The following is a 70465-nucleotide window of genomic DNA, read 5'->3' as shown; positions in this document are numbered from 1 at the left end:
TCCATTCTAAACCACCCGAAACATTGCATGAGTGGGGAATCAGATCACGTTTTGGAGTCAACGCGATGAATTGGTTGGCCGACCTCCGCATTTCTGGCGAACAACAAAATATATTTCTTTTCTATAAAGAACACCATAGGATATGAATAGTATCACTACAGTAGTATATAATCAGTTTCCTCAGCTCTTCTGAAATTATTCCATCTGTGTGCAGAATGTAAAGCCGGAAGCATCTCATGTACCTGTTTGTGCTAATATTCCCCCCCCCCCCCCCCAAAAAAAATCCAAAATGAAATATAAGAACTCGTGGCCGCCTTGCTGCCGGAGATTTAGAAGAGGAGGAACCTATTTGCATGACATGTTGGAGAAACACTCAACGTAGCTACTAGCATCTTGGATATTGTTGTTAGTGCAGCGGTTAACCTTAAACCCTACATGATGACTCATGATTGATGCCATTAAGACTAGTCTATGGTACTACCTTTATAATGTAAAATATCATGATTTTTTGTCTTAGGTGCCCTATGGTACTACTAAAGTTACTCCCATTATGGCCAGCCTGACAAAGCGTAATTATTCAGCTTTGCGCAGGCACTCACGCTAATGCAATGATGATGTCGCGCAACTATCCGGCAACTATCTGGATCCCAACTCGCTTTCTCGCTGCGTTAGGGCCGGTCCAGGAACCAGCGATTTCGGGTTTTGTTTATCCGTGCTTTAGGAGTCGCTAGTTTAATTTCGCAAAAAAAAGGAGTCACTAGTTTAATAGGGTCCGGTGTGGCTTCTTTGCTGGCCTGCTGAGGTGAGGGGCTCCGGCTGGCTGGCTCTCACGTCATGCATGGTGTGGTAAACACAATAGATTTTTTTTTTGCGACAAAACACAATAGATTAGGTCAAGTCCCGTCTTCCGTCATGCCAGCGGCATATATAGGTTCGGAAGACAGGAAATTTCCCTTGAAATTCATGATAACCTGCCTCATTTTGTCACGCTAACACAAATAAGTAGGGGTCCCTTCCCTCGGTCCAAGTCGAGATATATTTTCTAGTGGTTCTCATGCGCCGTCCCAGCTTATATAGTGATAAATCATCAACATGCATGTCGTGCCAGCTTCAACTTTGTTGAAAGCAGAAGCCTTCTTGGTGCATGCAGGCCACCACATGCACCCACCGGGTCACACTCACACACACCAGTCGCTTTGTCTCGTTGTGGTAACCGATCAAAATATATCGATCAATAGCGAAGCGTCACCTTGGAGATTTCGAGTACGGCCAAGCTAGGTTTGATCAACCAATGGCCGGCCATCTGCGAAGCATGATCCCCAGATGCTTATCCGTAGTCGACAACGAGCATGATGGATAGGGCTAGTTACTTTTGATTTAACTTAATCCCTGTCAAATCATGGATCAAAGTAACATCCCATGTGAACGGTAGCTGTTAGGCTAAGCCGAAAGTAATTGGTGCATCGCATATCAACGATCACTATCAATCCGTGTCTCTCTCAGTCTCTGTCTCTATCTCTCTGTACGAAAAAGAAAGCTTGTCGTTGTGCCTGTGTGTGCACACACGCAAGAAAAAGCTGCCGCTCGCTAATAAGCTGTAACAATATACGTACTTTACTAAATTAACTTCTCCCAGTTGCAATCTATCATGCGGTTTGGGGTGTCTTCTATTGCCTTGTCCATTTGCTATCTCGTATTGCTGGTACACTGCATCTGCCCCGCCACTCATATACAACACGCATGCTAGGGTGGTTAAGTTCTAACCCATTTTTCTAAGTAGTTGTTAGGGAGAAAGACTGTTTTAATTTGCAGAGGAACTAGTGGCAAAGATGATTCCATTCCACTAGTAGTACATTTGAGGACGTAGAGCACTAACTTTATCATAGGCTTCCAGCTCTATATTCGTACAAACTTCGTACTCTGAAGGTGTACTATACTGATCATTGGGGTGCACTACCCTACATGTGTTCCTGAAGTCATACCAAATGGATCGAACTCTAGAATACGTAGTGCAGGTCAGATCAGCCAATAGCAACATACTGACTGAACAAAAAGAAAGCCCAGGCGAACCAATCACAACTCCCCTCACCAATGGGTGGTGGTGTTTAATTAACAAGCTAAGTTGTGTTGCTTCCCAGGTACGGTAATCATCAGCAGCATGCATGTGTCGCCCCAGCTTCAACCTTGCTCAAAGCACAAAGCTTCTTATTTGTGAAGGGCAGCACATGCATGCACCCACCAGGTCAAGCAGCTTTCTCTCATTGCGGGAATCAATCCGAATATCAAATGTTGCTGGTAGTATATTCTACTTCCTCCGTAAACTAATATAAAAGCGTTTAAACCACACTATTGAATTTCCCCAACGTCGCCATGGAGATTTCGAGCTAGGCTGAGCTCTGACCAATGGCCGTCTACGCCTCTGATCTCTGCTTATCCGTAGTCGACAGCGAGCATGCACAGGCTAATTATTTACAATTTAGTTTAATCCCGGTTGATTCACAGGCCGAAAATGGCCCGCCATGTGATGGTGTGCTTAAGCTATAATTAAGAGCAATTGGTGCATTACATCGATCACTGTCAGTCTCTGTCTCTTTTCCAAGAAAAAAAGAGCCTGTGTTGCTGTATGTGTGCACATACGCGAGATAAAGCTGCCGCTTGATCGGTCCCATATTAATGATACTTTAGCTAATTAACTTCTCCGAGTTACAGTACAACCTAGGCATGTCATTAGCGGTGTCCTCTCCCGTCATGTCTTCTCAAGCCTTGTCTACTTGCTGTGTCTCGTATTGCTAGTGCATCGTATGTGCTTGGCCACTCATGCAGCACCAATGCTACGGGTGGTTAAGTTCCAACTGTTTATCTACGGAGTGATTATGAGAGATCCAGGCTGCTTTTGCACGGAGGGGTTGTTTGGTTCTAGGACTAACATTGCCACATTTTGCCACACATTTTTACCAAGTTTGCTTAAGGTTAGTTCATCAAAATAAGAGTCACAAGTTGACAAGCCTAAAAAAATTTTGTCACACTTTTTGTGTGTATGCCATATGGGGCTCAAGTATGGCTTGTCTAAGGTGTGGCTTGAACCAAACACTCACCTAAGTTAGTCAAACTTGTCTAACCTTAGTTATGGCAACCTTTGGCTAAGTTAGTCACAAACCAAACAGCCCCGAAGAATCACAAGTAACAAAAATGCTTCCGCTGGTCAGGAGAAAGAGGAGATCGAAGAGGATGCCTTGCTTTGACAAGGTTGTTTTCGTGCGTGTGGCGAAGGCTGCAGCATGCCACGTAGGGTCTAGCACAGTGAACCATACAGCCCAAAAGTTACGGTATCATTCGTCATGTATGGCCGGTGTTCGTCGAGAGTGCATCTCTCCGAGCTTTCAGAGACGTGCCAAAGGTAAGAAAGAGCCTTTGCTTTGGTGATGTTATTACTGGTGTGCAGGCAGGCAGGGGTCCTACATGTAGTGGCGCCGGGGCGCCTACATGTTCGGATCGAATATCGATCGAGCTACACATGAACGGTCCACGGACGGGCACCTGTCCGTCGATCGGGGAGATTACCCACCGGATGGAATTTGCATGGTCACTGCCGAGAGCAGAATGGTGATGCTTGCTTCAGCTGCGTGTCTGCTGCACAGTACCGGTGTCGGGGCGATGCCAAGTTGCAGAACGTCAGCGTGTCATGGAGGTAGAAGAAAAGAGCCTGACTAGCTGGTAATAACTAATTAACATCGAACGGCATTACTAGTAGTAAATAACTATTGTAGAACATGGCCCAAGCATCAATGAAATGCAGCAAATGATGAGCGGACAAACCTCAATCTGGGGGTGTCTGATGCAAGGAAGCACTGAATATGCCTCGCTGTTTGATCAACAGAAGGGTGGCAGTGTGCAAAAATTATGTGAGTGGTTACTTCTGAATCTGTTGCAAAAACAATTGTTACTAGCACATTATTTATTTGTAGCTTTCAACGTACACACATGGTAACACTCACTTTTCATTACTGAACAAGGTTAAAAATAGACACCGCCGAAAGCAATTGTATAAATCGCTCTCGATGAACAGTACACCATAGACTAGGATATGTACGCATTTCATAGTCTACAAAGAAATGTGGAATCTCCGAGACATGAACCAGAGAAATGGAAGATTGGATGCTCCGCTTTTGTAGATCATGTAGTGGGATTTGGTTCTTTTCCACGAGGTTTGGGAGATGCGGTCGTCCATGGATGCAATCTTCTTTTACTACCACTATCTCTCTTTCTTGTGTTAGCATCTTTTACTCACATCCATTCTTTGTTAAAAACTTTGATAGGACCGTGCATGTATACGATGTTTCCCACAAGAGAAGATCTTTCGACAGGAGTGCACGCATGTCAGTGAGTCCACTACACTCTCCAAGAAAAATATCTAATGCTCTGCCTTATTTAACTAGGTATATGATGCCTTCTTAAACATGCGCATATGTTTTTTTTTTGTGAAAAGAATAAATATGTGCATATGTACCTAGCTTGCTATCATGACGACGACGGCCTGCATCAATATCATGGTGTGACGTGAACGGTGATTACGGGCATCGCTCCATGAGCCGTCGCGCTCTAGTAGTGTCCATTGAATTTGGTACACCTTCGTAATCCCATGGACGAGTTCCAAAGTGAAGGCCCCATCCCGGCCCATCACCACCACCCCTCATGCCATCTTGAGTGCTTGGCTCGTTTTGCTTACCATACCAAGAAGAAAGTACACTTTTTTGTATTGGACCTGAATATGTAGGGAATGTTAGATTTTTAGGCGTGGTGAATCGAATGTTTTTCATGACAAATTATGTTTGCTGGGAATGGCAAGTTTAGTAGACGAGCAAGGTAAATCTCCCTCAGTTTTTTTCCACTAAATTGTCGTGCTTGTGAACTAAATTTGTTATCCTCACGTCAATATAAGTTGCCATGAAAAACGTTTGATTTGTCATGCCTAAAAATCTGATGTCAAATATTTATCATTTATGTTTATATTTTATGACATGATGCTAAAACGTGTCGGCCTAGGTGTGGGAGAGGTAGATACAAGCCACATGCAAAATTCCTACTCGTGCATTAAGACGGTTTAGCAAGATGCCGCTAATACCAAAGATTAAAAAGAAAGATGATTGGCCGGCACAAGTGAGCATATCTAGAGACATATATAAACCCTACGGCATTAGATTTTTATTTATTCATTTGCAACTAAAGAGAATGCCGAGGACATGAGCCGGTGAGGTCAAGAGAACGCTGAAGACATGAACCAGATGCTCTTGTCAATATATGCAATATACAATGCCCCGGCAGAGACGGCTGGCGAATCAAGCCGCCTGAAACCACCAAAATCATTGTGACAAGTGCAGGAATGGGGAATCAGATCAAGCTTTCGAGTCAACATGACTGATTGATTGGTCGACCTCCCCATTTCTAGCGAACAACAGAATGTATTTCTTTTCTGTAAAGAAGAACGCTGCAGGATCCGAATATTATGGCTAGAGGGTAGTAGCTAGCGTATATTCCCCACTCAGACATTAACCCAAGCAACATTTGTACAGGGGAGTGGTCTATAATCAGTTTCCTCCACTCTTTGGAATTATTCGATCTGCCTGCAGACTGTAAAGACGGAAGCATCTCGCGTACCTGTCCGTGCTCATTTCGCCTGCTGGGAGAATAAGAAGTCGTGGCTCGCCTTGCTGCCGGAGATGAAGATGAAGAAGAGGAGGAGGAAACTAGTTGCATATTGACACGTTGGAAGGGATGATTAGACACTGGACAGCAACAGTGTGCGCATGCATTGACAAGCCAATCGGCCATCGCAACGAGCCAAACGTCAGTGGACATGGACAAAATCCAGCAGCGGAAATGCACGTCGTCGGCTTAATTTGGGTCCTGATCACCGGCGGGCCGTTTCAGTTTCCTGTAGACGTCGTCAGGCGTATCGTACGTACGTCCATCCTTGTGCGAGCACGTCCGTTTCCAGTGCCAAATCCTAGCTTCTCGGTGCATCTGCCCGATCGTCAGGCTGCCGCTCGCCCCAACCGTGCAAGTGGAATGGAATGCTCATCGCGTGAGGTTTCCACGTCGCGCCGGCCAGCGCCGCCCGCCAGTTCAGTCGCGTGCGGTCTACTTTCACAAAGCATCCCGGCCGGCGGCTCTTCGTCTCCGATATTGTTGTTAGTGCAACGGTCAACCTTAAACCCGACGTGATGACTCATGATTGCTGCCACTAACAGAAGCTTGATCATGTACTCCCTCTCTCTCAGTTTACAAGGCATGCACGTATCCTTTATCGTCAATTTGACCAACCTAATAGAAATCATATATTACAAAAAAAACATACCATTATAAACATCAGATGTTCTACTTTCAAACGGTATAATTTTTGTGTTATGTAGTTTATATTATAGTGATAAAATTGGCAATCCAGGGATACACGCACGCCTTGTAAACTGAAATGGAAGAAGTACTCAGCTTTGCGTTACACACTCGCGCTAATGCAATGATGATGCCACACAACTATCCGGCAACTATCTGGATCCCAACTCGCTTTCCCGATCAATGCCGTTGGGATCGATGGAGGAGCCAGCGCTTTAGGTGTTTGTTTACCCGTGCTTTAGACTAGCCACAATGGGTAGTAACATAGACTAGTAACATGGGCATGTTAGTAGTCTATGTTACTACCTCTATAGTGGGAGTAACATATGTGTGATAACATGCAACACTTCATTTATTAGGCTATAGACACATCTTGCTTTGATATGTGTGATGTTACTCATACTAGTAGTAACTAGCTATGTTATCACTTTCATCTCTTTCTTCACTTATTGCATGCCACATCATCTATTTAATCTAGATATATGTGATGTTACTATCTATATTATTCTCACAGTGGGTAGTCTTAGGAGTATTTTATTTCCATCATCAGTCTGATCGCTAGTTTAATGGGGTCCCGTCTGAGGTGAGGTGAGGGCTCTCGCGTCATGCATGGTGGCAATAATACGGTAGGTCAAGTCGTGTCTTTTTCAACTAAATCTTATACTACTACTACAAAACTAATATTGGTGATCGATGTGCTCTCTCCTTGCGCCCGTGAGCTGTGCAAGGCAAGTACTGATGATCGTACTACTGTATTATTTTTCGTATATGTGTTTTATACAAGGTTGACCATTTTATATATCGTTCGTTGGCGTATATAGGTTCAGAATGCAGGAATTTCCATTGAAATTCATGATAACCTGCCCCAGTCTGTCACGCTAACATAAACTAGTAGGATCCCCTCGCCCCAAGCTGACATATATTTCCTAGTAATTTCCAACCTCCGTCCCAGCTTATATAGAGTAGAAGTCCTCTTCTTCGCGCGCATGCCGGCCACCACATGCACCCACCGGGTCACACTCACACACTGACACACACACACCAATTACTTTCCCTCGTTGCGGTAACCAATCAAAATATATCAATGGCTCAGCGTCCCCTCAGGGATTTCGAGTATGGCCAAGCTCGCTCGGACCAATGGCTCTGCAAAGCTTGATCCTCCCCTTCAGGCTTATCCATAGTCGACAGCGAGCATGCAAGCACGCATAGGGTTAATTCCATTTCAATTAATTTAATCACGGTCGATTCACATACCCAAGTGACAGCCCATGTGAATGATGGTTGTGTTAAGCTAAGACAAAAGTAATTGGTGCATTACATATCGACGATCACTGTCAGTCCCTGTCTCTCTCAGTCTCAGTCTCTATCTCAAGAAAAAAATATGAGCATGTAGTTGTGTGTGTGCACATACGCGAGATAAAGCTGCCACTTATTAATTGTAACAATATACTTTTCTCAATTAACTTCTCCCAGTTGTGATCTAGCATGAGGTTTTGTTGTGTCTTCTTCTGCCTTGTCCATCCGTTGCCTGGTAATTCTAGTACATTGTATCTGTCCCGCCACTCATGCAACACGCATGCTATGGGTGGTTAAGTTCTAATCATTTCTCTAAGGAGTTGTTAGTACAAAGGAGTGTTTTAATTTGCATGTAACAAAGATGCTTCCATCCCACTCTCATAAGGAAGAATCGAAGAGGTTGGCTAGCTGCTTTGATGTCTGCTTTTGCCCGCCACGGTTGCGCATAGTTAACCACACAGGGGGGGAAGTCACGGTATCCGCTTGCCAGTGTGCGCGCACATCTGTATCTCCCCTAGCTTTCAGCGACGTGCCACAGAAAATGAGAGAAAATAGCTTTCGCTCTGCTTTGGTGATGTGATTGATGTGCATATCGTATGTGTGGTGGCTGGTCCGATGGATTGTGCTCGCGCGTTCATCTCCAGATCGACTGAGTCATATGCATGTTGCAATTTCCAACTTTATATAATAAACGTGTGTTTTCCTTAAAAAAAACATGCATCCTCCTAGTCGGGAGTGATGCTATGTCTACCATTTTTATGTTTTGGATGGGACTCACGGATTCATACGGCGGAGTATTTGGTAAATGAAACCATGGTCAAGTAAACATTGACAAAAAAATCCCAAAATCTCAAGAGCTTTCCATCGTCCATCTCAAACGCGCAAATAGTGGTTTGACGACGAAAATGTATATGGAATAAGTGATTATTTCCTACTTCTAGTTTCCCTATGAAATGGGCACAATGGAGAATTTCCTCCACTTTGCAATTCTATGGTCCACTTCTTTTTTGAGAAACAATCTATGGTCCACATTTGAGGCCTCGCTGGCGGGCTCTCCAGTTGGCCTGGCTAGGTCAGGTCATGTCCTTTTCAACTATAGTAGATCTAATAATATTACAAAAACACTAGTGATCGATGTGTTCTCTCTCACGCCTGTGAATTGTGCAAGGCAAGTATTGATGGTCATAGCACTGTATTGTACTATTTTCTTGATCTGTGTATTTTACACAAGATTGACGACTTCGTCTTCATCATGACAGCAGCGTATATAGGTTCGGAATGCATGTATTTCCATTGAAATTCATGATAAACTGCCCATTTTGTCACTAACAGAAATAAGTAGGGGCCCCTTCCCTCGCTCCAAACTGAGATATATTTTCTAGTAGTTTCCACGCATCGTCCCAGCTTATATTAAACCCATTAAGAGGAAACGTTGGGCATTTGATGGGCACCTCCACATGGCGCTTGCTGGTTGGCCGAGGTGAGAGATGTTTTTTAGATGGAGGTGAGGTTTTTTGTTTGAGAAAGATTTTTTTTGAAGGTGGACGTGAAGAAAAAAATTAGATGGAGGTGAAGACTCGCATGTCCAGCGCAAACGAGCACACAACTTCTTCACAGAAGGCGCGCAATGGCATATGCCCCAACGAGTGTAATAATCAACATGCATGTCATCCCAACTTCAACCTTGCTGGAAGCAGAAGTCTTCTTCTTCATGCAGGTCACCAAATGCACCCACCGAGCCACACTCACACACACACACACACACACCAGTCACTTTCTCCTGTTGCGGTAACCGATCAAAATATATCAAATGGCACAACGTCACCTCGGAGATTTCTAGTACAGCCAAGCGAGGTCTGATCGACCAATGACCGGCGTCTGCGAAGCCAGATCCCCAGCTGCTTATCCGTAGTCGACAGCGAGCATGCATAGGGCTAATTCATTTTAATTTAACTTAATACCGGCCGTTTCATGGATCAAAGTGACAGCCCATGTGAACGATGGCTTTTAAGCTGAGCCAAAAAAATTGGTGAATCACATATTGGCAATCAATGTACTTTCATGTCTCTCTCAGTCGTTGTCTCTTCAAGAAAAAGAAAAAGAGCTTGTCAATGTCTATGCACATATGCACGATAAAGCTGCCGCTCACTAAATAACACTAGTACACTAGTTAATATTCCTTCCATCCATGAATAAGTGTACATCTATCTTTTGTTTGAAGTAGAAGTTTAAAATTTTGACCAACTATATAGAAAAGAATAATGACATATATGACATCAAATTGGTATATTTTGAAAGTACAATTCAAAACCGATCTACTTATACTAATTTAGTGTCATAAATGCTGGTACTTTTTTCTATTAAATTGATCAAAGTTTTAAAATTTTGACTTAGGATAAAAGTTAGATGTACACTTATTTGTGGATGGAGTGAGAGTAATTAACTTCTCCTCTAGCAAGCGATTTGTGGTGTCTTCAATTGCCTTGTCCGTTTGTTGTCTCGTATCAGTACAACACGCATGCTACGGGTGGTTAAGTTATAACCCTTTTTCTAAGGAGTCGTTAGTGTGAAAGAGTGTTTTAATCTCCAGTGAAACATGTAGCAAAGATGCTTCCATCCCACTAGCAGAAGGAAGACTCGAAGAGGCTGGCCGGGTGAACCGCACAAGGGAAAGGTCACGGTATCCGCCAGCCGGGGCCGCGCACATCTTTCTGTCTATCTCTTCGACCTTTCAAGGACGTGCCAAAGAAAATAGAATTTGCTTAGCTTTGGTGATGTTACTGATGTGCATATCATACATTTGGTGGCTGGCTCGACAGGTGGTGATGCCGTCTACATCTCCGGATCGACCGAGTTACATGCATGCATCCTCCTAGTTAATTAGGGGCAATGATACATCCAATGTTTTTGTTCTGTTGCTAATGGTACTTGCTGATTCATGTGCCAGAGTACTCTTTAGTAAGTGGAGCCCATGCTCAACTAAACATTCACAATCCTTTTTTCCGAAATCTCAAGAGCCTTTTGCTGTACATCTCAAATGCACGAATACAGGTTTGACGACGAAAGTATAATATGAAATAAGTGATTTTGTTCTACTTCTAGTTTCCACACGAGATGGGTATATACAATGGAGAGTTTCCTCTACTTTGCATTTTTATTTTGCACATTTGAGGCCTCAGACCTATTCTTCTCTGATTGGCTACCTCATAAGCTTCAACTTGTGCATTTACAATTAGCAAGCTACTCACGCTGTCACGCATACCGGTGATCGACAGAATGACAATAAGTGCCGCAACCACGGACATAAGACTTTGTAGTTGACCCAGAAAAATAATACACCTTGACGTGTACTCATATTCTATTGTGTCTAGATCCTATTTTTTTTTCTGAACCTTGCAAGGAGAGATGCATGTGAAATGTATTGAGGAGAAAATTAAGTTCTAGAGCTAGCTTGTTGTTGCTGACTCTAAAACGAGTCGGTCTAGCTGTGGGAGATGTTGATACAAACCACATGCAAAATTCCTACTTGTGCATTTCATAATTAATCAAGTTGCCGTTAATCTCTAAGAGCAACTAAGTAATTGATTGACCTACGGTGAGTGTATCATATGGATGCTGGGTTGGTGGGATGTCGAATGACTTGTGACATAAAACTTGTACAATACACATGAGGTCATCGATGGTGAGAAAGACATGAATCATCATACTTTAGCAATAAGGGCATCTTCAACGCAAATCCTTAAACCTCCCGTATACGCCGTAGTATGCCATCCAACGCGGTACCCCATCGGTCCACGGGCCGGTCCGTACGTGTTTCGCCTTGCCAGGAAACGGACTAGCTTCAGAAAAGAATTTGTGATGTGGTTCATACGTCTGATTTATCTCTCCTTTTTTTAATGCCCATTAGCTTACAAGATTTTGTACATGCTCATGGTCCACATAGCAACACTTTATAAAACCGTTGTTCCTAGAGTTAAGGCGTGTATTGGCTAGATAGTACTTCTCCTTTTTCTAATTGGAGCTGCAAAGTTGGGTCGGTTGTCTCTGTGTGTTGTAAATTCTATCACGACAATGATAACCTCCACCATTGTGTTTTTCTCAATCCAAGTGCACAAACATCACATAAACAAGGATGTGTTAAAAACTAATTGGAAGCCAAAGTTATCAAATATTCCAGCTGTCACAAAGTCATAGCATGCTAGCATTCTCATATGTAATCATTTCCTCGAGAAGATCAAAAAATTTATTAACCATTTTAGAGCCAAAAACCCATTCTAAAGATGAAATGTTTTGTCCTACTCAACGGCGTTTCAAACGAGCCACCCACTGACACAGCAACAAAAAGTCAATTTCATAGGCAAGAGATGCCCCCTCAAAGTACAGGACCAGTCTCAAGAAAAACCCATCCCCAACTAAGAAAAACATCTCGGGCCCACCTATAATCAACCCCCAGAATCTCCAACACAAGAGAACCACGTACGCCTAGCAAATACACACATCACATGTTTCGGGTACTGTGCCGTTTCTGATTCCGGAAGGATGATCCCAACGAGGTTCCCCCTTATCAGGGCCTCGCGCTGAGGCGACCCATCCAGCCCGGTTTTCTTCGTTGGCACGGAGGCCCAGAGGTGGTATAGAGCTTTGCTCATGGCGCGCCGCCGGTGGATGTAGGAGGAAGAAAACTTTCACACCCAAGAATTTGGATGTATTTTTAAATTTCTGTAAGGTGTGTTTTTGTAAGAGTTTGTCCTACTTAATATATGGCCTTTGGCATTTCCATAACATAAAGAATGGCTTGGAAAAGCGATTACTCGTTACCAGTGCATACTTCGTATGTAGGTTTCAACGTACATAGTTGGAACCAGTCGATTTTCTTTACTCTCTCGACGGCGAAAAGGTCAAAAAAATTGCCGGGGAGAAGGGGGTGAAACACAAAATATGGGTACTTGGGGGTGATCAAAAGGCTACAAAATTTCAAATCTAAACCTACCCAAATTTTGTTTCTTCATAAACTGGCCCATGTTTGGGAGGGGGCATCCCACCCCTTGACATACCCATATCTCTGCCGGTGCTCCCTCCGTTCCATAATATTAGGTGCATAAAGTTTCAAGGGGTATATATCGCTCTCGATAAATAGTACACCATAGGATATGTATGCATTTCAACGTCTATAAAGCAACGTGGAATCTTGGAGACATGAACTAGGCGGATGAAAGATTGGATGCTCCTTTGGTTCTTTTCCACGAGGTTTGGGAGATGCGGTCACTCATGGATGCAATTTTCTTTTACTACCACTATCTCTCTTTCTTGTGTTCGCGTCTTTTACTTGCATCCATTCTTTCTTCGATCTACTCAAAACTTTGATAGAACTGTGCGACCATTTGATGTTTCTAACAAAAATTATTTTTTTGTGACAAAAGTGCACACATGAGGCCGCTACACTTGCTAAGAAAAATATCTAATGCAATGCCTCGTATTTTGGGTCAAATTTTGATCGTATATTTAACTAATAAATTATAAGTTATATATAGCAAAAATAGTACCATTAGAAACTTCTTTCAAATATGAATCCAACAATATGATTTTTGTGGTATATAAAAATATGTTTTGCAAGTCAAATCTATGATCGAAATTTGACCCCAAATATGAGAGGATCTAATAAACACGTTCAGAGGAAGCACGGGTGAACATACCATATAGATGCTAGGTTGGTGAAATGTCCAATGACTATGACATAAAACTAGCATAAAAAAGCGGGAGGTTGCAAATACAACAATGTTCTATAAGAATGGCTAGAGCATATATTTTTCTCGAAATGGTTAGCAATTGTATTTTAAGAAATTTTGGTTAAATTACATACATGAATTCATCGATGGTGAGGCAGGCATAAAATACTGTAATTTAGCAATAGCGAGAAAGTCGGAACTTTACACCTCACACGTTCATGCCGAGTAGCGGAAATCATGTAAACTCACTTGAAAATTGGGGACAACATGGAAATCCATGTCGGCGAGACATTTGTTAAAATGCAGGCAAACATGGATTTTTACATTAACTGTCATGTAGCAGTATCGTCTTCTTCGGTAAGTGGTGGCAGCAACACACGTCATGCTAATTCATCATGGCACAAACGGTTGGCAAATGAAAACCACCGAAATCATTGCGGCAAGTGTAGGAATGAGGAGGCTTTCAGAGTCAACAAGAACCAATTGGTCGGTCGACCTCCCTGTTTCTGACGAACAATAGAAATTTAAAGAACGTTGAAGGATCCGAATATTATCGCTACAGGGTAGCTAGCTAGCGTATATTCCCCACTCCCATGCGACCCAAGCAAGATTTGTGCTTATCGGTAGTAGTATATAATCAGGAGGTTCCTCCGGTTTTTGAAATTATTCGATCTGCCTGCAGACTGTAAAGCCGGAAGCAAGCATCTCACGTACCCGTCCGTGCTCATTTCGCCTGCTGGGAGAATAAGAACTCGTGGCCCGCCTCGCTGCCGGAGATGAAGATGAAGAGGAGGAGGAGGAAACTACTTGCACATTGACACGTTGGAAGAATGTTGATGAGACACTGGACATAGCTACCAGCATCTTCGTTTGTCAGTACTCTGTATCACCGGCTCTTGTGCACCCCGGCCGATGGCTCTCCGTCTCCGTCGCCGATGTCAGTGGTCAACCTTAAACCCTACGCGATGACCCATGATTGGTGCCACTAACAAAGCTTAATTAGTACTTACTCGGCTTTGGGTTGCGCACTGACGCTAATGCAATGATGATGGCGCGCAACTATCCGGCAACTAGTATCTGGGAGTAGATCCCAACTCACTTTCCTTCCTTGCTGGCTGCTGCCGCTGGGATCGATCGAGGAGCCAGCGCTTTGGGTGTTTGTCTATTGGAGTTTGGATATTTGTTATGTGCGCTTTTTCGCTAGTAATATAATCACTGCTAGTTTAATCAGTGAGGAGGCTCTGGGTGGCTGTCTCTCACGTCATGCGAGGTGGCAATAATAGGTTAGATTAGGTCAAGTCCTGTCTTTTTCAACTGAATCTTATACTGCTACAAAATACTGGTGATCGATGTGCTCTCTCTCTCGCGCGCGCGCACGCGCCCATGAGCTGTGCAAGGCAAGTACTGATGATCGTACTATTTCACATACGTATTTTATACAGGATTGACGATTGTGTCGTGCCAGCGGCGTACGTATATAGGTTCGGAATGCAGGATTTCCATTGAAATTCTTGACAACCTACCCATTTTGTCACCCTAATAGAAACAAGCAGTGTTCTCTTCCCTCGCTCCAATCTGAGATATATTTCCTAGTAGTTTCCAGGCGCCGAGTGATAATCATCAACATGCATGCCGTCCCAGCTTCAACCTTGCTGAAAGCAGAAGCCTTCTACTTCGTGCATCCAGGCCACCACATGCACCCACCGGGTCACACTCACGCACACAGACACCAATCGCTTTCTCTCGTTGCGGCAACCAATCAAAAATATATCAATGGCTCAGCGTCACCTCAGAGATTTTGAGTACGGCCAAGCTTAGCTCTGATCGACCAATGGCCGGCCGTCTGCAAACCTGAAGGCTTATCCGTACTCGACAGCGAGCATGCAAGAATGCATAGGGCCAATTCCTTCGGACTTAACTTAGTCCTGACCGATTCACAGATCAAAGTGACAGCCCATGTGAACGATAGTTGTTAGGCTAAGCCGAAAGTAATTGGTGCATCACATATAGACGATCACTGTCAGTCCATGTCTCTCTCAGTCTCTGTCTCTATCTCGAGAAAAATAAGTGCCGCTCGCTCGCTGTGTGTGTGAGTATGCGAGATAAAGCTGCCGCTCGCTAATTAACACCAGCATAGTTAGTAATTAACTTCTCCTAGTTGCGATCTAGCATGCGATTTGCGGTGTCTTATGCTGCCTTGTCCGTTTGTTGTCTCGTACTAGTACAACACGCATGCTACGGGTGGTTAAGTTCTAATCATTTCTCTAAGGAGTTGTTAGTACGAAAGATTGTTTTAATGTCCAGAGGAACATGTAGCAAAGATGCTTCCGTCCCACTGGCAGAAGAAAGAATCAAAGAGGCTAGTTGGCTGCCTTGACGTCCGTTTTCGCCCGCCCTCGCATGGCCAAAGTCACGGTATCCGCCGGCTGGTGCGTGCACATCTCTTTCTGTCTATCTCCCTGAGCTTTCAACTATTCCCTCTGTTCTCAAATATAAGTCTTTCTAGAGATTCCAACAAATGACTACATACGAAGCAAAATGAGTGAATCTACACTTTAAAATATGTCTTCATACATCCGTATGTTGTATTTCATTTGAAATGTCTAAAAAGACTTATATGAACTAAAACCATGACGAGTAATTTGGAACGGAGGGAGTACGTGCCAACGAAAAATAAAATTTGCTTTGCTTTGGTTATGTTACTGATGTGCATATCATGCGTGTGGTGGCTGGTCCAACAGGGATCCGGCTTGCCTGCTCCCTCCCCGTACTCCCATCCGTGCTCCCACTTAATCCTACGGCTGTTTTTTTTCTTTTTTCTTTCTAATCTAATCATCTCCCCCCTGATTTTAAGGGGGTGGGGCTGGGCCTTATTTTGCTCCAATCAAATCATGCCACGTAGACGGGAGCACGGATGGGCACATGACGGGGGAGCAGACAAATCTCGTCCGTCCAACAGGTGGTGGTGCCGCCTACATCTCCGGAACGATTGAGTTACATGCATGCATCCTCCTAGTTAGGAGCAATGATACATCTAATGTTATTGTTTTGTGACTGATGGTATTTGCGGATTTATGTGCCAAACTACTACTCCTTCCGTCCTAAATTACTTGTAAGACAAATTGGCAAGTAATTTGGAAAGGAGGCTGTATTTGGGAAGTGGAGCCCATGCTCACTAAACACTGACAATTCTTTTCCGGAAATTTGAAGAGCCTTTCGTCATACATCCAAAACGCACAAATGTAGGTTTTCACGTCAAAAAATTACTACCTCTGCCTGTAATTATTTGACGCTGAAATGAATGTATCTAGACGTATTTCAGGTCTAGTTACATCCATTTCAGTGTCAATACGTCTAGATGAGTCCATTTCAACGTCAAGTAAAACCGGACGGAGGGAGTATATGAAATAGGTGATTTTGTTCTACTTATAGTTTTCCTATGAAATGGGCGCAAAAGAGAATTTCCTGCGCTTTGCATTTCTATTGTGCACATGTGAGGCCTCGGAACTATTCTTCTCTGATCGGCTTCCTCAGAAGCTTCAACTTGTGCATTTACATTTAGCTAGCTAGGCATGCATACTGTTGATCAACAGTATGACAATAAGTGCAGCAACCACACGGACATAAGACTTCTTAGTTTACCTAAAAAAATAATGCTCCTTGACGCATACTTATGCCGAAAATAATGTTAAACTCCCCTATTTCTTTTCTAAGCCATGTGAGGTGGGATGCATGTGAAGTATAGTAGGGGCGAAAATGAAGTTCCAGAACTCGTTTGTTTATGCCGGCCCAAAAACGTGTCGGACTAGGTGTGGGAGAGGTAGATACAAACCACATACAAAATTCTTACTTGCGCGTTGACATAATTAATCAAGATGCCGTTAATCTCAGAGAGCAAATAAGTAATTGATTGACCAGCGATGAGTGTATCATACCGACGCTGGGTTGGTGGAATGTCCAATGACTCGCGACACAAAACTAGTACAAACTGAAGAAAAAATGGTGATTCCAATAATAATATATACGTGTGTTTAATAAGGATGTTTTATAAGGAACGGTCGTAAATTTACATAAATGTGTACGTCAACCATACATTCACAATAAGAAGGAAATGATACTCCCTCCATCCCATATTTTAAGATAACGAACCACCCATTCCAAGTGGTCTCCATCCCATATTAACAACAGAAATCTCATAATCTCGCTGGTTGGAAAATTGGCGGCACATGGGAATCCATGTGAGCCAGACAGGAGTAGCTAGTCAAAATGTTGGCAGCCGTGTACGTTACATTGTCTTCCTACTATTCTCTCCGTTTTTTAATATACAAGTCTTTTTAGATATTTCAATATGAACTATATACATATGTATATAGATGTATTTTAAAGTATAGATTCACTCATTTTGCACCGTATGTAATCTATATTAAAATCTCTAAAAAGAATCTTATTTAAGAACCGAGGGAGTAGCATTTGACCGAAATGGAGATTAATTAGTCAATGGCATTCCAACTGATCGGTGTGGGGTTTGTGGTGTCTAGCATTTTTGCTCATATGCACCAGGTCCCCGACTGTTTGCACCGCCTCTTCCAGCCAACGAGCGGACGAAACGTGGACTCTTTTCATTGGGTGCCTGCTGGTTCACCGAAAGCAAAAGAACCGCACGTACGCGTGCCGTGTTGCCTAGCCAGTAGTACTACTACGCCAGTACTACTAGTCACCATCATGGAGCTTGGTATCTCCGTGCGACCGTTCCGTCCGTGATTCTCGTGAGTGAATTTTGTTGCTGATTTTGTCATAAAAGGAATTTTGTTGCTGATTTATCCTCGTGCATATGCATCTGTTTTCTGCATCCCCTATCAAAACTAGCATTGGGTGGGCCAGTGTATAGTTTCCCTTGAAATAATTCGATGTCGTTCATATGTGAGATTCTCTCTATTTTGAATCATTTTGAATGCATGTTCATTGCCTTATAGTACGGCTTTTAGATAACCATAACTTTGTTCCGCAAATCGATGCCTTATGAGACCGTTATTCCAAGAATTAAGGCGTGCACCAACTAGTGTGCTTCCACTTTTAATATTGGAGCTACAAAGATTCCGGACAAAAGTTGGTCTGGTTGTCCCCGTCTTTTACAAACGCTGCAGTAGAGTCCGTGACAATGATATTCTCCACCATTTTTCATTTCCTTCCAACTAGGAGTACATAAACGTACGAACCATGATGCACCAGGGAAAAAAGCAAACCAAAGTTTTTTGTTCATGAACTCGTAACATGTTGATGTTCTCATATCCCGTTGTTTCCTAAAATTAATCAACTGCACTCTTCTCAGTTCTCACAGCACGAAAAAGCATTCTGAAGATGAAATGTTTTGTCCTAATGCAGCCTTGTTCATATATGGTACTAATTCATAGTGTTTGAACCAAGTTGCTCGATGCCAGAATGAAACAAAAAAACACGGTTATTTAGGGTGGGAATGTTGCCTCCAACGTGTTTCGCCTCTCCAAGAACTGGACCGGTCTCAAAAAAGAATTGTGATGTGGTTCATATGTCTGTTTTCTGTCTCCTGAATTATATTTTGTACTCCATTAGCTTACAAGCCTTTTGTAGATATATAAAGATGTCCATGGTCCACATACCAACACCTTACAGAGCCGTTGTTCCTAGAATTAAGGTGTGTGTTGGCTAGATAGTGTTTTTCCTTTTTATATTGGCGCTGCAAAGATTCCGGAGAAAAGTTGGGTCGGTTGCTTCGGTGTGTTGTAAATGCTACCATGACGGTAGCCTCCACCATAGTGTTTTTCTCTATACAGGAGCACATGCATCACATAAACCTCGACATATACGGGAAAAATAGGAAACCAAACTTATTAAACCTTTAACTTGTCACAAACTCATAACATGTTCGCGGTCTCATCGCCTATCGTTTTCTCTTTAGAAGATCATTAGTTGTATCCTTTTAGGGCCCAAAACCCACTCTAAAGAATGGAACTTTTTTGTCCTACTTAACGATGTTTCGACCGAGCTGCCTACCGCGGTAATGCAACAAAAACACACAATTTCGTAGGCAAGAACAGTTCCCTCCAAGAACCGGACTAGCCTTGAGAAAAACCCACCCCCAACTAAATGAGAAGGCATCCCGGACCCACATGTAATCAACCCAACCCGAGCGAGCCACGTCCCTCTAGCAACACATACATCACCTCCAACAGTGTTCCGCATATAGTGTCGTTGGTGGATGATCCTCGTAGGTAGGCGATGAGACCCTATAGGCCTTCTTTGGTTCATAGGATAGGAATTTTATAGGAATAAGAAAATCATAGGAAGTGAGATGACATGCATGTCAATTCCTATAGAGAAAGAGATGTCATTCGATGCATAGGATAGGATTTTTTCCATTGAGTCTAGGCTAATGTTTTTTTCCTCCAAAATATAAATGATTGATTCCTATCCTATAGGAATAGGAATCCATTCCTACAAACCAAAGGGCTTCAAAGGAATTTTTTCTTTGCAAATCCTATCATATAGAATTCCTACAAAAATCCTACAAACCAAAGGAGGCCTAAAAGGATACAACTCCGCTCCCCCGTCGCATCCTGGCCGTCCGCGTGGCCCACGGCCTGGATCAGGATGTTAATTGTTGCCAGTGCACTGGTCAACCTTAAACTCTACGTGATGACTAATGATTGGTGCCACTAACAAAGCTTAATTAGTAGTGATACTTAGCTTTGCGCAGGCACTTGCGCTAATGCAATGATGATGGCGCGCAACTATCCGGCAAGTAGTATCTACTCTACATTCCAACTCACTTTCCTTGCTGGCTGCTGCCGTTGGGATCGATCGAGGAGCCAGCGCTTTGGGTGTTTGTTCTATTGGATTTGAGATATTTGTTCCAAGCGCTTTTTGGCTCAATCTCTTCACTGCTAGTTTAATCAATGTGGGTCTGGTGTGGCTTCTTTGCTGGCCTGCTGAGGTGAGGCGAGGGGCTCTGGGCGTCTGGCTCTCACGTCATGTGCGGTGGCAATAATAGGTTGGTTCAAGTCATGTCTTTTTCAACTAAAATCTTATACTGCTACAAAATACTGGTGATCGATGTGCAAGGCAAGTACTAATGATCGTACTACTGTATTTTTAAACATGGATGCCAATTTTGGCGTGCCTGCAGGGTAGGAATATAGGTTCGGAATGCGGAATTTCAGTTGAAATTCATGATAACTTGCCCATTAATTTGTCACGCTAATAGAAATAACTAGTGTTCTCCTCCCTCGCTCGAAAGTGAGATATGTATTCCCTAGTAGTTTCCAGGAGCCGAGTAACAATCATCAGCATGCATGTCGTCCCAGCTTCAGGCCCTATTTGGTTCAGGTTTTATCGACGGATTCCGCTGCCGCGCGGCAGAATTTGAACCAAAGGGCGAACTCAGCATAATCCGATTTCAGAAATCCGCTGCCAAAATCTGAACCGAAAGCTGAAGCAGCCTAGGACGTGCTTTCCAAAATCTGATTCCGCTGCGGGCCAAAATCTGAAAAATCTGTATTAGCTGGTTTGCCAAATGACCTACATCTTTTTCACATCAGATTTTCCACAGCTGTTTTTCCACAACTGATTTTTCACAGCTGCTTTTAAAAATCCACAGCTGAACCAAATAGGGCCTCAACCTTGCTGAAAGCAGAAGCCTTCTACTTGGTGCATGCAGGCCACCACATGCACCCACCGGGTCACACTACACTCTCTCGTTGCGATAACCATTCCAAAATATACCAATGGCTGAGCATCACCTCGGAGATTTCTAGTACGGTCAAGCTAGCTCTGATCGACCAATGGCCAGCCATCTCACGAAGCCTGATCCCCAGCAGGCTTATCCGTACTCGACAGCGAGCATGCCTGACATGCATAGGGCCAATTCATTCTAACTTAACTTAGTCCTGACCGATTCATAGATCAGAGTGACAGCCCATGTGAACCATAGTTGTTAGGCTAAGCCGAAAGTAATTGGCGCATCACATATCGACGATCACTGTCAGTCCATGTCTCCATCTCGAGAAAAATAAGTGCCGCTCGCTCGCTGTGTGTGTGAGTATGCGAGATAAAGCTGCCGCTCGCTGATTAACACCAGTGTAGTTTAGTTAGCAGTACTAATTAACTTCTCCCAGTTGCGATCTAGCATGCGATTTGCGGTGTCTTCTGCTGCCGTCCGTTTGCTGTCTCGTGCCAGTACAGCACGCATGCTACGGGTGGTTAAGTTCTAATCATTTCTCTAAGGAGTTGTTAGTACAAAGGATTGTTTTAGTTTTCAGAGGAACATGTAGCAAAGATGCTTCCATCCCACTGGCAGAAGCAAGAACCGAAGAGGGTTTTTTTGCAAAAAAAAAATTTAAAAAAAAATTAGAAGAGGCTGGTTGGCTGCCTTGACGTCCGTTTTCGCCTGCCTTGGTTTCGCATGGTGAACCACAGAGGGGAAAAGTCACGGTCTCCGCCGGCTGGCGCGCACATCTTTCTGTCTATCTCCCCGAGCTTTCAGCGACGTGCCAAAGGGAAATAAATTTTGCTTTGCTTTGGTGATGTTACTGATGTGCATATCATGCGTGCGGTGGCTGGTCTGACTGGACGGGGCTTGCCTGCGCCCCCGGCGTGCGCCCATCGGTGCGCCGCTGACATGCGTCACCCATCCATGCCTCCCCCTCCCGTGGCCCTTTTTAGCCGCAGAAAAAAAACCTGGAAATACCCATCGACTAGTACAACGCTGCCCCGTCGTATTCCTCACCTCTTTCACTTCCCGTAGAAAAAATGCTACTGTAGTACTACTGCCTTCTTTCCCCTCGAGAACTCAGACATGGAGCAAGCATGGAGGACGGAGAGGATGAAGCCGTCGGATGTCCTCCCCCTGCAGCCGCGCCCCTTTCCCTCTCACCGGATGGCAATTCCCCCCGCCGGTGGCCTCATCCTTGTCTCGCCGGATGCGCAGCGGATCACCAGCTCGAGCGCTCCGTCCCGGACATGGAGGAGCTGGATCCTGGGAGCTGAGCTCCGCGACGCGCCTGACCAGCTCGAGCGCTCCAGCCCAGGACCGGGAGGAGGTGGATCCTGGGTGGCGCAGTTGTCTCGATTAGCTCGAGCACGGCAACTCGTACCCGTACATGGAGGCGGTGGATCCCGGGTGGCGCAGCCGCTGCCTTGAGCGTGCTGCAGGTCAGCCGGAGGCGGCAGACCTGGATGCTAGAAGCTCCTCCGGCTCGCGATGGAGTGCTCTGGCCGTTCGTTTGTCCGTTCGGAAGGATATTCAGCTCTACCTCCACGGCAGACAAGACACATCCACACAGGTATACTCTCTTGTTGCTTTGTTGCTCTCGTGAGCTCTGATTTATTGCTTGTTTATAGAGGTAATCTGATTCTATCCCACGGGAGACAAGCACCAACTATGCTTATGTGCATAGAGATAATCTGATTACTATCACATTCAATCCATGGTGAATAACAAGTTAAAAGTAGTGTCAACTATGCATATGATTAAATCGACTTCAATGCATAGGGATAATTGATCGATTTCTGTTTCAATCCATGGCCAGTAACAAGAAAATCAGTGTCAACTATGACATTGATTAAATTGACTTCAGTACACGAGACAGAAGTTTGTACACAACAAATTGAGTATCTTATGGAGCGAATGTGAGAAATCTTGTCTGGTGTGAGCAGTCCTTTTTCATTCGATCTGCCGTAAGCGCGTAGGGTGATGACGGGGTAGGAAAGGTGGACCAAGATGGCAGAAGGACGGCAGTCATGCCATAGCTACAAATCGTTCATAGCAAATTTATTAACTTGGCTCCGGTTCATGGAAGAAGACTTGATTCTGCTCTGTCATCATAGTAGAGGTAGAGGTTCCAATGCTCTGTTGCTGCAGAGCTGAGTTGTGCAGTTGGAATTCAGTGCATATGTGATTTTCTGGATGGCCCTATGTGCAGAAATGTAGCAAAGTTCAGTGGTGCAGAAGTTTCAAAGTGATAAAAAAACTTGACAATGTCGAATGCTTATACCATTAGTGTATTGTATTGTTGGTATCCTGCCAGCATTCTTGGGTTCTGTGGCATCGAGATTGTATTTCCAAGTGACGATTGAATCGGTAACTTTTCTGTGAGATCTCAAGTATTGGGCCATGGTTCCAGTAGCAAGAATGTGGTTATGTGTCTCCTCAAATTCATACACCTGATAAAATCCATTCCTAAGACTTATTTTCATATGTGCATTACATCCACATCGTGATTCAGGCCTACTATAACTGAATGTATCTTCTCTCTTATCTTCAGCTCGAGTTCCTAGTAGTTGAAAATATTGTCTTAGTGCATCTAAAAATTATTATACTCCAAACAAATTACAAGTGGTCAATACCTTGACGAGAACAGAAAAATGTCCTCTGTTGTATTGTATCAGAGTTCTTTACTTTATGCTTACTGCCTCTCCGGACGCTAAAACCCATAACTTCAGCATACTTGTTATAAAAGGAATAAGCCTCCTCATCAGATAAAAAATTCATTCCAATCTTTGGTACTCTTTCATTAATATGATCTTTCGCATTGGTAGCTGCAGTTTCTTGCACATCCTGTATCAATTATATACATTTTTAGTTAATACACAGATGTATAACAACCATGTTTATTTGCATTGCAAGATGGAGACTAGAAAGATGAAAGGAGGATATGAAGAATACAAGTGAGAATCTCACTTTTGGTGTTTCTGATCCATTATCATCATGGTTCCCATGTCCACTCCCTGGAGAAGCCATCAGGGAGGACAAGAAGATCCTTCTTCAATCTCTAGGTCGCTCCAGACTCCAGACGTTGCATCTGCTTGACGCCACTGATTGATGAATGATAAGAGTCTGCTAGTTGTTTCAACAGTCTCTGTTAATCTTTGTATTTTCTGATTGATTCCAATGCAGCAGCGTGAGATTTGGAGACAAGGATGCAGTCCTCTGTATCCCTGATTATTGGCGGGATTAAGAGATTTGATTTGACGGGATTAAGAGATCTGATTGGGTGGGATTATTTCCCTCCATTTTTGTATTCAGTTTTGGTGATCTGCAAGTATTACGGGTCCAAGGGAAAGAGGTGAGGAATACGACGGGGCAGCGTTGTACTAGTCGATGGGTATTTCCGGGTTTTTTTTTCTGTGGCTAAAAAGGGCCACGGGAGGGGGAGGCATGGATGGGTGACGCGTGTCAGCGGCGCACGGATGGGCGCACGCCGGGGCGCAGGCAAGCCCCGTCCGGTCTGACTGGTGGTGGTGCTGCCTACACCCCCGGATCAATCGAGCTACATGCATGCATATTCATGGAGTAACGCTATACGTACAAATGAGTTACTGGGTTTTACAAAGAGAATTAATTTGATTGGTCAATAGATGAGGAACGCGGCCCATCCCCTGAAAATCAGGGGAGGCAAGTTTGTGATTGGTTACTTAGATGAAAAGAACCCGTAAAGCCCTGTATTCTTTTGTACGTCTAGCATTTTTGCATATTCATGTGCCAGAGTGCTACGATTTGGTAAGTGGAGCCCATGCTCAACTAAACATTCACAGCTCTTTTTCGGAAATCTCAAGGGCCTTTCGCCGTACATCTCAAACGCACGAATACTGGTTTGCCACCCAAAATATACATGAAATAAGTGCTTTTGTTCTACTTCTAGTTTCCATGTGAAATGGGTACAAAGGAGATTTTCCTCTACTTTGCATTGTGCACCTGAGGCCCCGGACCCATTCTTCTCTGATTGGCTACCTCAGATGCTTCAACTTGTGCATTTATAATTAGCTAGCTAGTCACGCATACTGTTGATCAACAGTATGACAATAAATGAATCAACCACGGACATAAAACTTTGTGGTTGACCAAGAAAAATAATACTCCTAGACGTATACTTATATTCTATTGTGCCTAGTAGACCTTTTTTTTTCTTCTGAACATTGCAAAGGAGGGATGCATGTGAAATATATTAAGGGAGAAAACGAAGTTCTACAACTAGTTTGTTTATGCTGACTCAAAAACGTGTCAGACTAGGCGTGGGAGAGGTAGATATAAACCACATACAAAATTCCTACTAGTGCATTAACATAATTACTCAAGATGCAGTTCATCTCAAAGAGCAAATAAGTAATTGATTGACCAGCAGTGAGTAGTACTATATGTACTCTAGGTTGGTGGGGTGTCGAAACACTTGTGACATGAAATTTGTACCAAAAGAAAAAAGTGGGAGATTGCAATAATAATACTCCCTCTGTTTCATTTTTGTAAGTCGCTTAAGACAGCTGAAATTGAACTGTTTTAGGTGTTGTCGTAAATGTCTAAAACGTCTTACAAAAGTGAAGGAGGGAGTATATACATGGGTCTTCGTAAAACTAGTATTACTCACGTTAGTAGAGCTCAAAATAAAGTTAGTAACTCTCTGGCAAATTTTGCTCGTATGGAGGGAAGAACTATGACCTGGTTTGGTCGGGACCTCTGGAGGCCATTGAGCTTAACTCCTTTGATTGTAAGCCTGTGTGAAGTGAGTAATACAAGTTTTCCTGCAAAAATAAAATAAAATTACATATGTGTTGCTAGCTCTCATCTAGATGAGAATTAATTAAATCACATCTAACTTCTACACCATTTGATTTTACGTGAAGATTCGTACGGATTTTTTTTCTAATGGTGCAAGAGTTAAATAAGACTTTGTTATTTCTCATCTAGATGAGAATTAGTAAATATGAATTTGCATGCATGTGTACATTGATCATACCTTGGCAATAACAAAAACGAAACTGCTTGGCACACGATACTAATGCCTGATTTTTGGACGACCAGCTAATCGAGCGGCTGTGTGCGGTTGGATTAACAAGGTCGTGCAGAAATCGTGCAATATTTGTCGTTCTTATAGCACGGTTCTAACAAAAAGAAAATGTGAAATAGATCACGCGCACCCATGTCAAGCAACATAAATCACATAATCCCGCTTGTCCGAAAAAATGGTGCCACATGGGAATCCATGTCAGAGATATACACTAGGTTAAAACGTTGGCAGCCGTGGACATTACATTTGTCGTACTATGCTAGCATTGCTAAATATGCAAAGGACGTTATTGTATGCCACATAGCCAGAGCATTTGACCAAAATGGAGATTAATTAGTAGTCCGTCACATTGCACCTGATCGGTGGTGGAATTTGACGTGTCCGTGTAGCATTTGCTCCTATGGGCCAGGTCCCCAACTGTTTGCACCGCCTCTTCCAGCCAACCAGCGGACGAAACGTGGAGTTTTTCCATTGGGTGCCTGATGCTTCACCGAAAGCTAGGGAATCGCACGTGCGCTTGCCCGGGCCACCACGGGTCTGTGTTGCCTAGCCAGTTGACACCGTCATAGAGCCGGATATTTCCGTGGCCCCCTTCTGCCAGTGACTGTCATAAGTGAATTTTGTTGCTGATTTATCCTTGCGCCTACGCAAAAGTTTTTTGCACACCTTGCCAAAAACTAACATTGGGTTGGCCAGTGTACATTTTTTCCTTGAAAAAAAAACAATTGCGGTTCATGTGTGAGATTCTCTCTATTATGGATCATTTTCTACGCATGTTCATCAGCCTATAGTATGACTTTTAGACAAACATAACTTTGCTCCACCAATCGATGCTTTACGAGACCGTTATTCCAAGAATTAAGGCGCACATCGACTAGTGCTTCCACTTTTAATACTGGAGTGGCAAAGATTCCGGACAAAAGTTGGTCTGGTTGGCCCCATCTTTTACAAACGCTCCCATGAGTCCGTGACAATGATAACCTCCCCCGCAAGAAAAAAGACAATGATAACCTCCGCCATTTTTCATTTTCTTCCATCTAGGAGCACATAAAACGCACGAACCATGATCCGTCGGCGAAAAAAGCAAACCAAAGTTTTCTGTTGCCATGAACTCATAACATGTATTGATGTACTCATATCCTGTTGTATCCTAAAAAAATAATCAATTGCGCTCTTTTCACAACGCGAAAAAAAATCTAAAGATGAAATGTTTTGTCCTAATGCAGCCTCGTTCATATATGGTACTAATTCATAATGTTCGAACCAAGTTGCTCGACGCCACAATGAACCAGTCTCGGAAAAGAATTGCGATGTGGTTCATACGTCTTGTTTGTGTCTCCTGAATTACTGTTTTTGTACTCCATTAGCCTACGAGCTTTTTGTAGTTATAAAGATGTCGATGGCCCACATACCAACACTTGACAAAAGCCGTTGTTCCTAGAATTAAGGCGTGTATTGGCTAGATAGTGCCTCTCCTTTCTTTAATTGGCGTTGCAAAGATTCCGGACAAAAGTTAGGTCAATTGCTTCGGTGGTGTTGTAAATGCTACCATGACAATAGCCTCCTCCACCGTAGTGTTTTTCTCTATATAGGAGCACATACATCACATAAACCACGGCACATATGGAAAAAAAGATAGGAAACCAAATTGATCAAATCTTTCAGCTGTCACAAACTCATAACATGTCCACGTTCCCATCGCCTATTTGTTTCCTCTTGAGAAGATCATCGTTTGTATCCTTTTAGGGCCCAAAAACCCACTCTAAAGACCAGAACTTTTTGTGCATGTTCATTTCCTTCTTTTAGGGCCGAAAAACCCCATTCAAAAGACGGAAGCATTTTGTCGTTTCAACTCAGTTCCCCACTTTCAGAATGCAAAAAGAAAATATTTTTTCATTGGCAAAAGTTGTTACCTAAGAAAAACTGTTTCCTTCGAAAACCGGGCAAGCATCGAAAAAAACTCATCCCCGAATAAAAGAAAACCCATCCCCGAATAAAAGAAAACCCATCCGCAAAAAGAAGGAAAGGAAGAAAACCCATCCCGGACCCACCTGTAATCGACTCTCACCGGAATATCTCCAGCGCGTACACACATCACCTCCAACAGTGCTCCGCGTACAGTGCCGCCGTTGGTGGGTGATTCCGCGAGGAAAGATGATCCCAGCAAGAGATTCCCCACGCACGCGCTGAGATAGGCGGCCCATCCAGCCCGGTTCCATCCCACCACCACCGCCCGATCCGATCCTCCACCTCATCCCGGCCGTCCGCTTGACCGACGGCATCGCGCCCCCGGAAGCGTTTCGTAGGGCGACACTTTGCCCGCCAAGCCGAGTGGCGCGGCCCCGAACGAGGCGGGGGGCAGGAGGGTCATTGCGCCCGGCGGAACCACGCGGGGGCATGGGCGTGATAGGCTAGCGCTGGTGGTATAGACTACTCTGTTTAAGAACGAACCCAGGGCGGCTGCGGGAGGAGGAGAAAAACCAGCAGAGCACCACGGGATTCGCCTGCCCTCCTGGATCGAACCCAAACCCAGAGGGATTTCGCAGGGGTGATCCGGTCCGATCGGCGGCGGCGCGAGGTTCGGGATCGGTCGTCGCGGCCCGCGGGTTGGTGAGGGCGGAGTTGGGGGGGTTCGAATTGGGCTGCTGCGGCGCGGATTTGGGGGCGGGGGCGGCCGCGGCGGGATTCGCGGGGGTCGTTGCGCCGGGCCGCGCGGCGGTGCGGGTTTGCGGAGGGCCTCGCGCCATTGCATCGGGGGGCCGTGGCCCGCCGCCGCGCCGTGGACAACGGCCGCCGGAGGCAGGTGACTCGCCGGGTTCCGTTGATTGAATCTGTTGGCCGTGGGGTTCGGGCCGATTTCGGCGTGGTTTGTTGCTGGTTGGTTGGTTGGTTGGTCGGTTGCTCTTGTTGTTGTTGTTGTGCGGGTGGTTGGGCTGGCCGGGTCGTGCCTCGCTAGTGGGGTGGGGGTGGGGGCCTCGCTCTCGCGGCTGGCCGGCGCCTCCGTGGGCTTCCTCGGCCTCCGCTGGAGATCCTATCACCTCCTCGGGGGCCGGGAATGCGAGCCAAGCTCTGGTGCCGCGCGCCTCGATTTCTCTTCCGGGGAGGAGCGAAATCTCTGACCGGATTGCTTGTTCCGTTGAATTAGTGGCGACTGATCTCTTCCAGCTCAATTTCGTGCAGGTCGGTCCGAATTGGGCGGCAGGAGGATTCGCGGCGCGTCCGTGGGCGCCTAGATCGGGGGTTCCAGCTGGCTCCCCCCGGCGCCATGGCCGCTGACTCCAGCATGGGGTTCCACCAGGGGATCACGGCCGCCGCCTCGGTCTACAACCACCATCACCACCACCACCACAACAACAACATGTTCTCCTTCCAGTCGTCCAGCAGCGACGTCACCATGGGTGGCGCCGGGATGGGGCTCGTGAGCATGAGCGGCGGGCCGAGCAGCACCGCAGGCCTGTACCACTCTTCTCCAAACAACCACAGCAGCAGCAACAGCAACAACAACGGCGGTGTGTTCGGCAACGTGCCGGTGGTTGTCCAGTCAAGGAGCTCGCCGGGGGGCGCGTCCCGTGGCGCCGGCGGCACCACCGCGTCCAAGTACAAGTTCGTCACCGGCTCGCCTTCTGAGTGGAGTGACCGCGAGCTGAATATACTCAACGAAGGGCTCACCAGGTAGATTCGCCGCCCCTCCTCTTGCTGAATTCCTGTTGCCGGTACTGCCGTATAGCTTTTCGCTGATGGAGTTTGCCAATTTGGTCATGCGGCAAGCTTCTTTTCCACCCCATGTGGTGTGCTTAAGTTAATGGAGCATCAGTCAGGAAGTCTAAAGCAGGATTTGTGCAAGTGAACCTTTTTACCTTTTCAGTTTCTAGCAGCACTACCGAGCGCATCTGCTATAGGGTCGCTTTCGTCGTTATTTGGCCTACTGTGGAACTGCACTTGGTTTCTTTCGGCCATAAGCATTAACAGCCGCACTTGAGTGCTCTATGATTGTGCCGATGAGCTCATCAAATTCTAGCTGATGAATTTGTGTCAAAGGAATCCTAGAAAGAAAGAGAACCATGTCAAACGTCACCATCTGGCTTGAGAATTGCTTCTAAGAAACAATTCATTTCCTTTGAGGTTCTAATTCTTTCTTCACTGGCAATTGCAGATATGCTCGTGAACCTAATATCATGAGGTACATCAAGATAGCGGCTATGCTGCCCAACAGAACCATCAGGGATGTTGCATTGCGATGCTGGTGGGCTGCAGTAAGTTTCTTACAAATGTCTAAGTATCTCTTCTCCGTACATGTTCTGTTCTTGTATTAATGTGTGTTCTTACTGGTCTTGTTCTGTACTTAGTGTGAGAACGTCAATCTTGATTTTCTTAATAATCTATTTAGACGTGTACTAAAATTGGACAAACCTGCTAACCTCTAGCTCTACTATTCTTTTTGCCTTCCAGAGAGGAGTTTAAGCCTTTTTCGTAGGTGTTTTTATGAATCCTTACCCAAGCCAGTGTCTTGATATTCTGTACCTGTAAATACATCTCCTGCGAATAGGTAACTTGAAGGATATGTTACTTTTAGATGTTCTAATAGATGGTGAGTTACCAACACCTGGATGAAGTTTATAGGGGTGTATTTTATATAGTGGAAGAGCCCCTCCCTCGGCCTCTGGGTCCATAGGATGCACACAGCCAGTTAAGGGCGTAATGAAGTAATAATGGCTTGTTCTGGACAAAAATTCACGTCTCTTCTTTCTGTGAGAAGCTAGTGTTCATTGTGATTCCCCTAGATATAGTATCGTGATGCTTGGCATTTTGGACTCTTCCTTTTCAACTGCATGCCGTGGTTTCTGTCTGATGTATATCAGTATAACAGCACATGCACACAAACCAGTATGTTCTGATGACATGCGTTTGTTATTACAGGGTAAAGATAGAAGGAAGAAACCAGAAGGTTTTTTTACAGGGAAAAAGATGAGAGATATGAAGGTACTTTTCTATTTATGGTTCTCAATCATTTACATCACTATCTCTCCTGGTTGGTACAGCTTTTGTCTTGTGGTGTTCTCTTATTGCTTTTCCTAGTGCCAATCATGTACTTTCTGATAAGGTCTTTTGACAGCCAATGCAGGACAAAATGTTTGCATCTGCCCCGATGTCTAATTTTCACATGGCGCCTACCAACAACTTAACCCCTTTCTCAATATCGATGGAAAATCCAAACCAGCAGTGTCAAGTTCCCAAGGAAGGTTAGCTCATATCTCTAACTTCTATCTGTTCTATTGCTATTGTTTGGTATTTCTCAGTACCATCCTAACTTTGTCTGATTATTTAAGGTTTGAATCAGTGGTCCAGAATTGTTAAATAGCAATATCATTAGATTTTGAATGGTGTCAACTGTGACAAACCAGCTAGCCTCACTGTATCTCTGAAATTTTCCTGGGCTACATGGTTCAAACATCAATTTTGTGGAGTTACAACATTTTTTGTGAATTGTTCATCATTCTCTTCAGATACTCTTGTTATGATCTGATTGGAAATTGATGATCTCCTAAAATTCGAAACACACTTTATTTGCTTCATTTCTTGATGTTATGCTTGTTGACTTTGTAGTTAGTACTTAGTACAAACATCATCTGGAAGCAACCTTGCGATGCCTTCACTTGGTGCGTCTCTATATTTAGACTGCATTTCCTAGATCCCAATATAGAACTGAAAAAAAAGCAGCACAGAAGACAAGCCAGTAGCAATATTTTTGAGCCAAACATTTTTAACATGGGAGTATGGATCCCTTTTTTCTATGAGAGATGTCCTGAAGGTTTGTCATGCTCATGTAGTTGTGTTAAATTATAGGGATGGAATACTTATTATCCTTGTAGGAGGCAAAGATTTCACCACGTTGCACACACCTGCTTACATTCTCAACAAAAGTCTACTTCTCAACTCTAAACTTAGCCAAAAGTTTAATTTGCAACCTTGAACTCTAAAACTATTGAAATAGGCCACTTTTCACTTTAGGTGGTTTCTCAAATGGTTCATGGTGATGTGAATGCCACATGTCCTCCATACCACTGCCATGGATGGACAAACAAACACTATGATAAAAAGCAATCTAACAATTTACACCACTTGGAGATATGTAAATTAGACTATTTTCTATATTATTTTTTGTTATTGTGTTTTTACTTGATTGTGATTCAGTACAGCCCTTTGGAGATATCTAATAAAATGTCTTCTCCTTTAATTTGTTGTGTTTAACTATTATGATCCTTTTTCATCTGAGGGAACTCATTTATATTCATTGTAAAGCAGTTATATAATAGTAACATAGAAATTCACCATCAATCTCAGTTGTTATCCTGATTTCTTCTAAAGAGTCTCATTCTGTTCCGTTCTGAAGCAGCTCCTGTTGTGGACAGTGCAACCCAGCAGCTCCTGGAGGAAAACAATCAATTGCTTAACCAGATTGCTGCAAATATTGAAACATTCAAGGTATGTTTTATACCTCCCATTTCATGCTCTTAAACTTCATTTTATAGTACCCCAAGTATCAGTCAGGGAGCACATGGTGCCCGCCTATTGGTTTTACATCTTACACTGTGAAATTCTCATGGCTATTTGTTTTCACAACTAGTTCTTTCACCAAAAAATGGACATGGTCATATTGCTGGTATAGTAGTTAGTGCACTACTCTTAGGATCTTCAGAAAAACTGAATCACAATATTTATATAAGCATATTTGGCAGTAGCACAATATGTATACCTGATTGGTGCCGCATAACATATTTAAATTGCATGCATCATCAACATATGCTACAGAAGTGCCCTTTGTTTTGGGTGCACTGTCAATGTTGAGTTTCCTTTTTCTTAGATAACTTTTGTGTTCAGTGAAGAAATATGATGGGGCTGTGGTTGTGCCTTCAAAGGTTGGGATGGGTGTACCACATCAAAAACATCAATAATAGAGGAGAGAATGTGGAAAATGTCATCTGCCACTAAGTACTAATACGGGCTAACATTTATTGTATGTTGGAACTTGTCGCTCTCATTGCCAGCCTTCACAACTTAAAAGAACACAATGAGCGTGACGGGGGCACATTATGTTACTTATTTCATGCCTGAAGTTCTGATTTATTTGCAGACGGGGGAGAACATGGATCTCTTTCTTCGGACAAATAGCAACATCAAAACAATTTTAAGCAGGTAAAGCTCTGTAATATGTGCCATTTTCCATATATTGCTCATTGGCCTTTCACCAGTATCGTTTGCAACATATTCTTAGGTAAGGACAAATATCACTAAATATCATCTGCTTCACTTCAACATGTTCAATGTCATTTCGTTCTTCTATAAATATGAATGTATCATATCACTCACTGAGTGGCCAAAGGACCTGCTGTGGCATCGTGAAATAAGTAGTGGTGGCCATTGGAGTCTTTAAGTTTATTAAACAAATCAGTTGCTGTCCTGAGATCTACCTTTTCCTAATCTAATGATCTCGTATAATGTTCTAGAGCAGGATGTAATCATTTCAAACATGGTAGTTTACAAAATTTACATATTAACTCATAAATCATTGTTAATGTGCCAATGCCGAGTAACTAGCTTATGCTTATTCCTCTGTTTAACATTTATTCCGTATTGTTGTTGCAGAATGAGCGAGACGCCTGGCATCATGGGTCAGATGCCTCCTCTGCAAGAATTAGCACATGAAGACAAGCTTAATTCACTTCTTCAAGTTGACAGAATGGTAAGAACACACGGCCTAGCAATCGTTGTCGAGGTTCGCCATATGCACAACACTTTTCCTTGTGCTCTGGTGCTAAAAATATGTATGCACTCAAGTGGTAACAAGTAACAACGATGTCTCAACTAAGCAATTGGCGTTGTTTTTCTATCCTGAAGGTCCAATCTTACAGCGCAGCACACACCTCACATATGAAGGAAGAGCCTCGAAGCTAATGTGTGGCATGCGCCGAAAGAAGAAGGGACAGATAGACGGCTTCAGCTTCTTTCCCTCGGATCCCCACCGGTGCTGCTAGGAATCCCTACAGGCTGTTATACTGACCGAGCGCCAGGAATAGTTGCCGTACATCCTTGAGATCATTCCCTACCCTTCCAGCTGAAGCTCGGGAAAGCGTGTTTGGAAGGAGCGGATTCTGCAGTTCTGCAGGGTATGCGAGCGGGGGTTACTGCCCTTCCTCCCATCAACCACACCACCACCAACCAGATACTTGATTCGGGACTACAGCGAAGTGACTGTAAATATTGGATGGCCGGAGGCATTCCGTGTTTTGTTTTCCCCAATTGGTCGTGAATACATTTTTCGAAAGGGCTACCGTGCGTTTGCATTTTTACTTGTTCCAGATTGTACCCTGTACAGTAATGAGCCTTGCCCTGATACACGCTGTGCCGTGTTGGTGAAAGCAAAGCAGCGAGGGGCGTTCCTTTTCAAGGGGTATCCTAGTTTTGCATAAATTCCCTCGTCTAGTTTAGGCTTCTACTCCCTCCGTTCCGAATTACTTGTCTTAGATTTGTCTAGATACGGAGGTATCTAGCACTAAAATGAGTCTAGATACATCCGTATCTAGATAAATCCAAGACAAGTAATTCGGAACGGAGGGAGTAGCTATTTGGGTCATTGCCTGTTTTCTTCAACAGCTAAAGAGAAAAGGATGAGAAAAGAAAATGTAGGAGTGATGTGACTGAATTATCAAACTATTGACAAGAGTTGCACTATTTTCTGTTCTAGTAATTCTTAAGTATCATTTTTATTCCATGGCAGTGGCTCTCTATGCAATGCAGTACTATCTACACAAAATGTGAAGAAACGTTAAACCTATGCTGAATTTGTGATGGTTGTCTTCCCAGAGCTACTGCTGTTTCACATCTCACGGAAACTAGTTGAAAGACACTGTCCCAATGCTGCTGTTTCACATATTCACACAAGATGTTGGCCAACGCAGAAATTCAAAAATTGACTAACCCAAACGCTGGGGATTTCAAAGCAGAAATTCAAAAATTGACAGCACTCCTAACCCAAACACCGGGGACTTATCAGACCTACTTTGGTAGTAACATTGAACATATTCCATACCCATCCAAGTAAAAAAAAAACATATTCCAAAACCAGCATTTACATAGAGAAACTGATACTACACATTGCATGACTGATAATATATTACAAAAGGTGTGGAATTCACCTTCCCAAAAGAGAAAGAAAACTATACACTCAAAAAAAGCAAAGCAACCCATCACTCAAGCAGCTGGACAAGATGCCGTCAAATGGGCATCCATCACCTATCCTAGCAGCACCAAGTGGAACAATCCATTCCTAGCACAACACACCAATAATCCGCATCTATATGCATAGGTGGTGGTAGGCACAAGAATCTGCGTTGAAAGCTCTGGTACGCCATCTCACGATGCAACTAGCACGGAAGCAAGAACTGGCGAACACATTCCTTTCAGAAGAAGAAAGCTCAGCTGGCAAGCTGATCGGCGGGTTGAACTTCAACAGTTGGTCGTAAGTTATTTGTGGCAGAAGAACTCTCTGCTCGAGGCTGTTCAGCAATCGTTAAGTTACTCGCACCAGAACTTTCTGCAGGCAGTTCTTCAACGGTCGGCAAGCTCCTCCCAACAGGACTGCTGACGCCTGAGTCCGCAAGGCTGGCGCTGGCTTGGATGCTGTTACCAAAGGAGCGATCGGTAGGAGTCACCATTTCACCGTCCTCCTGTTGCCGCGATCCATTGAGAGCATTGCAGTGAGGACAGTAGTATGTAACGAACGCAAAGTCCTCTTTCCTCGCAAGACCTGCAAGATTGAAACGTGGTTTAGTAGAGAGAACATGACCAGCATGATGATCTACAGACAGACAAACGGTTATAAGTTCCAACCGTTATGCATATGGCAATTGCCACATATTAGCGCAAAGCATTGTGTTGGATCCTCCCCTACAAGCAGAGCGGCCACCCGTGCGAGCCATCCGCCATCATTGCCAGCATGGCCTCTAAAGTGCTCAACAGTCCGATTTGCAGTGGGGCTTTCGTTACCAGCATATATACTCGAGCCGTCTGATGGCTCAGAGGCATGGGTCGGTCCAGAGACATGGCCTGAGTGGGCTGGTTTTCTTTGCCTCATACCAGAAGCCTGTCCATGCTGATCATTACTTTTACTTCCATCCATGTTCAACTCATCTCCCAAAAAGACTCTCAATCCAGAATCCGCGCCCAGCTTAGATGCCAAAACACTTGCTGCAGCCGCCTTTGCAGCAGGGTCAAGATCATATCTCTGTATAAAACATAGAAAATGTAGTGTTTTCAGGAGGGAAAAAAAAAGAAACATGACACAGGCTTCTTTTAGTTGGAGTTGGGAAAAATGTAGTGTTTTCAGGAGGGAAAAAAAAAGAAACATGACACATAGAAAATGTAGTGTTTTCAGGAGGAAAAAAAGAAACACTAACTACTAACCAATACAACTCAGACGTCTCCCCACCCGGGAGACTTTCTTACTTCAATGAAATTATTTTATTCTTTTAGTTGGAGTTGGTGGAACCTTAGGTGGTTCTCGGAAGAAGATAGTGATTTTTTTAACCCTGAAGTCAAAACTAAAAGAAACGTATAAACTAATATTTCCATATATTCGATTGTGGTTTATTTACAATTATAACTTCCAAACCTATTCAATTGTCAATTGGGATAATTTCCCATATAAAGAAAGAAAAAGACTCAAAAAAAGGATGGGAGATGTTCCCCCCAATTGGTTAGTGGTGAAAATATAGAGCAACCCACCTGTATAAGTTGCTGGGTAGTGTAGTAATTTGTTCTCTCCTTCAACTCGTCAATCTTGGCCTGTCTTTCAGCACGGAGCTTTTCAAGAGTATGTTGGTCTCTATTATCAACTGCAAGACAGAGTAATGTCCATCACATTTTAAACATGAAGGCTAACCATATGAGCTAAATCAACTATTAGGAAAATGGTCATGGTAATTGAACGCCTTTTTCAAACTTAAGCTGTTTTATTTTAGAAACCAATTTATTAAGAGGCAATTAAGTTTGTGCAACGAGACTGCCGAAATGGCTGCTTGCCACCATGAAAAACTAAAGGGAAACATATCAGTCGTATTAGTGAATATTACATTACTGCCTTCTTTGTTATTCCATCAACACGAAAAACAACAGTTAGCACAAAAACCTACTGTTACATTTACCTATGTGAAAAACAAGAAAAGTCCCACACGAAAAATGGTGATGCAGAGGCAAGTGCACTTACGTATTTTCGTAATGCTTGTGATAGCTGAGTAGATGAGAGCAGCTAAAGCAGGAACCAAGAACATGGGCAGCACCCGGGCTGCCCTCATCTGCCAGGGGATGTCCGGGGATCTGGTAGTCATAATCGCATATCCAACAGCCGCAATCTGTTCCGTAAAATAAAACATATAACCATGTCATTGATAAAACAGACTGTTGATGAACCTATCCTAGCAACTGCCCCTGGACTGGAAGCTGAAGCAACGCATCAGGCAAAAATTGTGCGGCAGTACAGCACGATTTCATAGCAATGGTAGCGCCTCTTAACTAAACAATCGATCACTAAACTGAAATTCAAAAACAAGGCTCCAGTATCACGGCTATTATACAGCTTTGTCGTCGACACAATCGGGCCTAATTAGCAGCAGCAATGAATTGTTATAGGAGCTAATTGCTGCCCCTGGAAGCTGGATCATGCAACGGCATCAACCAGAAGGGGAAATTTCAGCACGATCCCACAACATTCTACGCGTCCGATGAAACGACCAATCACTAAACTGGACGGCCTGCACGCTGTCAAAAACATAGGATTCATCACGCGACGCATAATTCCCCATTCATCCGTCCCAGGCACAGACCTAACACGCGGTCGATAGAACGGATTGTTGGTGAACCTAAGGTAGCCGCTGCCCCTGGACTGGAAGGGGAAGCAATGCGAAATTATTGTGCGACAGTAGAGCGCAATCCAACCGCGTGCTAGCTCCTCCTGACGAAACAATCTATCACTAATCGAACACCCTGTGCCCGCTATTAGAATCCGAACACGGGGCTCGCAGGCTTGCATAGCATCTCGCAGATTCCACCATCCCTCCCCTGTACGTACGGGGTGGCGTTCGCCTACTGAACAAGCTATCGATTCGTTCGGTACCATACCAACCAACCAACCAACCAACCATGGCCATAGATCATTAGCCCAAAAAATCGAAGGAAATCGAAGGGGGCGGAGGGGGTACCTACCTCGAGCGCGGATGCGAGGGCGAGGACGTTGTGGGCGGAGCTGCGGGAGGCGCGGGCGCGGCGGTGGAGCCGGGAGCGGAGGGCCTCCTCCTCCTTGGAGAGCGCCTGCAGCAGCTTCTCGACGTCCTCGCGGCGGCCGAAGATGCCCTTCCACACCCGCGAGACGAGGCCGCGCTGCGTCCGCTTCTGCGTGGACGGCGTCTCCGGGGGCAGCGGCGACCGCGGCGACGCGTAGGCCGCCGCCGAGTCCCCGTCCGCCATGCCGATCGAACGGGACGGGACGGATCGGCCGGAAGACGCGACGGTTTTTTTTTTTTCTCTGCCCGGAACCGGAAGGGAAGATTGCAGTCGGGACGAAGGCAAGGGAAGGTGCGGGAGGAAGGAAGAGGAAAAGGGATTTGCGATTGGTTCGTGCGCTTCTGGGGAAGGGAAGGGAAGGGAAGGGAAGGCGTCGTCGTGTTGGCACAATCTACAAGCTGCTTGATTGACAGCCGTGGGTGAACTCTTTTTACATGTCTGGTTATTTCACAAGTTAGTACTCCCTCCGTAAACTAATATAAAAACGTTTATAGATCACTGTAAACGCTCTTATATTAGATGTTTGGTTGCTGTAAGTTAGAGTCAAAACACCTGTCTTAGCAAAAATGTCTCATCTGTACACTTGGCTAAACATGCGTCAGACTTCTCTTTCCCGCGATTTGGCAGCAAAAAACATGAAAAACATTAGTACCTTTCCCTTCCCTTCCCCAGATCTGGTCAGCGTTACGACTCTCAAACCCCTGGGACGAGCTGGGCAGCACGGTAAGGTTAGTAAGTTCACATCCAGTGCCCTTCAGTGAAATATGAATGCAGACCATAATACCATCATCTACAGTTACACACACACGTCGTTACGACTGCCCAAGCTCCAACGAAACAAGTTCTCTTTATATAGAGGATGGTGCTTTGTGTCATGCATGCAATTTACATCTTCAGCGCACTGCCATATGATCAACCTCATGAGTCTAACTTACCATTGTTATTAACTACAGCACAACTACGAGGCCAACTGAATGAACCAGCGACAGCTGCGGTGACATGATCAGCAGTGGTTGCCTGCCTCGCTTTATATTCTGAGGTCCCTCTGCGAAGCTGGCATCATGGAATTGCCTGACACCTCGGAGCTTGAAAGGGTGTGAACCCCTTTTGTTTTGGTACCGTTCTCAAGAGAAGAAGTGCTCCAGGCTCGGGGAGTTAAATACATTGGCTGCGAGCTGCCCTCCTTCCATGGAGGAAACAAACAGCTGGCACCGAATGAACCGCTGGTAGCAAAAGAAAGAAAAAGGACCATGTCAGACATGAATAACAGACGAGGACGAGGGACACCTGTCCCAAGAGGAAATGAAGATGCAACATACAGATAGTTGGGAAATTATCTCAAGGCTTGCGTCGATGTGGAAATCTGACTCCAACTGTCGAACAAACGAAGTTCGGCCTACTTCACTGCTGCAAAAGAGTACCTGCAAACATACACATGTTTCACTCAAGAATATAGATGCATCCCAAGCAATGTCCAAATATACACTAGGGAAATAATGTTCCCATGTTAACCAAACATTGAACAGTATATTCAACCAATTTTGCAGAACCGACACGGGGTTCAACTAAAGAAACAACTTTCTATGATGTATGAACTACAGGCAACCTTATCAAATTATATGTTCTACTATATATCCATATGCCATGCATTTTGTTTATTCTATCGACAACCGTTATCCTATCAAACAATGATTTTTGGAGGAAAACTTTAAAGCGAGTCATCCATAAATATTAACATGATTCACCGCAACACTGAAATGATGTAGCAGAGGAACATGAGAAACCGGAAACAAATAAATTAGTCTAATTAATAGTGTTGTCTGATGCAAACTTGTCACCTTTTCTTTCATCAAGCCACCAGTATTGAAAAGCCCGGCTTTCTCCAGGGCCATAAGAGCATTCTCCTGCAGTTATGGATCACTCAAAGTCATACTTAAGAAGTACTCAGATTAATATTCAAAGGAGTATTAACTTAACGTGTGAATACAAAAAATTGTCTATGGTAAACTTCAAAGAAATGCAAGGATGCACCATGAAATTTCTACCTCACTCTTATCATCAAGTACAGTTTCCATCAAATAAAAATCACAGTATTTGGATATTTCCAGTAGTAGTTCCACCACTGAGGGCTTAACGGTGGCATGGTTCTGCATCAAGGTAAAGACAGATAGCAGATAGTTAGCAAAAAATATGGGAGGGATGCATATAAATACCTTAAGAACATGCAAATCGCACCTGAAGCTCCTCGGGAGTTTTCTCCTCAAATACAATACCGACTAGTTGGCAAGTGACCTGCATGAACAATATTTATGAGTTTCTGTGACACTATTAAGAAATCATATATGTAATTTATTCATTTCAAGCATCACCAGTATTAGGAATATTCTTAAAGTGTGTCAGCATATATCATTATGGGTGTGATTGGTTGCCAGAGCCAGCCGGCATCAGGGCCGCAACAAGAACTTGGCGGTTTAGCAAGGGATGGGCTCTTAGGATGCAAGAGGGGTTGCCTAGTTTACACTCTACATTTGCCTCTAAAAGTTTTGTGCTCAACCTGATCCTGGGGAGAGGTTGTTTGGTTGCCTTTATATGAGTTTGCTATCACCCATGGAGTTGACAAAGAATATTACGCCAAACTTTAGTACGGTATATGTCTTATTATGCCTTCACAGCCTTCACTTTTTCTTAGTAGCCCTTATCAAACCTCAATCTACGCTCATGACAACCTAATTATAGTTGAATAACTATCTAATCTACAAAGAGATGCCTGAGTTACATCTAAATGGGCGCCTCCACCAAGCCTGACTTAGTGACCTGGGAACTCCCAAATGGATCTTGCATCTGGTCGGCAAGGTTAATTTATCCACCTGGTCAACCAAACACTGAGATTTTTGCATCCTATGGGACTGTCCCTCTACGTCGGGTCCTAGGAACTAATCACACTCTATGGTATTCTCCCTATTTTGTTCTGTGGTCTCTTATAGTTAGTTATTTAAATCATTTAACTGTTGACATGGTTGAAATGCCAGATTTCATTGTCCTCTCAATTAGGTACCAAAGCAAGAGACATTTCCATGTGGGATGTATGTAAATACATAATATTAATGTGCCAACCATGAGCTCGGCAGTGTACGCTATGCACAGAAATGTAACCATCATAATATGTCAATAGATGTTCTATTCCATGATTACAGCAAGTGGTCACTAGGTAAGGTCCAATGCATTTCAAGCGTCTTCTCATAGATCCTAGACATTTCATTTAGTACACTGTTTAAGGTGAACTCCAACCACCACCAGCATTGAAGAAAAATATTAGTGTTATTTATGTTAAATACAATATCCTATCGGCACAAATCTTCGTTTCCGTGCATCATGGATCATCAGTATTGTCATTGCACCATGTAAGTTCCCTACATATCTGATCTTCTTGATACAACCCAGCACTGGAGAGCACCGAGCTAGAGGAAGAAAACATACCCTTCTGCAGCCGCCGAGCCGCCTTGCCACGATCTGCCGCGTCGTCAGCTGCCAGTCACAGGCAAACCCCTGTCTGTCAGCAACCGAAACCCACACGCACATCAAACAAGGGCAACACGAGCACCGAGCAGATGACCCACCGTCCCAGAGTCGCCGGCGGGCTCGGCCGGGCCGTCGGGGGCAGGCGCGGCCGAGCCGGCGGCCGAGGGCCGCTTGGGGGCGGCGGGCCGGCGGGGCCTGGGCGTCGAGGAGGAGCGCAGGAACTTCCAAGCGAAGACGACGGCGATGGCGAAGCCCGCGACGGCGCCGAAGGACCCCGCGCTCTGCCAAGTGAGCCAGCTAGGGTTAGGGTTGGACGGGCGGTCGGGGCGGGCGGAGGGGGAAGGGAGGCCGGGGGGCGGGGTCGCTTACCTTGTGGCGGAAGAGCAAGGCGACGAGGTCGGAGATCCGGCGGTTGAGGGCCCGGGCGACGCGGCGCACCAGCGAGACGGCGTCCTGCTCGGCGGCGGCGAGGCCCGGCATTGCGGGGAGGCGCGCGGCGGGGCCTGGGCTGGGGTTGCGTGGTGTAGGAGGGGATGGGGGAGGCGGCCGATCAGGTGGGTGGGGGATCGCCGGATGGGCGGGGGAGCAGGAGGAGGATGGCGCAGAGTCGTGTGAGGCGACCGGGGGCCAGCGAGGCGCGACTACTGGGAGCACCTGTGCTTATCTTCTTCGCGGGGGAAGGAAGAGAGAGCATTCTCTTCTGCTTTTGGCCCCGAGCTGGAGAAAGAAAAATCCTCTCTGGTTCAAAGATTTTTACAGAATGATGATTCATCAACAATATTACTATTCTTTTTTGGCAGAAATTTCCATGTGATTTCGAAGAATTTGCCGTAGAAAACATAGTACGTACGAAATTGCCATGCCCCCACAACGAACGTTTTGTGGCTACTGGGGGTGGACCCTTTTCTTAATACTCCCTCAGATATTACTTGTCGCTCTAAACAAGATGACGTAGTTTTTTTTTATTCAAAGCAGTGAATTGTCCACAATTCATATAGGTTGATTTCTCATGCAACTAATCCATATGATTTATCCCTAGTAGTAAGAGATTAGGCTCTTTGAAATACTTTGTACTTTTGGTGAAATTTTATAATAGATCTGATATAAAAAAAAACTAAAATGGAACGGATGGAGTAGATATCAGCAACGGGAGAGGCTCCATCAATCGGGGGAGTGTACGGCCGGTGTATATGATTTTTTTCCCTGACCCCCTCCACCCCCCCCCCCCCCTCCTATTTTGTGTGCGAAAATGATTCATATTTACTATCAAAAATCATCGAACATACACAATATCTCAAACATAATAAAAATTACATTGAGACTCCGAGACCACAGACGACCAAGATTGCCGTCAGAGCGAGCCGCCGCTGCGCCACTGTTGTTGCTCCCCTGCCACAGCCGGCTTGACCTTGTCAATGACAGCTGGGAAGTTTTCGCGAACGTGCCCCTAAGGACCAACACCTTGGAGCCGCAATCGTCGGCGTTGAACCCTTGAAATATACTCGAAACACCTGGAACAAAACCTCGCCACACAGCGAGAAAACCTAACCTCACCGCTCCAAGCAGACGGTAAAAATCTACACTAGAACTCCGTCAAATACGTTTGGATGGACGAACTCAAGGAGGCTCGGAGCCCAGAAGACAAACACAAAGTAGAAGTAGCGCAATTCGTCCCGAGCGCCGCACTTGCGGGGACTAAAAAACCCTAACTGAAACTACTAACCGAGGTGGAAGCATCGGGATTCCCCTCCCCGCTACTGCCCAGTGGAGTAGCAGGCAGAGGGGAGGTGAATTCACGGCCTCGCCAGCAAAGTCTGAAGGGGAGAGTTTACCCTAGTTGTAAGGGATATGGGAGAAAATTGCCAACTGGTCATTTTTTTTCTTGATTTAGTGGACGTGAAAAATAAGAAGGGGTCTTTAGGTGAATTAAAGAAGTATTAGACATATGAGCGAAGGGCATATTGTTTTAAAAAGGGAGGAAAATGAAAGAAAATTATGGTGTAATATTGATCCTTCATTGTAATTATGTTTTTTTTGCGAGTGATCGTAATTGTGTTATCATCACTTTACTAATCTCTTATCAATTCTCACCCACCAAACACGAATAAACTTTCTATACTTCTTCCTCAAGTCTCCCCAAAAAAATTCCATCGTATGCCTGAAACTGAGGGAATGAAAAGCCACATCATATATCTAATTCTACCTAAACTCCCATTCACTTCACAAAAGTTACCAAACCAAATGGTATGGATTTTGAATATGCTAGAACCTTTTTTGCGCAAAGGCCTAATGCAATAAGTTAAGTATCACATATCCTTAGAAACACGACCTTACAAAATAAAAAAATAAAAACATTCAAAATAATGGGGGCCAAAGTTTTCTTCCTCCCGCATTCACCGGCGGCACGCGTGATCATTGCTCAATGCCGCCTTTCGACCTTGGCCTCGACGGAGCAATTTTTCTAAAACCCAGTGGCTCGTAGAAGAAAATCGCTAACGGCCCTTGGTACACGCAACAAATCGCCGTCCAAAGAAAAACACGACAATAAGAGCATGTAGAAACTTCAGAGACCATGAAAACGGGTCAAATCCAGACAAGTCCACCGAAAACTTAAACCGATCAGATCTCAAAACACCACTGGAGAGACATCTCCACACACCCTCCGGCGTTGAAAAACACACCAGTGGAACGGGGATAGGACGAGGAGAACATTATTCCTACCCTGAGACAACGTGGTCGTTTAGCCGTCCCAAACCAAACACAAAGACTCCTTAAAAAAACTTGGAAAGATCACCTATGTCTTGTATGAATGGTCCATGTCTGATTTCGAGCTCGTCGTCGTACAAAACCGTGCACTAACACCCTCTTCTCCGATAACCCATCCAGGACGGGCCATTGATGAAGATCTCTGTGCTGGATCCATCCGGCTGCCGCCGACTTCACTAACGACGCCGTCACACACCACCCAACGAAGGCCTCTGCTCGAGCACCCTCCATCGCCTCCACAACAAGCCTCCTCGATCTAGACCTCCCCGCCGTCGCAGGCTCCATGCGGGCTTTGCCCGGTGACGTGCCCCGGTGGCGGCGGGAGGGGCAAAGGACGGGTGGCTGCTAGGGTCGTTTATTCTTCTCATGAAAACGATTCGATCTCGCGTGAATATGCTAGAACTTGGTCATGCTTGTATGCGAATTTTGAATACACTAAAACTAATTTGAATTTAAGTTAGGAACCACACCATGTTATTAATTCAATCTTGATTTATAAGTTCGAAATCTTTAGCATGGTTTGCTCTTTGCTGCAGTCGAGTAGAACTTCTCTACGGTGCGACCGGTCGCTATGCTACGAAATGAAACGCGCGACCCCGCCACCGGTCCACCAATGCCGCCGCCGCCGCACCCGTCGCGCCTCGGCTTCCACCCGCTGGAGCCGGCGCTCTCCGCCGCGGCCGACGCGCTGCACCGCTCCTGCCCGAGCTCCCCGCGCCGCGCCGTCCTCCGCCGCGCGCGCGCGCTGCACGCGCTCCTCGTGGTCTCCTCCATGCCCTCCGCGCACACGCCCGGCACCTTCCTCGTCAACCAGCTCCTCGCGCTCTACGCCCGGCTCTCCGCGCTCCCCGACGCGGTCGCGCTCCTCCGCTCCGCGCCGCGCCCCAACGTCGTCTCCTTCAACACCGTCCTCTCCGCGCTCTCCCGCGGGGCCCCGCGCCACGCGCCGCAGGCCTTCCGGCTCTTCGGCCAGCTATGCGTGTCCGGGCTCCGCCCCACCGCGCCCAGCCTCTGCGCCGTCCTCCGCGCCGCCGGAGCGCTGCGAGACGGCCGCGCGGGCGCCCTGGCCCACGCGCAGGCCGCGGCGCTCGGTTTCCTCGCCAGCGACATCGTGCCCACCGCCCTGCTGCAGATGTACTCCGAGTGCGGGGCGCCGCGGGACGCCAACCGGGTGTTCGACGAAATGGCGACGCGGGACGTGGTCGCATGGAACTGCGCGATGCACTGCAGCGTGCGGTACGGCTACCTCGGGCGTGCTCTTGGGCAATTCTGCAGCATGGTGAGGGCTGGGCTGGCACCTACCGAGAGCACGCTCTCGTCGGTGCTCAGTGGGTGTGCACGCGCCGGGGATAGCCACGGGGGGCGCGTGCTGCATGGCTGGGTGGTGAAGTCGGAGGAGCTTGACCCTGACACGCCGCTGCAGAATGCGCTGCTCGGCATGTACTCCGGCTGCGGTGATCTGGACACTGCGTTACATGTGTTTGACAGGATTGAGACGCCTGACTTGGTGTCATGGAATACTCTGATTGCTGGGTTTTCTGCTGCTGGGGATGGATGGAGTGCTATGGATGCTTTTGTACGGCTCAAGGATGTGCAGTTCGGCGAGCCGGTTGTCCCTGATGAGTATACATTTGCAGCTGTGGTGTCTGCTGCTGCTGCTTTACCTGCAATGCGTAGTGGAATGCCACTTCATGCTGAAGTGGTCAAAGCTGGGTTGGAGACCAGCGTCTTTGTAGGTAATACATTGATCAATATGTATTTTACAAACGGGGAGCCAGGCTCAGCACGAATTTTGTTCGATTCCCTTCCCGAGAAAGATGTAATTATGTGGACCGAGATGGTTGCGGGCCATTCTTCGTCGGGTGAAGCTGAATTAGCCTTGAAGTATTTCATTAGCATGCTTCAGGAAGGGTACAAGGTCGACAGCTTCTCTCTCAGCAGTGCTTTGAACTCCACAGCAGAGTTTGCAGGTCTTAAGCAAGGAGAGATGCTCCATGCTCAAGTGGTAAAAAGTGGTTATGAGGGGAATATCTGTGCCTCCGGAAGCCTGCTTGATATGTATGCTAAAAATGGTGCTCTCCAAGGTGCCCATTTGGTGTTCTACACCATACCAAAGCGAGATTTGAAGTGTTGGAATTCAATGATAGGGGGATATGGCAATTATGGCAATTCAGAAATGGCATTTAAGTTATTTGGTGAGATGATTCGTGATGAGCTGCAACCTGACCATGTAACTTACATATCCCTCCTTTCAGCATGCAGCCACTGTGGACTAGTTGAGAAAGGAAAGTTCTACTGGTTTTGTATGATGACGGATGGTATTATGCCAGGATTCAAGCACTATACTAGCATGGTGAGTTTGTTAGGTAGGGCAGGTTTATTGGAGGAAGCAGTTGATTTACTGCAGAAATCCCCATTTGCCAAGAAATGTCCTGAACTATGGAGAATTCTGCTAAGTTGCTGTGTAGCATTAAATGATTTGTCCGTTGGTGTTCATGCTGCTGAACAGGCACTAGCGCAAGACCCAGATGATATGTCAACACATGTATTGCTTTCAAACCTTTATGCTGCTGCAGGAAAATGGGATGTTGTAGCTGAAATTAGGAAAAAAATCAGAGGGATGATGGTTGAGAAGGAACCTGGGCTGAGTTGGGTTGAGATAAAAAGTACGATTCATGTGTTCTCAGCAGATGATGAATGCCACTCACAGATCGATGACTGTCGTGCTGAGTTGCTTCGACTTAAGGGGAACATGGAATTGTTGTATAGTTCTGAAAATGAATTGCTTTCAATTGGCTAAGTTCCATGAATAGATTTCAATGAAAGAGCATTTGACTTGCTTTCCATTGAGGATTGATTATCGATAAGGACCCTCTGGTGAGTTTATTAAGATTAACAATATGGTGCATGTCTTCTCTGCAGTGCTGAAGTTTAAACCCTAACTGGTTTAAAATATAGTTGTGAAAATGATCTGCTGCCAAGTGGCTAAGTTGCCATGAACGGATTTTTCTTAGAACTTAAAAGCGGTTTTGACTGCTTTCCCCTGTCACGGCTACTAAACTGGCTTATATGATAAGATATCGAGTGTAATAGCTAAGCAGAAGAAATGAGAAATTATCAAGGGACAATCTATCAATTTAAGGTTCACACTTAGTACTGTTAGCACCATTGGATCAAAGAAGGTTTACAGCCAAGCTGCATCAAACAAGTTATTGAGGTGGAAGTAACTCACAGTAACCGATCATAAGTTTGACTTATGTTTGGTTCCGACAGAGACTAGGTACATACTAAACATTGGATTGACCAGCTGACAATTGCTCAAGTCTGCTTATAAAAAGGGAGAGAGAAGTTTGACCGAATGGTACCGTGTCTCTTATATCGACATATCTGTGTGATTCTGTTTCAGTCTGTCTATGATCAGCAGCAGAATTTCAAACTATAATTTTATACTTACCTAAATGTCCCGTCTTGCCATCTTTTAGCATTTCAGAGAAATTGTTGTTGTTTGTTGAGTCGTTTGTTTTGATTAAGGCTTCTTGAAATTTACAGGTTAAGCATTTTAGGGGTGTGCTGTTTGCTTCTGTGAATGACATGAACTGATGAATTTTGAAGATTACAGGGGAAGATATCCCAGAGCTTACATTGGAATTGCTTTAACAGAACAAACAAATTGGTCAGCATTAACTAAGGGCGTGAAGTTCCGGAGTTACCTGTCCCAATCAAGCCCTTCCAATCATGTAAGCTGCCTGAGGCCTGAATATTTGTTCCTTTGTGGATGAAAACATGGCATTTAGATTTGATGCATTAATATTCTTTGGTTTCAGAACTTAATACATGTATGATTTTACATGTCACATCAAGGCAACTAATAAGTCTGAAGTTTTAATTGTGGAATTCTTCTAATTGGAGCCTTATCAATGCATCATTGCTCTGTTAACACAGTATGCAAAGTTTGGTTGTGCTCATGTTGCACCAAGGAATTATAATGTGAATCACAGGTCAGGCACTAGCTGATGGATTGCTTAAAATAGTAAGATGATAAGTAAATTTCAAGGAATCGCATTTGTATGGATCTTACATAATTCTTGAGCCCCCATTCATATATCCATTAGATATATATTCAGCAGGCGGAGGAAATTAGGAAATTGATATGACCTGCATTGAAGTACCAGGATATACTTATTTACATGATGATTATTTTTTAAATTTAACTCTGACTATTTTTAGAAAAGACACCCAATGGGCATCTTATAACTGAATATTATCAAGGAAAACAGTGGACGGTACAATGGAAAGACAACAAGACACAGAACGACCAGTTTCACTATTGAGCTTATAGTTAGCCAATGCTGATATGTAACTTGCACTATTCAGTTTATTGTTCAGCCCAAATATTCCAAGGACTTCCTGAGTTTACACATTAATCATTTTTCAGGTGTGCTGTTTGCTTCTAGGAAAAACATGCACTAAAAAATGTTCAAGGATACGGGGCAAGATTTCCCAGAGCTTATACTGGATTTTTTTTTAACAGAAGCAATTTTTGTTCAGCATAACTAACGGATGACCATATGAATGTCAGAGTCAAGCCCTTACAATCATGTAAGCTGCCTGAGGTCCAGATGTTCCTTCCTCAGAATTCAAGAAAAAAAAATCCTTCATCCGTGAAATCATGTCGTTTTGACTTTGATTCATTAATTAATTTTCTTTGGTTCAGAACTTAATACATATGATTTTACATGCCCTTATCTAGATTGCGGAATCCAAAGTTTTAATTTAGCGTATTCTTATAAATTGGGTATCCATAGCGATCCATCATTGCTCTCTTAATACAGTTTCGTAGTTTGCTTGTGCTCATGTTGGACCAAGGAATGATAACTTTGACATGAATCACGGCTTAATTGCTAGCTGATGGATTGCTTAAAAACAGTAAGGTGGTAAGTAAAATTCAAGGAATGTTGTTGTTAGGAACTGTCATGTTGAGGGCATGACAAGTCAGCTCAGGAGGAGGGCCACAGCTGCAGCACTGGGCCCAGGAAGGGACATTAGTTCTTCCAAGGAACAAAGATAGGAAGTTATGATTTGGGTAGCTTCGGCGCCGATCCAGGCGCACTGAGATTACGAACCTCGTCCCCCTGTTGACCACCCCTACAACCTGTGATCCAGTCAACCAAATCCCAAAGAACATGACAGACACTTTATGCAGTTCCAGCATGATAGGGCAACATAACTGCCTAGAAACTTAAAAAATCATATGTGAAAGATCTTACACAATTCTTTATCCCCACACATGTACAAAAATTGCCTTTGGAGCTCGGCCTCCATGGAGGCCTCCAAATTCAAATTTCGAATTTCATCAAATATCATATTTTTACATTTCAAAAAATTCTGAAAAAATACAGATATACATGAAGGCATAACACACATGTGTGTAAATTTTCAGGGCAAAATATGTTGAAATGAGGGCTGTGCAAAAAAGACAAATCTGGGCCTTTTTTAACACATGATACTATTCATCCTCCCAGGCCATGAATTTGTCTTTTTTGTACAGGTCGCATTTCAACGCATTTCATTTTGAATTTTTACACACATACACATAACATCCTTGTTTACTTGCACAATTTTTTTCAGATTTTTTTGAAAGCAAAAAGTTTGATTTTTGATTTTTTCAGAAAAAGGCCTCCATGGAGGCAGAGAGCCAAACGTCCGTTCTCCACACATGTAATGCTATATACTCCCTCCGTTCCTAAATATAAAACGTTTTGGTAGTTCAATTGAACTACCAAAACGTTTTATATTTAGGAACGGAGGGTTTTGAACTACCAAAACGTCTTATATTTAGGAATGGAAAGGGAGTTCACCAGGTGGAGGGAATTAGGAATTAGACATGGTCAGTAGCAGAATATACATTTTTACGTGGCAATTATTCTCGAAGTTATTCAACATTAGTTTCACTATTTGACTTAGTTTAGCTAATAATGTGGATATGTAACTTGCATTTCTTTAAATTATTGTTCAGCCCAAATAACCGAAGTGTAGTTTTTGGTACCCAAATTTGTAGAAATAGTCAAACCCTCCTGAGTCAATTGTTAGGGAAGCTCGGGGGTGGGTGGGGGCTTATATGAAAATGTTTTGAGAGAAGATTCTCTGGACCATGGTCCAGCTGCACCTATGGTCCACATCGTTAGATCTAAGGACATGGGCATCTATGTATGGGCCAGATTAGTAGAGATGGTGAGCATTTATGCTAATATGGATTACTGACTGTCCTTAGAGTTTGGACCATAAGGGTTGCCCATTAAAATTCATGCCAAAGACGTCTCGATACATGCCAATTTGCTATGTGGATGGGTTTGCACTGCTGCCAAACAGCCAAAGCACACTGCATGCATGGCAGCATGCTAATGTGAGAAAATGCGGTACCTACTTTTGATTAGATGGCGCTATATACTTATACTTTGTTTACGTTGGCACTATAACAGAAACCATATTTTTTATTAGTGTCCATATTTCCTCTCATGTTCCAGTGAATATATTACTCATGTGTTTTCGCTTTTCAGAAAATTACAAAAAGGTGTCATGGGAGAGAAAATCAAACATATACAGTAAATTTTTAGGAGCAGAATCTACAATTTCCTATTTGTGTTCCAGTGAATATCGCTGATAATTTTACAATCTTAAAGTACATCTATGTGGTATGTCTATGCTACATTTTTGGCAATTGTCAAGGGAAAATCCAGAGATATAAAAGTTTTTAATTTCTAGAATAGCAGGTGGATCATCAAAAACATATATTTCTGCCCATTAGAGGCATTCATCTTGTAATTAGTAGTAACTTCTCCATAGTTATGACAATAAAAATGAATGCGATCACAGTAGCTATATGCGATGACCTTGGTCGAGTTAGTGCTAGATACATCCATTTGAGCGACAAGTAATTAGGGACGGAGGGAGTACTGCCTATGTGATTAAGGTCTTATGAGCTTACTACCCAGTAGCATGCCCATTATGCAACATGGTCCAGTAGAACACTGTTGTATGTTTTTACTAAGTTTTTTTGGGAGGTGGGTGGGGTTTATATTTGGTCCTCAAGCGGGACAGGAGAGTGAAGCTGTCTTTATTAAAAAAAATGTTTACATGGAAATGATTCTTTAAATTGAACTTCAACTTTAGTTCCACTATTTAACAAAGCTAACAATGATGATATATAACTTGCATTTTTGATTTATTGTTCACCCCAGATAATCCAGGCGTAGTCTTACGGTATCTAAAGCTGTAGAAATAATCAAACCGTCCCATAGTGTTTTAGGACTTACATTGGGTCGCTGAGTCAATTGTTGGGGAAACTCGTGGAAAACACTAGTAAGGGATGACTTATATTAAAATGATGTAGTTTGACTATGTCAGTTTTCTGGGTGGGTGAGTGGGTGGGTTGGTGGGGGTATTCATATTTTTTCCATGAAAGGGGGACAGCTGGGCAGGAGGCTGAAGCTATCTTTAAGTACAGAAGAATACACTGTCCATCCCTTGATGTTGAGAACAGCAACTCAGAGAGTTTGTGGTACAGCTTCAAACTGAACTATTTTCTGCCGGCCCTTTTGTTTTCCAGTTATAAGCCCCAGACCACCTTCTTGGTTTATGTTCCTTCATTAGGCTTTCTGGACAAGTATAGCGCCAAGGTAACAGGTTTGTCCTTTCCTTCTTTTGGACTGCTCTCACAATTCCTATTTGACATTTTCGTGTGTTCTTGATGCTTGAATTTCATGCAGCTTCGCAAGAAAGGTGCGAGTTTAGCCCAGAATTCTGTTCCAAGCCCTTCCAGTTTGTTCATGACCTTCAGGATCATCTTATAGTTTTGCCACCACCTCTCGCCAAAAGATGGGAGGCTACTACTGCTTGTTTCCCTGCTTGCTCGTCTGCTTTCTGCTCCACACACTTGGCAGCCACTCCCTGAATCAGACATGCAATCCCACTGACCTGGAGGCGCTTCTCTCCTTTTCCAGCAGCTTGGATAGGAAGGGCAGCAGGCTTGTCGGGTGGGGTCCCAACGACACAGCGTGCTGTTCTTGGACCGGCGTCTCTTGTGATCTTGGGAGGGTTGTTGGGTTGGATCTCTCCAACAAGAGCCTTCATGGCGGCATCTCCTCAGCAATCAGCTTGCTTGATGGCCTTGTGACTCTAAACCTCTCTGGCAACTCTCTCCATGGTCAGCCACCGGTTGGGCTTGGCCGGTTAGCAAGGATGCGGATTCTCGACCTCAGCATGAACATGCTCTCCGGCGCGTTCCCGACGAGTGAACACGGCTTCCCAGCGATTGAGGTTGTGAATGTCTCCTTCAACCAATTCAAGGGACCACATCCTGTGTTCCCTGGCGCAATGAACCTGACGGTTCTTGATATCTCGAGCAATGCCTTTTCTGGTGGCATCAACATCATGGTCCTCTGTGTTGCGCCGGTCAAGGCCCTGCGATTTTCCAGGAATAAGTTCACCGGTCAGGTCCTCACCGGCTTCGGCCAGTGCAAGATGCTTACTGAGCTCTCTATTGACAGCAGTGGCCTTACCGGAAACCTCCCCAGCGACCTTTACACTATATCAGAGTTGAGGAGGCTGAGCTTACGAGATAACCTGCTCTCTGGTAATCTCGGCGAGAACCTGGGTAACTTCTCTCAGCTTATCCATATTGACCTGTCATATAACATGTTCCGTGGCATCATCCCTGACATGTTTGGAGGTTTGAGGAGGCTGGAGTTCTTAAACTTGTGCTCAAATTTGTTAACTGGCACATTGCCTGCTTCCCTGTCGAGCTGCCCAATGCTGCGAGTGATCAACCTAAGGAACAACTCGCTGTCGGGCAAGATTACCATTGACTTCCGTTTATTACCAAGGCTGATCGTTTTGGATGCAGGGGCCAACATGCTGAGTGGTCCTATACCTCCAGATCTCATGTGGTGCACTGAGTTGAGGACACTGAACCTTGGAAAGAACATGCTTGATGGGGACATAACAGAGAGCTTTAAGAATTTGCGATCCCTGTCGCACCTTTCGCTTGATCGTAATGGCTTCACCAACTTGTCATCCGCATTACGAGTCTTGCAGCACCTGCCCAAACTGACAACTTTGGTGCTCACCAAGAACTTCCATGGTGGTGAGACCCTGCCTATGGATGGCATCAATGGGTTTAAGAGCATGCAGGTGTTTGTTTTGGCAAACTGTGCGCTCTCCGGCATGATTCCGCCTTGGCTGAAAAGTATGGAGAGCCTCAGAGCGCTGGACCTTTCATGGAATAAGTTGAATGGAAAGATCCCACTATGGTTGGGCAATCTCAATGATCTCTTCTACGTCGACCTGTCAAACAATTTGTTCAGTGGGGAGCTGCCTGAGAGCTTTACACAGATGAAGGGTTTAATTTCAAGTAATAGTTCGAGTGAGCATGCATCAATGGAGGATTTCCCATTATTTATCAAGAAGAATTCATGTAATAAAGGTTTGCAGTACAACCATGTCAGCAGCTTCCCGCCGTCGCTGATCCTGTCCAATAACTTGCTTGTTGGGCCAGTCTTGTGGGGCCTTGGCAATCTTGTGAAGCTTCATGTGTTGGACTTGGGCTGGAATAACTTATCGGGGTCAATTCCTGATGAGTTGTCAACCATTTCAAGCTTGGAAGAGCTAAATTTAACCCACAATGGCCTCAGTGGGAGCATACCAGAATCTCTAGCAAAGTTGACATTTCTCTCCACGTTTGATGTCTCGTACAACAACCTGACTGGACTAATCCCAGCAGGGGGTCAATTTTCCACATTCACAAATGAGAATTTCGTGGGCAATGCTGGACTATGCCTTCGTTGGAATGGCCCCTGCTTTGGAAAGGCTCCATTTGAAGAAGGAAGTGATGGCACCGATACCATATCCGCAATGCTCACGATGACATACATCACTGTGGAAGTGGGATTCGCTTTCGGGCTTTTGACTGTCTGTAACATACTGTTCTTCGCAAGGGCTTGGAGGGCCGCATATTTTCTGGCGGTCGACAGGTTCTTTGATAAGCTCTATGTAATGACAATGGTGAAGGTGAACAAGCTCACAAGAATTTGGGAGGATAAAGATCATCTTTAGAACAAGTCAGACATTGCTCTTTGCAGGTCCTATCTAGGGGGCTTGTGTGCAAATGTTCTTTTTACTTTATATATGCCGTCTCCTTTTTCTCAGCTTATTATAGTGTCTTCCTTGCTACCACCTCAGGTGTCATTAGGTGGATAGATTCAGTAGCAGGGGTCATATGGTTAGATCTTGAATTCCTCTTCATGCTGAGGGCAATATTGTTTGTGATATGTGTTGATACAACAAAATTTATGAACTGTGTGGTGGGTGCTAATCTGAAGACTGTTTGCTGTTCTCTGTGTGCAGCAGTACAATGTGCTGCCCCTTTCTCTGTTTGTTTAGCTAATTGAAGGTAGCGCTTGTAGATTTCGGTTTCTTCCGCTTAAACCTTTTTTTTCAGTTTCTCTTGATTACTTCTGAATTCTGGTTTGTTTTACTGTTTGTGCTACTATTGTCTAGGCTAGTTCTAGTTTTTAGCTAGGATTTTGGTCCTCGTGAGGAGGCGAAAGAAAAGGAAATGTTGTGTCAACTTCTGCAGGAAAATATGTGTCAGACATAAACATTGCTTTAAAACCTTTATGCTTCTGCCGGGAAACAGGCCGTTGCGGCAGAAACTAGGAAAAGAGCCAGAGGGATGATGGCAAATGAACCTGGGCTGAGCTGGATTGAGTAAAAATGCAATTCATTTGTTGTCTGCAGATGGTGAGTGCCACTCTCACATAGATAGCTGTAATGGCGAGTTGCTTAGACTCAAGGGAAACACGGAATCTGAAAATGAATTGCTGTCAAGTGGCTAAGTTGCCATGAATAGATTTCAGTTAAAGAGCATTTGAGCTGCTTTCCATTGGAGACTGGTGGTCGATAAGGGCCCTGGGTGTGCTGTATTCAGATATAAAATATGATTGGTGCCTGCAGTGCTGGTGGTTGGAAAGGACTGTAATGGTTTAAAGTGTAGTTGCCATGAACAAAACCCAGTTAAAAGTGGATTTGACTGTTTCCTCTGTCCTGGCTAGTAAGGGCGTGAGGTTCCAGAGTTACATGTCTAAGTCAAGCCGTTCTAATCATGTAAGCTGCCTGAGGCCTATATATATTTCTTCCTTTGTTGATGAAAGCATGGCATTTAGACTTTGATTCATTAAGTAATTAGTTCTCTTTAGTTTCAGGACTTATTACAGACTGTATGATTTTACGTGTCCCCCGCCAGGGCAACTAATAATTCTGAAGTTTTAATTAGTGAGTTCTTCTAATTGAGTAATCATATCAATGCATCATTGCTCTCTTAATACAGTATGCGTAGTTTGGTTGTGCTCATGTTGCACAGAGGAATAACAGTTTGAGCTATGACTCACGGGTTAATCGCTATCTGATGGATTGCTTAAAAGCTGGAAGGTGACAAGTAAAATTCAAGGAGTCTTGTTGCCAGTTAGAATTTGTACAGTTCCATTGTGACAGGGCAATAAAACTGCCTACTTATCTTGTTTTCATATTTGTATCGATCTTACATAATTCTTTAGCCCTCATTGATGTATCATTAGCTACATATTCACCAGGTGGAGGAATTATGAATTTGATATAGTCCGCATTGAAGTAGCAGGTTATACTTATTTACATGGCGATTATTCTCTAAATGATCTTTGACATTAGTTTCTATTGAACGTTAAGCCAATGCTGACATGTAACTTGCATTACTGAGTTTTGTTGAAATATATTGCCCACCTCCCTCCATCAGTTCGGACTTTTGGATGAGTTGGTATCATAGCCAAGAGGTCTTGAGTTCAAGACCCTGCCAACGCAGTATTAAATAAAACGATTCTGCGGCCTACATCGCACTGCCGATTGCCGTTGACTTAAAGAACAGCAACCAAAAAGTTTGCTGTTAAGAATGAACTGTTTCCCTTCTTTTGGAATCCTCCTGTGGTTGCTATTTGTCAGCTTCGCTTGTTCTTGGTGCTTGATTTCATGCAGCTTTGCAAGAAAGGTGTGTGTTTTTAGCCCAGAGTTCTTTCAAATTGTTCATGTCATTCAGAAACATGTTCTAATTTTGCCTCTGCCTCTCACCAAAGATGGGAGGCTACCACTGCTTGTTCCACCTCTTGTTTATCTACTCTCTGCTCCACGTACAAGGCATTCACTCCCTGAACCAGACATGCAGCACCACTGACCTGGAGGCTCTTCTTGCTTTTTCCAATGGCTTGGATATGAGCAGCAGACTTGTTGGGTGGGGTTCCAGTGATGCAGCATGCTGTTCCTGGACCGGCGTCTCTTGTGATCTTGGGAGGGTTGTTGGGTTGGACTCTCCAACAAGAGCCTTCATGGCGGCATCTCCCCTGCGATCACCTTGCTTGATGGCCTTGTGACTCTAAACCTCTCTCGCAACTCTCTCCGCGGCCAGCCACCAGAGGGGCTTGGCGGGTTAGCAAGGTTGCGGAAGCTTGACCTCAGTGTGAACATGCTCTTTGGTGTTTTCCCTGTGAGTGAAGGTGGCTACTTGGCGATTGAGGTGGTGAATGTCTCCTTCAACAAATTCACCGGATCTCACCCTGTGTTCCCTGCCGCAATGAACCTGACAGTTCTTGATATTTCTAGCAATGCCTTCTCTGGTGGATTCAACACCACGGGGCTCTGTATTACGCCGGTAAAGGCCCTGCGATTTTCCAGGAATGGGTTCAATGGTGAGATCCTTGCAGGCTTTGGCCGGTGCAGGATGCTCGCTGAGCTGTCTATTGATGGCAGTGGCCTCACTGGGAATTTCCCCAGCGACCTGTACACTTTATCAGAGTTGAGGAGGCTGAGCTTATGGGAAAATCAGCTCTCTGGTAGCCTCAGCGAGCACCTGGGTAACTTCTCTCAGCTTATGCATATCGACCTGTCATATAACATATTCACTGGCATCATCCCTGATGTGTTTGGGGGTTTGAGGAGGCTGGAGTTCTTAAATTTGGCCTCAAATTTGTTCAGCAGCACATTACCTGCTTCCCTGTCGAGCTGCCTAGTGCTGAGGCCTGAGGGTTATCAACCTAAGGAACAACTCGCTGTCGGGTAAGATTGCCATTGACTTTAACTTACTGCCAAGGCTGAACATTCTGGATGTAGGGAGCAACATGCTGAGTGGTGTTGTACCTCCCAGTCTCATGTGGTGCACTGAATTGAAGACACCGAACTTTGCAACGAACAAGCTTGAGGGGAAGATACCAGAGAGTTATAAGAATTTGCGGTCCCTGTCGCACCTCTCGCTTGTTGACAATTGCTTCACCAACTTGTCAACGGCATTACGAGTCTTGCAGTACCTGCCCAAACTGACGAGCTTGGTGCTCACCAAAAACTTACGTGGTGGTGAGACCTTGCCAATGGATGGCATCAATGGGTTCAAGAGCATTCAGGTGCTTGTCTTGGCAAACTGTGCGCTCTCTGGCATGATCCCGCCTTGGCTGCAAAGCTTGGAGAGCCTCAGAGTTCTAGACCTTTCATGGAACAAGTTGAACGGAAAGATCCCGCTATGGTTGGGCAATATGAATAATCTCTTCTATGTCGATCTGTCAAACAACTCATTTAGTGGGGAGCTTCCTGAGAGCTTTACACAGATAAAGAGTTTAATTTCAAGTAATATTTCGAGTGAGCCTGCATCAATAGAGGACTTCCCGTTATTATTCAAGAAGAATTCAGCTGACAAAGGTTTGCAGTACAAACATGTCAGCAGCTTCCCGCCGTCGCTGATCCTCTCCAATAACTTGCTTTTTGGGCCTGTGTTGCGTGGGCTTGGCCATCTTGTGAATCTTCATGTACTGGACTTGAGCTGGAACAACTTCTCAGGGGCCATCCCTGATGAGTTGTCAAACATGTCGAGCCTGGAAGCTCTAAATTTGTCCCACAATGATCTCAGTGGGAGCATACCAGCATCTCTAACAAAGTTGACATTTCTGTCCAAGTTTGATGTCTCTTACAACAAGTTGGCTGGAGATATACCAACAGGGGGCAATTTTCCACATTCGCGAATGAGGACTTTGTGGGCAATTCTGCACTCTGCCTTCTTCGGAATGCCTCCTGCACTGAAGAGGCTCCATTTGTGGAAACTAGAAATGAGCAGCATCGTGGTACGGATACTGAAATGCCTGCGATGACATACATCACCGTGGAAGTGGGATTCACTTTTGGGCTTTTAATGGTCTGGAACGAACTGTTCTTCATAAGGGCTTGGAGGGTTGCGTATTTTCTGACGATTGATAGGTTCTTTGATATGATTCATGTCATGATAGTGGTGAAGGTGAACAAGCTCAGAAGAAAATGGGAGTATAAAGTTCATCCTTAAAGAAAGTCAGACACGGCTGTGTGCAGATGTTATTTACTTCATATGATGTTTCCTTTTCTCAGTTTGTGGTTTCTTCCTTGGTCCTTGCTTCCGCTTCAGGTGTCACTAGGTTGTTTGATTTAGCAGCAGGGCTCCCTGTGATTAGATTTTTAGTTTCCCTTAATGCCGCGGACAATATTGTTTGTGATATGTGTGATATATTAAAATTTAAGAACTGTATGTTGCATGCTAATCTAAAGACTGGTCGCTGTGTGGAGCAGTAAAATCTGCTTTCCCCTTTCTCAGTTTGTTTGGGCATCGATCAAAGATGATTCTCGCACTGTTTTTTCGTTTCCCCCTCTCAAAATCTCTCTTTCCACTTTCTCTTTACTATTCCTGGAATGATTGGCTTCGTTGGCTCCAAGAAACACATGAATCTTTTTTTCTCTCTGTAAAATTGTACAAGCCTTCCTTTACTTTGTTTTTGACTGTTGTCTTGGCTAATACTAGCATTTTTGAAGGTTACCTCATTGTATTTTAGCAAGGCTTTCGCTCCCAGCTTCTCAGAGTCTGCTCATAGAAAGGAGAGAAGTGTGAGCCAATGCTATCGTGTGTCTTGCATCAATATATCTGTTTGATTCTGTTTCAGTCTGTCTGTGATAAACAACAGAATTTTAGCTACAGTTTTCTCTCTCTACGGAACAGAGACAGCTGAATGCCCCGTGTTGCCCTTTTTTTAGTGTATATATAAGAGAGCTATATATTTGCTTGTCGAATGCTATTATTTTGACAATGGCTTCTTGAGTTGCAGGCTAAGCATTTTCCAGGTGTGCTGGTTGCTTCTATGAAAGATATGAGCTGATGAATATTGAAGATTACAGGGAATGTTCTGATTTAACTAAGGGCATTATGTTGCAGAGTTACCTGTCCCCAATCATGTAAGCCGACTGATGTCTGGATATTCCTTTGTGGGTGGAAGCAACCAGCAAAGAACTTAATAAAATCTGAAGTTCTAACTTAGTGAGTTAATAAAGTGATGTAAGCAGTCAACTAAATAAATCTGAAGTTCTAACTTACTGAGTTCGTCTAAGTGGCTAACCCTCTCGATCCATCGTTGCTCTCTTAATACAGATTGCTTACTTTGCTCATGCTCATGTTCCACCAAAGGATCATAATTCGCTATGAATCATGGTTTCAGTGGTAGATGATGGATTGCTTAAAAAAGTGAGGTGGTAAGTATACAGTTCTTGTTTTCGTATCATATGGATCTTACATAATACTTTAGCCCCATCCTTGTATCCAGTAGCTATATACAGGAACTTAGAAATTTGATATGACCTGCATTAAAGTAGCAGAATATACTTGTTTACATGACAATGCTAAATTCTCTAAATTTAACTTCAACACTCTGTTCACTGTTTAAATTAGCTAGCTAATGGTGATATTTAACTTACACTATTCATTTTATTGTTCGGCCCAAATAATCCAGGCCTACTCTTACAGTACCTAAATTAGTAGAAGTAGTCAGTCCCTCCTAAAATACTGTAAGATTTAAACTGGGGGCCTGAGCCGATTGTTAGGGAAACACAGGGAGATTACTAGGAAGAGATGACTTGTACTAAAATAATCTAGTTTGACTAAGTTTTTGCAGAGGGGGTGGGGGGTATCTTATTTGTTAATCAAATGAAGATAGGGGCCTGAAGCTGTCATTAAGTAAATAATACGTAGCCCAGGCCATTGACTTCGGGAACAGCATAAAAAAGGTTGGTGTTAAGCAAAGATTGATCTGTTTTCCTTCTTTTGGAATTCTCTTGAGATTGCTATTTATCATCTCCGCATGTTCTTGGTGCTTTAATTCACGCAGCTTTGCAAGAGAGGTGTGAGTTTTGCCTAGAACTCTTTCTGAAGTCCTTTGAAATTGTTCATGCCCTTCAGAAACATTTTCTACTTCCGCCGCAGCCCCTTGCGAAAGATGGGACTTCATGCTCCATGTAGTGATGATAGGCAGACCCTCCCAAAGTGCTGTAGGACTTGCATTGGGTCGCTGAGTTAATTGTTGGGGAAACTCATGGAAAGTACTAGGAAGGAGTGATTTGTATTAAAATAATGTTGTTTGACTAAGTCAGTTTTCTTTGGGGTGGTGGTGCTATTCATATTTTTTTCATGACAGGGGGACAGGGAACTGAAGTTGTCTTTATGTGAAGAACACACTGTCCATTGCCATTGACTTCGAGAACAGCAACCAAGAAAGTTTGTGGTTAAGCTTCAAACTGAACTATTTTCTGCCATCACTTTTGTTCCAGTTAGAGATCCCAGAGGACCAGACCACCTTCTTGGTTTATGATCTTTTATTTATCAGGCTTTCTCGACAAGGATACCGCCAAGGTAACAGGTTTTTCCTTTCATTCTTTTGGAGTGCTCTCACAATTGCTATTTGTCATCGTCGTGAGTTCTTGATGCTTGAATTCATGCAGCTTTGCAAGAAAGGTGGGACTTTAGCCTGAAATTCTTCTCCAAGTCCTTTCCAAATTGTCCATGCCATTCAGAATCATTTTCTAGTTTCGCCACCACCTCTTGCTAAAGATGGGGGGCTACTACTGCTTGTTCCCCTGCTTGCTCGTCTGCTTTCTGCTCTACACACATGGCAGCCACTCCCTGAACCAAACATGCAATTCCACTGACCTGGAGGCGCTTCTCGCTTTTTCCAGTGGCTTGGATAGGAAAGGTAGCAGGCTTGTTGGATGGGGTCCCAATGATGCAGCGTGCTGTTCCTGGACCGGCATCTCTTGTGATCTTGGGAGGGTTGTTGGGTTGAATCTCTCCAACAAGAACCTTCATGGCGGCATCTCATCCGCGATCACCTTGCTTGATGGCCTTGTGACTCTTAACCTCTCCCGCAACTCTCTCCGTGGCCAGCCACCAGAGGATATAGTCCGGTTAGCAAGGATGCGGATTCTCGACCTCAGCATGAACGTGTTCTCCGGCGCGTTCCCGACGAGTGAACATGGCTTCCCGGCAATTGAGGTGGTGAATGTGTCCTTCAACCAATTCAAGGGACCGCATCCTGTGTTCCCTGTCGCGATGAACATGACTATTCTTGATATCTCGAATAATGCCTTCTCTGGTGGCATCAACACCACCGCACTCTGTGTTGCGCCGGTCAAGGCCTTGCGGTTTTCTGGGAATGAGTTCACCGGTGAGATCCGCGCCGGGTTCGGCCTGTGCAAGATGCTTACTGAGCTCTCCATTGATGGCAGTGGCCTTACTGGGAAACTCCCCAGGGACCTTTACACAATATCAGAGTTGAGGAGGCTGAGCTTACGGGAAAATCAGCTCTCTGGTAGTCTCAGCGAGGACCTGGGTAACTTCTCTCAGCTTATGCATATGGACCTGTCATATAACATGTTCAGTGGCGTCATCCCCAATGTGTTTGGTGGTTTGAGGAGGCTGGAGTTCTTAAACTTGGCAACAAATTTGTTGACTGGCACATTGCCCGCTTCCCTGTCGAGCTGCCCAATGTTGCGAGTGATCAACCTGAGGAACAACTCACTGTCGGGCAAGATTGCCATTGACTTCAGTATACTACCAAGGCTGAACGTTTTGGATGCAGGGAGCAACAAGCTAAGTGGTCCTATACCTCGAGATCTCATGTGGTGCACTAAGTTGAGGATACTGATCCTTGGAAGGAACCTGCTTGATGGGGAGATACCAGAGAGCTTTAAGAATTTGCGATCCTTGTCACACCTCTCGCTTTCTAGTAATGGCCTCACCAACCTCTCATCGGCATTGCTGGTCTTGCAGCACCTGCCCCAACTGACGACTTTGGTGCTCACCACAAACTCGTATGATGGTGAGACCCTGCCAATGGATGGCATCAGTGGGTTCAAGAGCATGCAGGTGCTTGTTTTGGCAAACTGTGCGCTCTCCGGCAACATCCCGCCTTGGCTGCAAAGATTGGAGAGCCTCAGAGTGCTGGACCTTTCATGGAACAAGTTGAACGGAAAGATCCCGCTATGGTTGGGCAATCTGAATAATCTCTTCTACGTCGACCTGTCAAAGAACTTGTTCAGTGGGGAGCTTCCTGAGAGCTTTACACAGATGAAGAGTTTAAGCTCGAGTAATAGTAGTTCAAGTGAGCATGCATCAATAGAGGACTTGCCATTATTCATGAGGAAGAACTTATCTAGCAAGGGTTTGCAATACAACCATGTCAGCAGCTTCCCGCCATCGTGATCCTCTCCAATAATTTGCTTGCTGGGCCAGTCTCACCAGGCTTTGGCTATCTTGTGAAGCTTCATGTGTTGGATTTGAGCCGCAACAACTTTTCAGGGCGAATTCCTGATGAGTTATCAAATATGTCGAGCTTGGAAGTCTTGAATTTAGCCCACAATGATCTCAATGAGTTCATACCATCGTCTCTAACAAAGCTGACATTTCTCTCCAAATTTGATGTCTCCTACAACAACCTCACTGGAGATATCCCAACAGGGGGCCAATTTTCCACATTCACAAAGGAGAGTTTCGTGGGCAATGCTGCACTATGCCTTGGTCGGAATGGCCCCTGCTTCGGAAAGGCTACTTTTGAAGGAACAGAAAGTGATGGCACTGATACCGTATCCATAATGCCCGCAATGACATACATCACCGCAGAAGCGGGATTCGCTTTCGGGCTTTTGACCGTCTGTAACATACTGTTTTTCGCAAGGGCTTGGAGGGCCGCGTATTTTCTGGCTGTTGATAGGTTCTTTGATATGCTCCATGTCATAATAATGGTGAAGATGAACAAGCTCAGAAGAAAATGGGAAGATAAAGAGCATCCTTAGAAGTTAGAACAAGTCAGGCACGGCTCCTGTCAGGTTCTATCTCAGGAACTTGTGTGCAAATGTTCTTTTAACTTATACCATCTTCCTTGCTACCACCTCAGGTGTCATTAGGTGGATAGATTCAGTAGCAGGCGTCACATGGTTAGATCTTGAGTTCCTCTTCATGCTGAGGACAATATTGTTTGTGATATGCATTGATACAACAAAATTTGTGAACTGTATGGTGGATGCTAATCTAAAGACTGCCCGCTGTTCTCTGCGTGGAGCATTACAATCTACTGTGCCTTCCTCTGTTTCTTTGGCAAATTGAAAATGGCGCTTGTAAAATATTTCGGTTTCTTTCTATTAAATCTTTTTCTTAGTTTCTCTGTACTGCTTCTGGTATTTCGGTTTGTTATACTGTAAGTGCGACTGTTGCTTAGGCTAGTTCTAGTTTTAGCAAGGCTTTTGGTCCTCGTGAGCAGGCAAAAGAAAAGGAAATGTTCTGTCAACTCCTGCAGGAAAATATAGGTGAGGCAGAAACATTACTTTAAAACCTTTATGCTTCTGCCGGAAAACGGGCTGCTGCAGCAGAAACTAGGAAAAGGGCCAGAGGGGCGATGGTTGAAAATGATGAGTGCAACTCCCACATAGATGGCTATCGTGGCGAGTTGCTTAGACTTAAGGGAAACATGGAATTGCCATATAGTTCTGAAAATGAATTGCTGTCAAGTGGCTAAGTTGCCATATGAATAGATCTCAGTTAAAGAGCATTTGAGTTGCTTTCAACCGAGGACTGATGGTCGACAAGGACCCTGGGCCTGGGGTGAGCTGTAAAGGACCATAATATGGTTGAAGACGTAGTTGTGAAAATGGAGTGAATTGCAAAAAACATCGACATTGAAGGCTAGGGTTGCAGAAATCACAAGTCTCTAGTTTTGTGCCCAAAAACACTAATTCCGGGGCTAATTTTTTGCAAAAACCACAAGTTGTTCGGTTCGCTCGTTTTAAGTGGGATTATGACAGGTGGGACCCGCATTTGTCGACGTGGCATAACTGTTCATCCGTTTGACTCGTTAGACGCCGTGCGCGGGCCGGCTCGAGCCGGAACCCTTTTGACCGGTCCCTCCCCTCCCCGCTAGCTCTTCTCCATCTCTTTCCCTCCCCCACACCCTCTCCTCTCAGACATGGCGACGGTGAGTGGCGGCGGCGACTGCGGTGGGCCTGCCGATGGCGGAGACGACAGGCCACCGGAGGCGGATCTCTGCGGCAGCTCAAACCCCGGCGCCCCTTCGGACAGCAGCCCCAACCCCAGCCCCCAGCACTCGCTGGAGTTCGCGGCGGCTAGATCTTGGGCCAGGGCCGTGAAGGCGGATCCGACGGAAAGCCACCGGTGGGGCTCGTCATTCGGCGGCGTCTAGTAAGTTAACCTCATTTGTACATATTCTAGGGTTAGGTTTAGGATTCAGCAGCGTCTAGTAAGTTAACCTCATTTGTACAGATTCTAGGGTTAGGGTTAGGATTCGGCGGCTGGATCTTGGGCTGTATGTATGTGTGGTTATTTTGATTTGCAGTGTTAAACCTAGCTTGGGTACTGAAACACTCAATTTGATTTTGGGGGAGGGGGCAGGGGAATAGCCCACTGTCAGACTCATATATGTGTCATATTAATTTTATTTAGTTGATATGTAGCAACGTGAACGGTTAATTAGAGCAGTGGCAATACATAACACATTAGAGTAGCTTATTTGTTAATATGCAGTGTTAATTAGAGTACATTAGAGTAGGAAAACAACCACCTAATTCACAACAAACAGGACATCATGATGTTAATTAGCAACCCTGCCGTGTATGTATGTGTGGTTATTTTGATTTGCAGTGTTAAACCTAGCTTGGGTACTGAAACACTCAATTTGATTTTGGGGGAGGGGACAGGAGAATAGCCCATTGTTAGACTCATATATGTGTCATATTAATTTTATTTAGTTGATATGTAGCAACGTGAACTGTTAATTAGAGCAGTGGCAACACAGAACACATTAGAGTAGCTTATTTGTTAATATGCAGTGTTAATTAGAGTACATTAGAGTATGTACATATTTAGTTATGCATTGTTAATTAGAGCAGTGCCAATAAAGGGCAAATTAGAGTACCTCATTTTATAGTTATGCATTGTTAATTAGAGCAGTGCGAATAAATGGCAAATTAGAGTAGCTTCATTTGTAGTTATGCATTATTAATTAGAACAGTGCCAATAAGAGCAAAGTAAAGTATTTTTTGTTAATATGCAGTGTTAATTATAGCATATTACTGTGAACTTTTTTATAGTAATTATGCAATGTTAATTAGAATTGTTGTTTTATCTTGTTGTCTAGTTTGGACGATGCTGTTTGGGAAGTTAGAATGCACTTCCATGAAAAAGACAACTTGGAGAGATCCCTCTGCATTTCAGACATCACATATCACAATTTGGTAGCATTAATAGAGACAGAGGGATATGGGCTGAATGACTATATTTACTTTGTGAGGGAGCCGGGTGTAGGTATTGAAGGATTGGTAGAAATTTCTGATGATGACAAGGTGGATGAAATGCTTGACCATATTGCTAATAAGGATCAGACTGTAGTGATTTTGACAGTGATTAGGGCCACTGATCCAAGACCTGCAGATTTGAATGCATGCTATTTGTATGAGGAGCAGGTTCCTTTGAGTCAATTAGGGGAGAAAAACCTGTCTATGAAGTCAATCCTTCTGGAGTTCTATTCAGATCACCTGAGAAATCAAATAAACAGAGGTAGCCAGAGTCACTTCAGTTCTTTTCCACACAGCAGAACACAAACATAGATATTGCTATGGAGCAAGATGAGCAGGAGACACTAATGGAGCTAAAGAGGAGAACCAAGATTGAGAACTTTAGGAAACATAAGGAGGCATCTGAGCATGTTCAAATGGTTAAGCAAAAACTACCAGTTCTTCTAACTGAAGATGACTCTGATCTGGATGCAGATGAGGACTTTGTTAACAGGCTTAATGATTTGAGGAGGCAGAGAGAGGACCCACTCCTTCATTTTGAAGGAGACACTGATGTGGATGAAGTGTATGGGGAAGATGAGGAAGAGGAGCAAGTGGAGCAAGTGGAGCAGATGGAGCATGAGGAGGAGGAGCAGGTAGAGCAAGTGGAGGAGGATGAGCAGATGGAGCAACAACAGGAGCCAGCAAAGAAGAAGGAAAAAAGAAAAGGGCCAACCAAGAGGTCACATTCAAGCTTGGAGCAAAGATTTGAGGATGTGTGGGTACCATCATCAGATGAGGAGTATGTAGGTGATTTGAAGCAGGAATATGATGATGGAGCTGAGAATGCACCTTTTATTCTGCCCAATGGAAGGAAGAGCAGAGCATATAAAGCAAAACCAAGGAAGTGGTATAGTGAAGAAAGAGAGAACCCAGAGGAGCAGTTTTGTAGAAATCTTTGTTTCCTTAACGTGTACCAATTTAGGAGAGCACTTCAGACATTTCACATAAGTCAGAATAGGAACTATGACTTCCACAGAAACTACAATGACAACATCATAGTTGTGTGCACTAATGTGAAATGTCCTTTCTACATTGCAGCTTCTGTTGTTGCAAATGAAACTACTTTTTACATCAGAAAGGCTAATCTTCTGCACACATGCCCAGCAGTAGCAGAGAATACAAAGGTCACAGGAAAATGGGTGGCACACCAGTGTGAGGATATGCTGAGAATTGATATTGCCACACCAATCACCACAATAATGCAGAATTTGAAGAAGAAATATGGAGTAGAGATCTCAACCCATATGGCCTATAGGGCTAGGAAACAAGCATTGAAGGTTGTCCAAGGAGACCAGAGAGGTCAATACACTAGGATTAGAGATTATTTGCAGGCTGTTTTGGACACAAACCCAGGAAGTAGATGTGTTGTGACCACTAAGCATTTGCCACAACACCCAAGCAAGAACCCAAGGTTCCATGGCCTGTTCTACTGTCTTAATGCTTGCAAAGAAGGGTTTTTAAATGGATGTAGGCCATTCATAGGTACATTGTGTTGTAACTTGTGTAGTGTTTTTGTTATTTGGCCACATTAAATACACTGTCTTCTCACATTTGTCACTTTGCAGGGGTAGATGGTTGTTTTATCAAGCTGTCAACAGGTCAGCAGATCCTTGCTGCAACAGCAAGGGATGGAAACAACAACATATACCCTATAGCATTTGGAGTTGTTGACAAAGAGGACACAGACAGCTGGACCTGGTTCTTAACACAACTGAAAGATGCACTTGGTGGAGAAAGTGGAAAGTTTGGGTATTATACTATCATTTCTGATAGGCAGAAGGTAAACTTCTCTTCTCATATTTCTATTGTACTATTAATTTTTCATATGCACATTGCTTTATGAACAATTCAAATGGACCAATATTTATCTCTAGTTCATATTGTGTCAACAGGGCCTTTTAAATGCAGTAAACCATGTTTTCCCCAATTGTCCACAAAGATTCTGCCTTAGACACATTTATCAGAATTTCCAAACTGCTGGTTTTAGAGGTGATGAATTAAAGAAACACATGGATGCAGCTAGTTACTCTTATACTAAGAATGAACACCTAGCTGCAATGAATGATTTGAAAAGAGAGTGTAAGGCAGCTTGGGCATGGCTTAATAAAGTACCAGTTCATACATGGGCTAGACATGCAATGGATTTTACCTGCAAGACTGACCTAGTTGTGAACAACATCGGTGAGGTGTTTAACAAAATGATCCTAGATGTTAGAGGGAAGCCAATAAAGACCATGCTGGAAGGAATTAGGACTAAATTGATGGTCAAATTTAACACCAATAGAACTAAGACAGAGACGGCAAATTGGGAGATTTGCCCAACATATGCAGAGATGTTAGAGGAGACAAAGTACAACTCAAGGTGGTGCCAATCTTTGATGGCTGGTCCTAACATTTACCAAGTTAGTAGTGGAGATAACACCTACTCAGTGAACTTGCTGCACAGAACATGTGGATGTAGGAAGTGGGATATGACTGCTATGTCTTGCAACCATGCAGTCTCTGCAATTGTGAAAGCTAAGTTGCAACCTGAAGACTTTGTTGATGATTTCTTCAAGAAGGAAATGTACCAAAAAGCATATGGCCATATCATATTTCCTGTCCCTGGTCCAAATCTGTGGCCAAGGACAAGAACTCAGGACATAGAGCCTCCAGTTTTCAGGGACAAAGTTGGGAAGCAACAAACAAAGAGGAGGAAAAACCAATTTGAGAAGCCAGCACCAAGAGATACATCTAGGATGACATCCATTACTTGTAGCAACTGCAAACTTGTAGGGCACAGATACACTGTGTGCTCCAAGCCCTTGAAACCAGTTCTTGCTATGAGACAAAACCAGCATCAGGTTAGCTAAGCATATTTGTTTCTGTTTTTGTAGTTATGTCTCAATTGTAATTCATAGTTCATGATTGTTTCTGTTTTTTAAATGTAGCCAAACAGGTCACATACTTCTGCTTCATCTACAGCTGCTACACCAATAAGGAAGAGGCCATCTCCATGTACAACAGATGTTGGGACTACTTCTCCCAGGAAGAAAGCTACACCTGCTGCAACTACACCTAGTGCTCCTCCCAGGAAGAAAGCTGCACCTGCTGCTAGTGCACCTACTGCTCCTCCCAGGAGGTCTCCCAGGAAGAATGCTACCCCAACACCTACTGCTCCTCCAAGGAGGTCTCCCAGGAAGAAAACTACCCTAGCTGGTGCATCTTCTACATCTGCTGCAGGCCATAGGGGAACATTTCATGCTCCAAGACAGACTGGAAGGAAGAGGACAGTTTCCTACAAGATGAAAGAGTACCTTTATGCTTCTGGTAACTAGATGTTGCCTTTGTTGGCTGCTTGAATTTGATGCCCATGTTGGTTGTTGAATTTGATGCCTTTGTTGGTTGTTAAACTAGATGCCTTTGTTGGCTATTCAAGTAGATGCCTTTGTTGGCTGTTGAACTAGATGCCTTTGTTGGCAGGTTTGAACCAGATGTTGAACTAGATGCCTTTGTTGGCTGTTTTGAACCATATGTTGAACTTGTTGCCTTTTGATGGTTGTTGAACTTCATGCTGGATGTTGATGGTAGTTGCACCTAAATGAGTAATAGTTGATGCCTTTTGATGGTTGTTGAACTTGAATGCATGATGTTGATGCTTGTTGAACTTGATGGTTGTTGAAATTGATGCACAAATGAGTCTAGGGTGCCTCGACGTCGAAAAAACCACCTAAATGATTCTAGGGTGCCTCGATGTCGAAAGAACCACCAAAATGATTCTAGGGTGCCTCGACGTCGAAAAACCCACCTAAATGAGTCTAGGGTGCCACGACGTCGAAAAAACCACCTAATGATTCTAGGGTGCCTCGACGTCGAAAAACC

The 70465-nt window shown here is 44.3% G+C and overlaps 5 protein-coding genes and 1 pseudogene across 12 annotated transcripts; 4 read left to right on the top strand and 2 right to left on the bottom strand.

Annotated features, from left to right (window-relative positions):
- Positions 1-28832: 28832 nt before the first annotated feature.
- Positions 28833-34673, top strand: LOC123190996 (uncharacterized). 7 transcript variants are annotated; one of them, XM_044603738.1, is made up of 9 exons: positions 28833-29030; positions 29408-29899; positions 30381-30480; positions 31145-31207; positions 31341-31467; positions 32619-32710; positions 33360-33421; positions 33872-33968; positions 34124-34673. In XM_044603738.1, exons 2-9 carry the CDS (start codon positions 29493-29495, stop codon positions 34178-34180), a joined length of 1005 nt encoding a protein of 334 aa, XP_044459673.1. In that variant the 5' UTR covers positions 28833-29030; positions 29408-29492; the 3' UTR covers positions 34181-34673. The 7 variants fall into 7 exon arrangements, with proteins under 7 accessions (XP_044459673.1, XP_044459675.1, XP_044459670.1 ...); XM_044603740.1 differs by having other exon boundaries at positions 28870-29026; XM_044603735.1 differs by lacking the exon at positions 28833-29030 and adding an exon at positions 29132-29299 and having other exon boundaries at positions 31350-31467.
- A 651-nt stretch (positions 34674-35324) lies between these two features.
- On the bottom strand, positions 35325-38960 carry LOC123190994 (uncharacterized protein At2g24330). The gene is made up of 5 exons (XM_044603732.1): positions 38486-38960; positions 37491-37635; positions 37010-37119; positions 36116-36509; positions 35325-36032 (listed from the first exon to the last, which is right to left on the bottom strand). Exons 1-5 carry the CDS (start codon positions 38744-38746, stop codon positions 35701-35703), a joined length of 1242 nt encoding a protein of 413 aa, XP_044459667.1. The 5' UTR covers positions 38747-38960; the 3' UTR covers positions 35325-35700.
- Positions 38961-39391: 431 nt separating this feature from the next.
- On the bottom strand, positions 39392-42787 carry LOC123190997 (peroxisome biogenesis protein 22). The gene is made up of 8 exons (XM_044603741.1): positions 42452-42787; positions 42181-42363; positions 42041-42088; positions 40799-40855; positions 40609-40710; positions 40402-40467; positions 39883-39984; positions 39392-39786 (listed from the first exon to the last, which is right to left on the bottom strand). The coding sequence occupies exons 1-8, from the start codon at positions 42560-42562 to the stop codon at positions 39688-39690; spliced, it is 768 nt and encodes a 255-aa protein (XP_044459676.1). The 5' UTR covers positions 42563-42787; the 3' UTR covers positions 39392-39687.
- A 2610-nt stretch (positions 42788-45397) lies between these two features.
- LOC123190993 (pentatricopeptide repeat-containing protein At3g50420) lies at positions 45398-50516 on the top strand. The gene is made up of 4 exons (XM_044603731.1): positions 45398-47725; positions 48398-48585; positions 48673-48846; positions 49284-50516. The coding sequence occupies exon 1, from the start codon at positions 45420-45422 to the stop codon at positions 47646-47648; it is 2229 nt and encodes a 742-aa protein (XP_044459666.1). The 5' UTR covers positions 45398-45419; the 3' UTR covers positions 47649-47725; positions 48398-48585; positions 48673-48846; positions 49284-50516.
- Positions 50517-50753: 237 nt separating this feature from the next.
- LOC123190992 (phytosulfokine receptor 1-like) lies at positions 50754-55218 on the top strand. Of its 2 annotated transcripts, none has more exons than XM_044603730.1 (2): positions 50754-52524; positions 52615-55218. In XM_044603730.1, exon 2 carries the CDS (start codon positions 52724-52726, stop codon positions 54956-54958), a length of 2235 nt encoding a protein of 744 aa, XP_044459665.1. In that variant the 5' UTR covers positions 50754-52524; positions 52615-52723; the 3' UTR covers positions 54959-55218. The 2 variants fall into 2 exon arrangements, with proteins under 2 accessions (XP_044459665.1, XP_044459664.1); XM_044603729.1 differs by having other exon boundaries at positions 50754-52531.
- A 260-nt stretch (positions 55219-55478) lies between these two features.
- Positions 55479-60020, top strand: LOC123190991 (phytosulfokine receptor 1-like; annotated as a pseudogene).
- Positions 60021-70465: the final 10445 nt, after the last annotated feature.

Source organism: Triticum aestivum, chromosome 2A, assembly GCF_018294505.1.
Source record: "Triticum aestivum cultivar Chinese Spring chromosome 2A, IWGSC CS RefSeq v2.1, whole genome shotgun sequence".
Classification (NCBI taxonomy): Eukaryota; Viridiplantae; Streptophyta; class Magnoliopsida; order Poales; family Poaceae; genus Triticum; species Triticum aestivum.
The sequence above is the reverse complement of the archived record's forward strand: the minus strand, read 5'-3'. Positions and strand labels throughout refer to the sequence as shown.

What these genes read in the sequence shown, in the direction of transcription:
- LOC123190996 (XM_044603733.1), top strand. An exon ending in TGCGATGCTGGTGGGCTGCA is followed by an intron (nt 30,481 to 31,144) that starts GTAAGTTTCTTA and finishes TTGTTATTACAG; the next exon opens with GGTAAAGATAGAAGGAAGAA. An exon ending in CAAATATTGAAACATTCAAG is followed by an intron (nt 32,711 to 33,359) that starts GTATGTTTTATA and finishes ATTTATTTGCAG; the next exon opens with ACGGGGGAGAACATGGATCT.
- LOC123190992 (XM_044603730.1), top strand. Translation starts at nt 52,724, where the DNA reads ATGGGAGGCTACTACTGCTTGTTTCCCTGCTTGCTCGTCTGCTTTCTG.
- LOC123190993 (XM_044603731.1), top strand. Translation starts at nt 45,420, where the DNA reads ATGCTACGAAATGAAACGCGCGACCCCGCCACCGGTCCACCAATGCCG.
- LOC123190997 (XM_044603741.1), bottom strand. Translation starts at nt 42,562, where the DNA reads ATGCCGGGCCTCGCCGCCGCCGAGCAGGACGCCGTCTCGCTGGTGCGC. An exon ending in CCTTGCTCTTCCGCCACAAG is followed by an intron (nt 42,364 to 42,451) that starts GTAAGCGACCCC and finishes CTCACTTGGCAG; the next exon opens with AGCGCGGGGTCCTTCGGCGC. An exon ending in AAACTCCCGAGGAGCTTCAG is followed by an intron (nt 40,711 to 40,798) that starts GTGCGATTTGCA and finishes ACCTTGATGCAG; the next exon opens with AACCATGCCACCGTTAAGCC.
- LOC123190994 (XM_044603732.1), bottom strand. Translation starts at nt 38,746, where the DNA reads ATGGCGGACGGGGACTCGGCGGCGGCCTACGCGTCGCCGCGGTCGCCG. An exon ending in CCCTCGCATCCGCGCTCGAG is followed by an intron (nt 37,636 to 38,485) that starts GTAGGTACCCCC and finishes TTTACGGAACAG; the next exon opens with ATTGCGGCTGTTGGATATGC. An exon ending in CAATTGCCATATGCATAACG is followed by an intron (nt 36,033 to 36,115) that starts GTTGGAACTTAT and finishes TCAATCTTGCAG; the next exon opens with GTCTTGCGAGGAAAGAGGAC.